Raw genomic sequence first — 69,272 nt, forward strand, 5'->3', positions numbered from 1 at the left:
AGGGTGTCAGGAACAGAGCAGTTGCTGCAGGAGAGGAAGGTGGGGTAGGGAGGAAGGCAAACATTCCACTGACCTGTTCCCTGTGGGGCAGCAGCAGGCAAAGGGCTCTGTGCAGATCAGCGGCGCTTCCTGGTCCCTCTTGCTCCTTTGGGATCCATGTCCTAAAGCGGCTCCTGGCAGGTCAGGGACATGAAGGAGAAAGTGCCCAGGTCACCAGGAGCTCCCCATTCTCATCCTGCTGGCTCCTCTCTGTGCCCTGTCCTCATGCTGCTCCCCAAGGCTCAATGGGGTCATAGGGCAGGTGGAAGTTGTTTTACAACTTCAGCTACATCAGAGCTCCACTCCCTCGGAGTTATTTATCTTGATTTTTTTTTTCTTCGCCGCAAAGGAATTGGCTTTTGTCAAAAGTCCACATGAAGGACTTTGCAAATGACTCCTCATTTTCTTCTGATTGGAAACACACCTTCCCTGCAGAATGACCCATTCTCCAACTGCCTTCTCTCTGCCATTCCTTATTTCTCTTCCCTGAGGTGTCATTGTCCCTCCAGCAGCAGAGGGATGCTGGTGGTGCTGGTGGTACTGGAATGCTGCTGGCAGTGCTGGCAGTGCTGGTGAAGAGTCTGGCTGCTTGTCAGAAACTGCTCCCATTCTGGGAAGAGCTCCAGAACCGTTGCCCAAACCACCCCTGTGCTCAAGGAAGCAAAACTGAGGCAAGAATTCCCATTTTTGCATTATACCCCAGGCTCACAGAGCCCAAAGGAAGGACAGCACTCAGTTGCTTGCAGCCAGGCTATCAGCACTTGGAGCCCACCCTAATTACTGCCAATCCCCTTGATGATGCAATGAAAGCTATCAGGGACCAGGGTGCTGTGAACCCCCTGCCAGCCCTTCACCCGAGCTGCTCCTGCTCCTCCTCAGTCCTGGGAACACTTGGGGTCGTTTGTGACACCTGATCCCAGACTGTCCCTTTGCAAGCAGAGATAACTGCCAGTATACCAGATTGCTCCAAACCCCATCCAGCCTGGCCTTGGTGACTTTCAGGGATCCGGGGACAACCACAGCCTCTCTGGGCAACCTGTGCCAGGGCCTCAGCACCCTCACAGGGAAGGATTTCTTCCCAATATCCAATCTGACCCCACCGTCTGTCAGTGGGAAGCCATTCCCCCTTGTCCTGTCACTCCATGCCCTTGTCCAAAATGCCTGTTCACTGGTTCTAGAGCCCCATCAGCTGCTGGATCATGAAGTGTTTGCTCTTGAAAAGATTGGGGTGGTGAGGGGATGTGAGATTCCATAGCTGGGGACACGAACACGGTGTCAGCAGGGATGGGAGGTGACAGTTCTGGTCCCAGGGCCAGCAGTTTCCATGAGGAGCATCCCATATCCCTGAGGCACATGTCAGCCTGGGTAGGAATCATCTCACCTCAGCTTTCTAGGAATTCCTTGAATTCACTGTAGGCTGCTGTCTGACTGCCAAGGGAGTGTAGATGACTCAGAGGAAACCTGCAACGTTCCAAGGATTAAAGCCACTGTGTTGTCAATGCAGAGAGATAGGGAGACTGACTTGGTGATCAGAATCAGATTTTATTGTGGGATACAAATGTTTATATACTATTTCAGGGAGACTAGTGATGTGTACTACAATGATTAGGTTAAAATCACATACACAACCTTTTGTGTATAACAACATCGCTTGCTTGCAGAGTTTAATGGGATTTTCTTTTTCCGGTAAACCTGACTGATTTATTCTTTTTGCAATCTAGGTCTAATTTTCAAAGTTCTGTTTGCTTTTGCCAAGGCATCCTATTATCAAACTCTTATGTTAACCAGGTCCAAAGTCCATCATCTGTCTTGTGTCGCCCAACATTCCAATACCATGGGAGTAGAATTGATTTGCCTCTTCTCAGAAGAAATGACCTGGCTGCATTCCTAAATCATCCCTCTGCTCTGTGCCAGTGCTCCAGCTCATGCACAGAATTTATTATTGTATGAATCCTCTTGGAAACTGTATGGTGAAGGTGAAATACCACTGAACTTGCAGTATACAAGGAGGAAAACTAGATTTGAACCAGAAATCAAAGTTTAATGAGCATTTGTATTACAGGGCCCTAAGGATCCACCTCAAGAATGAGAGGGGACAAGTTCGTGCAGTTCAAAAGACAAGATTTTGGGATTGAGGTTGCTATAAAATATAATACAAGCGGAGATGGAGCCCAAGTGCTTTGGGCACAGGTGTGGTTGCTGAGGCTCTCTCCCGTTGCTCATTTCCCGGGCAGAGTGAAGAGCAGCTGAGGAGCAGAGCCCTGAGCCCGTGGCAGGCTCTGAGGCAGCTGCCTGTGTGTGAGAGCCCTGGAGAACACGAGGCAGCACGGAGAGCAGGGGCTGTGGCAGGAGCTGGGACAGAGCCCGCGCCGGACGCTGCTCGGGCTCAGCCCGCGGGCTGCGCTCCTCTTTCCCAAGGGACCATTCCAGGGAACCTCCTGCAGATCCCGGCCCAGGGACAGCAGCTGGAGCCTGGCAGCTGCGCAAAGGAATTCACCTCTTCTGTAATTGTTGCATTGCAGAGGTCTATTGAGGATGTGCTAGGGAATAGGGACAACACCTGGGAGTCATCATCAAGTGGAATCATCATGAAAGAGAACCATCATGAAATAGAGCCACTCTAACCCAGAGTTGGAAGGGAGCCACAAGCACCATGGAGTTGAGCTCCTGGCCCTGCACAGGGCATCGCAACAATCCCAGCCTGTGCCTGAGAGCATTGTCCAAATGCTCCTTGAGCTCTGTCAGGCTGCTGCTGTGTGCTGCAGGAGAACTCCTGCCTGGGCTGGATGCAGACTGATGTCAGGAATCCTCATGGAATTGTTTGGGTTAGAAGGAACTTTAGAGATCATCTCATTCCATCTCTCCTCTACCATGGTCAGGGACATCCAGGAAAACCTATGTCTGAAATCGTTGCTCTTTTGAAAGGAACCTCAGCTGGGGAGTGACCTGGGTGACTGGGAAGTAGAAAATGTACATTGGAGGATCATGATCCTCCTGCATTTGCCTTCAGAGAAATTCCCTGGCTGAGTTGTTCATCCCTGGAAAAGAGGTTGCACCTTGGTAAGTGTCTTTCCAATTAACAGGAAAATGGGAGACAGAGAGAGAAAAACCTTCTCAGATGTCCAACTGTCTCTCTCTCATGTGTATGTCCAAAGCCTGACTCACCACACAAACCTTTCACTCTCACTCCCTTTCCAGAAGCAGTGGCACGTTGCTTTCCCCTGGATTTAAGGCAGTGGGAAAAGGAGGGACAACTTCCCCCTGAGCAAGAGATGTGGCTGCTGCCCAGGTCTCTCCCAGGAGGAATCAGGAGCTCTTGGCACTGCCAACATCATCCCAACCATTGCAGGCACGTGCCTTAGGAAGGGCTCTGGTATGAGACAGGGACCTGCCCTGCTCCCAGACCAGCCAGAGGCTTTAGAATGGGATAAAAGAAGGAAATGAGCCATTTTGGACACTGTTCAACAGAGACAGGCCCTGCAGTGCAGCCGGGATTTTGTTTATTCAACAAATTCAGAGGTTGGGACTACCACAGTGGAAAGAAACAAAAACCATGAATGCAAATCTGATTGAGGGTAGTTACAGAATGACAAAGATCAGGAGAGGCTGGACTGTGTCTGGAGCTGCTGTGCAGAGTGGCTGTGCAGCTCCTCCTGAGGGTGGCCAGGTTCAGGCTGGAGGTGCTCAAGGGCTTCCCTGGACACTGATGCTGGGGAACCAGAGGATGGATGGCCCCATTCTGCAGAAGAGCAGCATAATCCCTAATTTCTGTGCAATTAAATGGTCCAAGCATCTGGCAATGGGAATTTCCATGTTCCGTGTACTTTATGGACACAGGCACAGGAGTTCAGTGGAGTTTGCTATCGACCCTGCACTTTACTCAGAAGAATTCAATTCTGGAATTGAAGAATGTGACAAATCCCCACTGAAAGGATAAGGGAATGTTGCTGTCCCTCCCAAGCTCTGCAGCCCTACCTGGTGTCCCTTCCCATCAGCTGGGAATGCAGGGCCGGCTCTGCTGGACAGAAGGGGAAGGATGCTCCCTGTGATCCCAACACCTCTCCTGCCATCCAGAGGCACCAGCCCTGCAGGGATTTGGGAAATCACTGCCACTCCATGATGGGTGTGTCCCCAGGGATTAAGGTGTCCCATTCTTTGCAGGCAAGAGCTCCCTGAAAACACCATGGAACTCATCTGCTGAGCCAAAGGAGATGGAGTTCATTCCCTGGGGCCGAGGCCATGAGGGTCATTGCATGGGGAATAGAGCTGGGGAATAGCACTGAGCCCAGCTGCACTGCTTGGAGCCATGTGGATCCAGGAGGGAGGAGGAAAGCCATGCTGCAACGTGCTCCCTGCAGGGCATCCCACAAAAATCACCCAAGGCAATGCCTCTGCTCCCTTCTTCTGCAGGAATACAACAAGGCGAGGAGGGTGATCCTGTGGATACTGATTGATCAGGTGACTCAAGGAATCCCTCAGTCACTGTCCTAGGGTCACTCAGCAGAGCAGTGGGAGGAATGAAAAGGCCCGTGTTCATGGCAGGATCATTTCTCTATGCAGTTTCTTTTTCTGCTCCTCAAAGACACTCTGGAGGGAGAGCCGGAGGGACCCCACGGAGCAGGGCCTGCAGCACCTCCCCAAGAAGAAGTAGATGAAGGGTTTGATGCTGCTGTGGATGCAGGCGAGCAGGAAAAAAACCTCTGATGATACAACGATGTAACTGAGGTGCTGCAGGAAATTGCAGAGGCTGAGGAGGAGAGTGAAGAGCGCAGTGATGAGGATAACAATGTCGCGCCTTTTGGGCTGCTGCTGTTGGGAGCCCACCTTGGAAATAATGAAATCAACTGTGATTGAAATGAGCATGGGTATAACAAAGAGGAGCAGCATGATGATGTACATGGAGATGAGAGCTGCCCGGCAGAGCTCCTGCTCATCTGATGGGCACAGGAATGTCACTGTGGGGATGACAGCAAAGAGAGCAAAGAAGGCCCAGTATTGGACACTTTCCACCATCCAAGTCAGGCGTAGAAGAAGGTTACAGTGACAGCAGAACTTGCAGAGCTTGTCCATATATACAACAGGTCTCCTGGGCATCAGCCATAACAGCGCCCAGTAGTAGGAGACCACTGAGAGCTGGAAAAGGAAACTCAGGTACAGCAGGGGCATGACAGGAGAGCAGGACACATCCTCCACCAGGAAAAGGAGGGCAGAGGGGACTGTGAGGAGAAGGAAGAGGAAATCAGTGACAGCCAGGACAAAGAAGCGATAGTTGGGGATTTTCAGGTTGAGGAGGCCGATGACAGCCCCGTTCCCAGCCAGCCCACAGAGGCAGATGAGCAGTGTCACAGTGTGTATGGCCACATCAGTGACATCTGTCCCACACAGATCATCTCCTTCAGTGGGTGAGGCAGGAGATGGGGACACGGTGGTCACCTCCATGGATGGATGCTGGGCAGGCAGTGGGATGTGGCCCCTGGCTGTGGTCAGAGTGGATGGGCAGTCAGTGCTTCGAGAATCCAGGGATGGACCGTGTTGCTCCTCAGCAGCTCCCTGCAGTGGGAAGGATTCAGTGGGGAGGAGTGAGGTGTGTAGGGGAGGAGGGCAGTGCAAATTGTGGGGTGTGAGAGGGAGGTGGGTGGTTTGGGTTGTTCAGGCACAGGGCTGGGCAGGGCACTACAGGCACTGGGAGAGGGCAGGAATTCCTGCTTCCAAATGCTTCCCATTGTGTTAAAATATTATTTCAGCTGAACTCAGGGTCAAGATATAGAGGGGATGCACAGGGCAGAGGATGAGAGAGCTGGGAGGGCCCTGCAGTCACTGGGAGAGGGTGTCAGGAACAGAGCAGCTGCTGCAGGAGAGGAAGGTGGGGTAGGGAGGAAGGCAAACATTCCACTGACCTGTTCCCTGTGGGGCAGCAGCAGGCAAAGGGCTCTGTGCAGATCAGCAGCGCTTCCTGGTCCCTCTTGCTCCTTTGGGATCCATGTCCTAAAGTGGCTTCTCCTAGGTCAGAACCATGCAGAAGAACGTCTCCACATCACCAGGAGCTCCCCACTCCTATCCCTCTCTGCCCTGTCCTGTTGCTGCTCCCCAAGACTCAGTGGGGTCACAGGGCAATTGGAATTGGTTTTACAACTTTGGCTGTGTCAGAGTTCCACAGCTTAGTGTTACTGATACTGATTTTTTTTTCCTTTGCCACAAAGGAGGTGGATTTTTTAATGGCTGTGCAATTTTTTCTGATAAGAAACAGTCCTTCCCAGCTCAAGGTGCATTCTGCAACTGCCTTCCCTCTCACAATAGGTTTCTACCATTCCTCATTTCTCTTCCTTGAGAGGTCATGCTCCCTCCAGCAGCAACAGAATGCTGGAGCTGCTGGTGGCACTGGAATGCTGGCAGTGCTGCTGAGGCAGCTGGGTGTTTCTCAGAAATAACTCCCAGTCTAGAAATAGCTCCATGATACTTGCAAAAAGATTCCCTGGGCCTAAGGAAGCACAGCCGAGCTGCTTCTTTGTTCTATCCCCTTACCATCCTCATCCCTGCCCCCACTCCCCATCCCCACCCCATGCTATCACATCCCACAGGTTTCCCAGACAGAGCTGTTCCCCCACTCTGAGCGTGGTCTGTCAGGCTCTGCTCTCCTCCAGTGTGGAGATTTTCACAGCTTCCAGACCCCCTCCAACCCGCTCTGACCCTCTCCTGGCCACTCCAAAACAGACTCCAATACCCCAGATGCCCCTGGGACCCCGTCCCCCCCCGAACACCCTCGATCTTCCCCTGCTCCACCAGGGCCCCCCGGCCGTGTCCCTGCTCCTCTTGGCCATAGGGTTCTTGGACCCAGGAGGGAGGAGTAAAGCCCAGCTCCAATGTGCTTTTCAGGATCACACAGGATGATAAATGTGACTGGAGCCAGTGCAGAAATAGATTTGGAGACCTGCAGAGATTTTGGGGCAAGTTCTGTAACAAGCAGCAAGAGCACATGGCCAAAGGAAAAGTTCAAGGCAAGGTCGCCTTTAATATCTCAGCACTCAGTGAATGAGACCACCAGAGATCCGTCTAAATGATCCTCCAGGCCCAGGAAAGGACTTGGAGAAGGAGATAGATTCATGGAAATGAGTCCTAGGAAAGTGATGCTTATGTATTAGATAAGAAACACACTTTAATGACTCTCTGTGGTTATGATGGATAAAACCCCTCTTGTAAAGTCTCTCCCCAAACACAAATATGGAGAGATCCATCTGTGTGTCCTCTGCTTCCTAATGCTTCCTATTCTGTTGCAAAGTTTATTCTGGCTGATTTTGGTATCACTCCCAATTCCCATCTCCACTCCTCATGCCACGCCATGCCAAGCCACGCCATGCCACGCCATCCCATGCCGTCCCATGCCATGCCATCCCATCCCATCCCTTCCCAAGCCATCTCATCCCATCCCAACCCAACCCATCCTATCCCATCCCATCCAAACCCAATCCATCCCATCCCATCCCAACCCAACCCATCCCATCCCATGGTCATTCCCCATGTTGAAGCTCTGCCCATCAGGCTCTGCTGCTCTCCCATCAGGACATTTGGGATCAGCACCATCCAGATCCTTCCTGGTGCCTCCTGTCTGTTGCATATTCATACATCTCATATATGGTGCATAAATTCCATTCAAACAAAGGATTCTGTCTGGTCATCGTCAACTGTTCCCTCATAATCCTGATGGCATCTTCAGGACTGAGTGAGGCCAGAAGAAGTTTGTTTCTCCTGTTAAAGGAAGAAATAAATTCGTTTTCACAGAAAGAATTAAGTGTCCTGCGATTACTATCTCAGTGAAAGTACCTCATTCCTCTCTTTTTAAAAAAGTATCTTAACAGCATTACACTTGAAACTTTTTCTTTCTATTCTTGGAGTGTTTCTTCCTCCCAGTCCTCATCTCAACTCATGAGCGCCCTCTGTTAATTTTTGTTTCCCTCTCCTCTGCCCAGCTGAGAGCAGAAGGCGAGTGAACAGCTTTCATGGGTGCCTGGCGTTTGGCCAGTGCCAAACCAGGACAGGCCTGCAGCAGGTTAGCAGCATCAGAGCCCACATTTCTTACTGACAGTACCCCTGATGATGCAATAAAAGTTATTGGAGACCAGATGTTTGGGTGCTGGGGTGCTCCTTCCAGCCCTTCACCAGAGCTCATCCTCCTCCTCCTCAGCCTTGGGAATACTTGTGGTTGTTTTTTCCTGCTCTCACCCTTTGCAAGCAGGGACACCTTCCACTAGACCGGGCTGCTTCAAACCCCATCCAGCCTGGCCTGGAACACCTCCAGGGATGGGGAGGCCAGAGCATCTCTGGGAACCTGTGCCAGGGCCTCTCCTCCCCTGACAGGGAAGAATTTCTTCCCAATATTCCCCCTAACCCTGTTCTCTGGCAGTGGGAAGCCATTCTGCCTTGTCCTGTCACTTCAGGCCTTTGTCCAAGGTGCCTCTCCAGTTCTTGGAGCCTCTTTAGGCCCTGGAAGGGGCTCTAAGGTCTCCCTGCAGCCTTCCCTTCTCCAGGCTGAACAGCCCCAGCTCAGAGACCTCAGAGAAGCCACAGGGAGGGGGTTGATGCCCCGTGGACACAATGGTGACAAACACAGATGTCACCCTGCTCCTGGAAGGGGGTGGCTGTGCTGAGGAGCACAGACTGCTCCTCCCCTTGGAGCTGCACCATCTGAGCCTGCTGAGGGAGAGGCCAAAGCCAGGGCAGAGGAAGAATTTCTGAAGGCACAAAACCACCAGCAAGGATATCAGTAAAAACCAGGTTTAATAATAAGCAGCAGCACAACAAAGTTCTGTCCCTGTGTGTGTGTGTTTGTGTGAGTGCAAGGGCAGGTGACAAAAGGACAGTAAGGATAAGGATTAAAAGGCAAATGGCCTGAATTCTTTAGAGCACTCAAACTTAACAGTAATTCAGTTACACCTTAAACTGAACAATTCAGCTGAGGTATATCACTTAGCATCATTTAACCTTATTTATGCCTGATACTTCCTTCCAGGCTTGCCCCAGTGAGATGTCTCAGGTACTAACACAGCCGAGAGAGCAGCATTTCTGCCACATTTACCCCAGCAGATGCAGACGTGTGTGCACACAGCCAGCCAGGCAGGCAGAGTGAGTGCAAGGTGCCTGTGAGCAATTGCCCTGGCAGGCAGTGAAATGCTCCCTGCGGATCCCTTTGCATCTCCTCCCTGGGCCAAGGGCTGGGCTGGAGCCCTGCGGGGATGGGCCCAGGAGCCGTCGGCGTTCGGAGATCAGCCCAGGGCAGCAGCCGGGAGAGATCCCAGCTGGGAGAGGCCCCAGTGCCAGGGAGCTTCTGCTCAGCACTGCTGGGCCCAGCAGAGCTCCAAGGCTCTCCTTTGGGGCCGCTGCTCACAGGGCCCCAAGGCATGGGCGGCACTCACAGCAATGGCTCCGCCTGGCCACACTTGGGGCCGGCAGCTTCCTGGGACAGTGGCAGAGCAGGGATGCTGTGGCATCCAGGGCAGTACAAGAATTTGCAAGGCTGTTGATGAAAGCCCAGGAGGTGGTTGGAGAGCAGCAGTTGCTGGGAGCAGAGGGTGTTTCTGATCAGCGCCACAGGAGCTGAGCCCAGGGGCTGCTCCTCAAGGCTGAGGCTTCCCAAGCACGGATCAGAGCCCAGAGCGGCCTGGAAAGGGGCTGGGGATGCAGCAGCACAGGGAGGGTGATCCTGTGGGTATTTATTGATCAGGAGACTCAAGGAATCTCTCAGCCATCATCCTGGGGTCCTTCAGCAGTGCAGTAGGAGGAATCAACAGGCTCAGACCCCCGTGTCCACAGGGGGATCATCTCCACAGGCAGTGTTTTTTTCTGGCTCCTCAAACACCCTGTGGATCGCCTCCCTTAGGGACTGGATCGAGGAGTGCTTCCTGCAGCTCTTCATGGAGCAGTGTCACCAGCAGCTCCCCATGGAGTAGTCTCTCTTCCAACTCCCCACCAAGACGTAGAGAAGGGGTTTGATGCTGCTGGTGATGCAGGTGAGCAGGAAAACCACCTGAACGGACAGCGATGTAACCGAGCTGCTGCAGGAGAAACCAGAGACTGAAGGGTAGACTGAAGAGTGCAACGAGGAAGACAACAATGTCAAGCCTCTTGTGTGGCTGCTGCTGGGAGCCAGGCTTGAGATGAATGAAGAGGATTGTGCTGGAAATGAGCATGGGTGCAGCAAATAGGAAGACATTGAGGGAGTACATGGAGGTGAGAACTACCCAGCATTGCTCCTGCTTGTGTGACTGGCACTGGGAAGTCACCGTGGGATTGACAGCAATGACAACGAAGAGGAGGGCCCAGAACAGGACATTCATCACCACCAACAGCAAGCGCTCAGGAAATTGGCAGCCACAGAATACCAGGCAGAGGACAGACCTGCACCTCTCGATGCTGATGAATGTCAGCCGGTACAGCCCCATGGTGTAGGTGAACAGCGACAGCTGGAAAAGCAAGCTCAAATACATTGGGGGCATTATAGCAGAACAGGACACTTCCTCCACAAGGAAAAGCAGGGTAGAGGGGACCATGAAGATGAGAAAGAGGACATTGGCAATGGCTTGGTAGAAGATGAATTCGGTGATGGCATTAATGTGGACCAGCCAGAGGAAAGTCCCGTTCCCAGCCAGCCCACAGAGGCCAATGGCCAGCGTCACAAAGTCCATGGCCACGCTGGAGACACTGATCTCACACTGACCAGGTCCATCAGTTGGTGAGGTTAAAATAGGGGACACGGGGCTCACCTCCATGGATGGATGCTGGGCAGGCAGTGGGATGTGGCTCCTGGCTGTGGTCAGAGTGGATGGGCAGTCAGTGCTTGGAGAATCCAGGGATGGACCATGCGGCTCCTCAGCAGCTCCCTGCAGTGGGAAGGATTCAGTGGGGAGGAGTGAGATGTGCAGGGGAGGAGACTGGTAGAAATGGTGGGTGAGAGAGGGAGGTGGGAGGGTTGGGCTACTTTGCAGGGGATTGATAAATTAGAGCGAATAAACATTTTCAACGCCCCTGAAGTTGCTCCAAGACTAACTGGTCAGAGAGATAAATTAATATAAAGATGTGGACCTAGGGTGATAAATGTGGCTGGAGCCAGTGCAGACACAGATAAGGAGGCCTGCAGTGTTTTTGGAGCAAGTTCTGTAAAAAGAAGCAAGAGCACATGGCCAAAGGAAAAGTTGAAGGCAAGGTCACCTTTAATATCACAGCACTCAGTGAATGTGACTATCAGAGTCCCCTCTGAATGAACCCCAGGACATGAAAGATTCTTCATTAGGAAGTGGATGCCTAGAAATGTGTTCTTGGAAAATGGTGTTTCTGCACTAGACAAGAAAAAATTTTACTATGTATGTATAGTTATAATGGAGAAAAACAGTGTTGTAAAGTCTCACAACACACACACAGAAATAAGGAGAGATCCTTCTGCGTGTCCTGCTGCCTAATGCTTCCTTTGGTAGCACCATTAGTTGGTGTTAGGAACTTTATTCTGTCTGACTTTTGTATCACACCTCATCTCTATCTCCACCCCACTCTCGATTGCATCGCATCCCATCCCATCCCGATGGGTTCCCATTCCCTGGCCTCTCCCTGGCTGCAGGTGTGGCCTGTTGGGCTCTGCTGCTCTTCAGTGGCAGATTTGGCATTGGTGGCACCCAGAGCCCTCCTGCCCCCTCCAGCCCCTGTCTGCCTGATGCCTTGGGCTGGCTCCCTGGAACAGAGGCCAGAGCAGGTGAAGAGAATAAAAGGAGGCATTGATGAAAGGCCTTCAAAAGGTTCACCTTGGGCTCTCAAAGCCTCCAAGAGGGGCTGCACCCAAAATGGACAATGATCATGAGTTTTCCAGACAGATATAAGTCTGGTCCATTTACAAATCTGGGGTTAATCCTCCAATTTCAGCTTCACGTAATGAAGTCACTTAGCCCCAGTTTTGCCTCCCCCAACTCACTTTCGTCTATACTTTTCTGGGCCTCAGGCAGTAGAGAAATGCAGGCCTAAAGGTATTGGAATATGAATCCCAATATTACCAGTTAGATTGTGCCTGGGCCAGTCTGACCCTTGCTGCTGGGCCAAAGGCAGCAACTGCAGTGTATCACCACAGAGATACCTTGGCTTGCTGGTGGTTGCAGCTGGGCACTGAACAAGTCCAGGCTTGTTAGCAACCCCGTGTACCTCAGGAGGAGAGCTTCAGGCGATGGTGAAGAGAAAAAGGAGATGGATTCTGCTGGAGGGTTTAATGTCCAGAGGTTTATTCCATGGTTACAGAGGTCTGAATGTGAGCAACTGCTCCAACAGAATCTCAACTGCGTGGTCTGATTCACCTTTTAAGCTCAGGGACAGGGGGAGGGGAGGTACAGGTGAGCCACCAACCAGGTGAGAGGGGCAGGGTCTCAGGGGAAGATGACACCCAGACAGGCCAATGACCTCTGGGCCTGAGGGGCATCCTTTGAACTTGACCAACCACACGACTCCTTGCTGGAATGTTAAGCCTGATTGACAGGACTCACTCAGCATGGGGGCAAGGGGGAAGGGAGAGAGGTATAGGCACACCTGGGGAAGGAAGTTTACAACACACTGCAACATAAAGGGATTGTTTTGTCTGACCAAAATATGCAGACAGTTAACTAACACTTTCCATGGAGCTTAGAGTTAGGCACTAATGCAGTACAGGATATGAAAAATAGAAAGGCTAAAATCTTAAGGCATCATGCCCCCTCTGACATCCTCTAGGAATTCCCCCCAGGCTGCCTTCCCCTCCAGACAGCCCCACTCCTCTCCTGCCCCACTCAGGAGCCCCAGCAGTGTTTCTGCTCCTCCTGGCAATTCCATGCTACTGCAGCCCAATGAACAGCAGTGGAGCCATCCCTGTAGTGCCTCTTGTTTGTGTCCAGAGGAGGTTGGGGGGCTGGAGAGCAGGGATGGAGCTGGGAAGGGGCATCTCCAAGAGAAAGACGGCCCCAGAGCCTTCCGGGGCAGGCTGGGGTGAGCAGCCCGTGTGGAGGGAGTGGAGCCTGAGGCCCGGGGCTGGGAGGGATGGGAAGGATGGGAGGTGGGTGGGCTGCATGGGGAGTGGGATGGGAGGGTGGTGTGGGAGGGGTGGGACATGATGGAGCTGCTGGGAAGATGTGGTGGGAAGGTGTGGGATGTGGTGGGGCTGGAGAGAAGGTGTGGGGTGTGGTGGGGCTGGTGGCCTCAGGGAAGCCCCAGAGAGGGGGGTGAGGCCCCGTGGAGCCCATGGTGACAAACACAGGTGTCACCCTGCTCCTGGAAGGGGGTGGCTGTGCTGAGGATCATGGCCTCCTCCTCTCCTTGCTGCTGCACCACCTGAGCCTGCTGAGGGAGCAGCTGAAAGCAGTGGGGGGGAAGAATTTCTGAAGGCAGAGAAATCTTTGCACCTGGCTTACAAAATTGAAAACTGAATATCTTTGAGGAGATGTCTGCTGTGACACTCACATAGCACTCGGGGTGGGGAATGCTGAGCCCCTGGTCCATCCTGTCTGTGCCAGCCCAGCTCTGGGCACTGGGGATCATGGTTGCTGCAGGGAGCACAAGCCATGGCTGTGTCCCCTCTGAAATCAAGACATTTTAAGTCTAACAGCCAAAGCGTGTTAGACTAATAAAAATTTTGAGTTGCAATTGTGAACATATTGGAAATTTATTTGCCATAGGCATGTCCAAAGCAACAACAATTTTCAGGCATTTTTATACACCATAATATCTAAGATTTTTTATTGATGCTCCCCAAAGTCCTCCGAATTTCTCATGCCACGGTATTGGTGTTTTATTTGTTTTAGTTCCTACCTGAATATTCTGTCTCTCTTTGTTTAAGGGATAAGCCCTTTTTTTCCCCAGGTAAACAGTGTTTTCCTGGCAGTACTCCAGTGCTGGTGAAGAACCCCCTCACCATGCCTCCCTGCACTGTTCGTGGGGAAGAAGGGAGAGGATGGGGGGGGAAAAAAAAGTTCCTTTAAAGTTTTATACTACTTTTCATTATTGTCCTCTGAATCTGTTTATAATAAATTTACTCAACACCATTAAATTTGAACTTGTTTTTTTACTCTTGGAGTGTTTTTTCTCCCAGTTCTCATCTCAACTCATGAGCCCTTTGTTAATTTTTGTTTCCCTCTCCTCTGCCCAGCTGAGAGCAGGAGAAGGTGAGTGAACGGCTTTCACAGGTGCCTGGCGTTTGGCCAGTGCCAAACCACGACAGGCTTGCAGCAGGTTAGCAGCATCAGAGCCCACATTTCTTACTGACAATACCCTTGATGATGCAATAAAAGCTATTGGAGACCAGATGTTGGGGTACTGGTGTGCCCCTTGCAGCCCTTCACCAGAGCTCTTCCTCCTCCTCCTCAGCCTTGGGAATACTTGTGGTTGTTTTTTCCTGCTCTCACCCTTTGCAAGCAGGGACGCCTTCCACTAGACCGGGCTGCTTCAAACCCCATCCAGCCTGGCCTGGAACACCTGCAGGGATGGGGAGGCCAGAGCATCTCTGGGAACCTGTGCCAGGGCCTCTCTACCCTCACAGGGAGGAATTTCTTCCCAATATTCCCCCTATCCCTGTTCTCTGGCAGTGGGAAGACATTCTGCCTTGTCCTGTCACTTCAGGCCTTTGTCCAACGCACCTCTCCAGTTCTTGGAGCCTCTTTTGACCCTGGATGGGGGCTCTAAGGTCTTCCTGAAGACTTCCCTTCTCCAGGCTGAACAGCCACAGCTCAGAGACCTCAGAGAAGCCACAGGGAGGGGGTTGATGCCCCGTGGAGACAACGGTGACAAAGACAGATGTCACCCTGCTCCTGGAAGGGGGTGGCTCTGCTGAGGAACACGGACTGCTCCTCCCCTTGTATTTGCACCATCTGAGCCTGCTGAGGGAGAGGCCAAAGCCTGGGCAGAGGAAGAATTTCTGAAGGCACAAAACCACCAGCAAGGATATCAGTAAAAACCAGGTTTAATAATAAGCAGCAGCACAACAAAGTTCTGTCCCTGTGTGTGTGTGTTTGTGTGAGTGCAAGGGCAGGTGACAAAAGGACAGTAAGGATAAGGATTAAAAGGCAAATGGCCTGAATGCTTTAGAGCACTCAAACTTAACAGTAATTCAGTTACACCTTAAAGTGAACAAATCAGCTGAGGAATATCACTTAGCATCATTTAACCTTATTTATGCCTGATACTTCCTTCCAGGCTTGCCCCAGTGAGATGTCTCAGGTACTAACACAGCCGAGAGAGCAGCATTTCTGCCACATTTGCCCCAGCAGATGCAGACGTGTGTGCACACAGCCAGCCAGGCAGGCAGAGTGAGTGCAAGGTGCCTGTGAGCAATTGCCCTGGCAGGCAGTGAAATGCTCCCTGCGGATCCCTTTGCATCTCCTCCCTGGGCCAAGGGCTGGGCCTGGAGCCCTGGCGGGATGGGCCCAGGAGCCGTCGGCGTTCGGGGATCAGCCCAGGGCAGCAGCCGGGAGAGATCCCAGCTGGGAGAGGCCCCAGTGCCAGGGAGCTTCTGCTCAGCGCTGCTGGGCCCAGCAGAGCTCCAAGGCTCTCCTTTGGGGCCGCTGCTCACAGGGCCCCAAGGCATGGGCAGCACTCACAGCAATGGCTCAGCCTGGCCACACTTGGGGCCGGCAGCTTCCTGGGACAGTGGCAGAGCAGGGATGCTGTGGCATCCAGGGCAGTACAAGAATTTCCAAGGCTGTTGATGAAAGCCCAGGAGGTGGTTGGACAGCAGCAGTTGCTGGGAGCAGAGGGTGTTTCTGATCAGCGCCACAGGAGCTGAGCCCAGGGGCTGCTCCTCAAGGCTGAGGCCTCCCAAGCACGGATCAGAGCCCAGAGCAGCCTGGAAAGGGGCTGGGGATGCAGCAGCATAAGGAGTGCGACACTTTAGATGCCTATTAGGTGACTCAGGGAATCTCTCAGATATTGTCCCAGGGTCTCTCAGCAGTGTAGTGGGATGGATAAACAGATTCAGACCCCTGTGTCCATGGCAGGATCATGGCTGTGGGCAGTGTTTTCTTCTGGCTCCTCAAGGACCCTCCTGAGGGAGGGCTGGAGGGACCCCATGGAGCAGAGCCTCCTGCGCTTCCCCACCAAGAAGTAGATGAAGGGTTTGATGCTGCTATTGATGCAGGTGAGCAGGAGAAAAACCTCTGCGGACAAAGGAATGTATCCGAGCTGCTGCAGGAAATTGCAGAGGAGGAAAAGGAGAGTGAAGAGCATAATGACGATGGAAACAATGTTGTAATTCATGGTTTGCTCCTTCTGGGAGCACATGGCATCACAGTAGAACACAATGCTGTAACAGAGCAGGTGTATAGCAAAGTGGATAAGGATGATGGTGTACAAGGAGATGAGAGCTGCCTGGCAGTGCTCCTGCTGGTGTGATGGGCACAGGAATGCCACTGTGGGAATGATAGTGAAGACAGCAAAAAAGGCCCAGAACTGGACACTGTGCATCAACCACTGAAGGCGCAGAGGGATATTACCGATGCAGCAGCAGAACAGGTATATAGGCAAATCATTTTTGCTGTGTATCATCTTGAAGAGGCCCCAGTAGTAGGAAGCGACTGACAGCTGGAAAACAAACTTCACGTACGTCAAGGGCACAATAGGAGAGCAGGACATGTCCTCCACCAGGAAGAGAAGGGCAGAGGGGACTGTGAGAAGAAGGAAGAGGAAGTCAGCGACTGCCAGGTCAAACAATATATAGCTATACCTTTTCAGGCTGAGGAGCCAGAGCATAGCCCCGTTCCCAGCCAGCCCACAGAGGCAGATGAGCAGGGTCACACTGTGTATGGCCACGATTGTGACATCTGTCTCACACAGATCATCTCCTTCAGTGGGTGAGACAGGGGATGGGGACACGGTGGTCACCTCCATGGATGGACGCTGGGCAGGCAGTGGGATGTAGCCCGTGGTTGTGATCAGAGTGGACAGGCAGTCAGTGCTTGGAGAATCCAGGGATGGACCATGTGGCTCCGCAGCAGCTCCCTGCAGTGGGGAGGAGTGAGATGTGGAGGGGAGAAGGGCAGTGGAAATTGTGGACTGGGAGAGAGAGGTGGGAGGGTTGGGCTGTTTATAGGTGGGATGTGGAAGGCAAGCACTGGGAAGAGGAAGGGGAAGCTGTGGAGGGCACTGCGGTCACCAGGAGAGGGTGTCAGGAATAGAGCAGCTGCTGCAGGAGAGGAAGGTGGGGTAGGGAGGAAGGCAAACATTCCACTGACCTGTTCCCTGTGGGGCAGCAGCAGGCAAAGGGCTCTGTGCAGATCTGCGGCGCTTCCTGGTCCCTCTTGTTCCTTTGGGATCCATGTCCTAAAGCGGCTCCTGCCAGGTCAGGGACATGAAGGAGAAAATGCCCAGATCACCAGGAGCTCCCCATTCCCATCCTGCTGGCTCCTCTCTGTGCCTTGTACTGGTGTTGTTTTGCGAGGCTCGGTGCAGTCACAGGGCAGTCAGAAGTGGTTTTACAACTTTGGCTCCTTCGGAGTTGCACAGCCTCAGGATTATTGACCTTGATTTTTTTCCCTGCAAAAACGTTGATTTTTTTTCTTTCTCGTGGGAAACGATGGCTCCCTTCTTAAAACTTTGAGAAGTTTATTAAATGACAGCAAAGAATAAAATAAGGTCCAGAGGAACGGCCAGAGGCACACTGCCCAAAACAGTAAGAGGATTAACAGAATCTTGGTAATCCATCCCCCACATTCAGACACATTTCCAACACAGCTCCCCCTCCATCCCGCCTTGCTGGAGCTTGTGCAGCGCTTCGGGCTTCGGCTCCCCACCATGGTCACAGATCAGCATTACAACTCTCAACATGAACACAGTACTCACGTTGGAAAAACTCCAAATCTTAACAGAGCTTCTTTGAACATTATAACACACGTAATATTCATTCAACGTTTGCGAGAGTCAATCACCATAGCACCTGTTTATAACATTTTGAATAGCTCCTCATTTCCCCCTAATTAGAAACACTCCTCCTCAGGAGAGTGTCCCATTCTTCAACTGCATTCCTTGACCAGACAGGTTTCTGCTATACCTCCTTTCTCTTCTCTGAGGGGTCACTGTCCCTCCAGCAGCAGAGGGATGCTGGTGGTGCTGGTGGCACTGGAATGCTGCTGGCAGTGCTGGCAGTGCTGGTGAAGCACCTGGCTGCTTGTCAGAAACTGCTCCCATTCTGTGAAGAGCTCCAGAACCCCTGCCAAAGCCTCCCCTGGGCTCATGGGATCACCCCTGGGCCATGGATTCCCATTCCTGTCAGTCCAGTGCAGGCTCACAGAGCCCAAGGGAAGAACAGCACTCAGTTGCTTGCAGCCAGGCTATCAGCACTTGGAGCCCACCCTGATTACTGCCAATCCCCATGATGATGCAATGAAAGCTATCAGGGACCAGGGTGCTGTGAACTCCCTGCCAGCCCTTCACCAGAGCTGCTGCTGCTCCTCCTCAGTCCTGGGAACAATTGGGGTTGTTTTTGTGGTTGTCTGATGCCAGACTGTCCCTTTGCCAGCAGGAACAATTTCCACTATCCCACGTTGCTCCAAACCCATGTCAGTCTGGCTTTGGACACTTCCAGGGCTCCAGGAACAGCCACAGCCTCTCTAGGCAATGTATGCCAGGGCCTCAGCACCCTCACAGGGAAGGATTTCTTCCCAATAACCAATCTGACCCCACCCTCTGTCAGTGGGAAGCCATTTCCCTTTGTCCTGTCACTCCATGCCCTTGTCCAAAGTCCCTCTCCAACTCTCCTGGATCATGAAGTGTTTGCCCTTGAAAGGATTGGGCTGGTGAGGGGATGTGAGATTCCATAGCTGGGGACACAAACACGTGTCAGCAGGAAGAGAGGTGACAGTTCTGGTCCCAGGGCCAGCAGTTGCCAGCAGAAGCATCCCAGATCTCTGAGGCACGTCAGCCTGGGTAGGAATTATCTTGGAATTCACTGTAGGCTGCTGTCTGATTTCCAGGAAAACTCTTGCTTTGAAATCTTGCTCTTGTGAAAGGAAGCTCAGGTGGAGAGTGTCCTGGGTGACACAGGACACAAGGAAGGTTCCGGGAAGAAGAAAAAGTACATTGGAGGATCATGATCCTCCTGCTCTTGCCTTGGGAGAAACCCCCTGGCTAGGTTGTTCTTCCCTGGACAAGAGGTTGCAGCATGGAAAGATTCTGCTTTCCAATGCACAGGAAAACAAGAGTAAGGGAGAGAAAAATCCTCTTGGATGTCAAAATCTGTCTTAACTGTTAATTATTAACAACTTTGTAAAGAAATGCTCCTTAGATGTTTAACCTCATTTGTGTCTCAAAGCCTGACTCACCACCCACGGCTTTCACTCTCATTTCCCTTTCCAGAAGCAGTGGCATGTTGGTTTCCCCTGGATTTAAGGCAGTGGGAAAAGGAGGGACAACTTCCCCCTGAGCAAGAGATGTGGCTGCTGCCCAGGTCTCTCCCAGGAGGAATCAGGAGCGCTTGGCACTGCCAACATCATCCCAACCATTGCAGGCACGTGCCTTAGGAAGGGCTCTGGTATGAGACAGGGACCTGCCCTGCTCCCAGAGCAGCCAGAGGCTTTAGAATGGGATAAAAGAAGGAAATGAGCCATTTTGGACACGGTTTAACAGGCACAGGCTCTGCAGTGAAGCCTGGATATTGTTTATTCAACAAATTGAGAGGCTGGGACTACCATAGTGGAAAGAAACAAAAACCATGAATGCAAATCTGATTGAGGGTAGTTACAGAAAGACAGAGATCAGGAGAGGCTGGACTGTGTCTGGAGCTGCTGTGCAGAGTGGCTGTGCAGCTCCTCCTGAGGGTGGCCAGGTTCAGGCTGGAGGTGCTCAAGGGCTTCCCTGGACACTGATGCTGGGGAACCAGAGGATGGATGGCCCCATTCTGCAGAAGAGCAGCATAACCCCCTAATTTCTGTGCAATGAAATGGTCCAAGCATCTGGAGATGGGAATTTCCATATTGCATGTACTTTCTGGATACAGGCACAGGAGTTCAGTGGAGTTCATCATTGACCCTGCACTTTCCTCAGAAGGATTCAATTCTGGAATTGAAGAATGTGACAAATTGAAGAATGTGACTGAAAGGATAAGGGAATGTTGCTGTCCCTCCCAAGCTCTGCAGCCCTACCTGGTGTCCCTTCCCATCAGCTGGGAATGCAGGGCTGGCTCTGCTGGACAGAAGGGGAAGGATGCTCCCTGTGATGCCAACCCCTCTCCTGCCATCCAGAGGCACCAGCCCTACAGGGATTTGGGAAATCACTGCCACTCCATGATGGGTGTGTCCCCAGGGATTAAGGTGTCCCATTCTTTGCAGGCAAGAGCTCCCTGGAAACACCATGGAACTCATCTGCTGAGCCAGAGGAGATGGAGTTCATTCCCTGGGGCCGAGGCCATGAGGGTCATTGCATGGGGAATAGAGCTGTGGAACAGCACTGAGCCCAGCTGCACTGCTTGGGGCCATGTGGATCCAGGAGGGAGGAGGAAAGCCATGCTGCAATGTGCTCCCTGCAGAGCATCTCACAGAAATCACCCAAGGCAATGCTCCTGCTCCCTTGTCCTGCAGGAATACACCACCACAGGGAGTGGGATCCTGTGGATATTGATTAATGAGGTGACTCTAGGAATGGCTCAGTCACTGTCCTAGGGTCACTCAGCAGAGCAGGTGAAGGCATCAACAGACTCACAGCTCCATGTCCCTGGTGGCATCATTTCTGCGTGTAGGTTTTTTTTTCTGCTCCTCAAAGACACTCTGGAGGGAGAGCCGGAGGGACCCCATGGAGCAGGGCCTCCTGCACCCTGCCACCAAGAAGTAGATGAAGGGTTTGATGCTGCTGTGGATGCAGGCGAGCAGGAAAACAACCTGAGAGGGCACAGTGAGGTAACCAAAATCCTGCAGGAACTTCCAGATGTTGAGGAGGAGAGTGAAGAGCACGATGACGATGATAACGATGTCGCGCCTCTGGGGTTGCTGCTGCAGGGAGGCCCGCTTGAACTTAATGAAATCAACTGTGCCAGAAATGACCACAGGTACAACAAAGAGGAGCAGCATGATGGTGTTCATGGAGATGAGAGCTGCCCGGCAGTGCTCCTGCTCGTGTGATGGGCACAGGAATGTCACTGCAGGAGTGACAGCAAAGACAGCAAAGAAGGCCCAGGATTGGACACTGTCCACCACCCACACCAGGCGCTCAGGAAGGTCAAAGCAGCAGCAGAACCAGTAGGGCATGTATATATACCACGGATCGCTGCTGCGCATCAGCCAGAACAGTCCCCAGTAGTAGGAGACCACTGACAGGTGGAAAAGGAAATTCAGGTACAGCAGGGGCAGGATAGGAGAGCAGGACATGTCCTCCACCAGGAAGAGGAGGGCAGTGGGGACTGCAAAGAGGAGGTAGAGGGAGTCAATGACAGCCAGGTCAAAGAAGCTAGAGGTATGGCTTTTCAGGTTGAGGAGGCTGATGACAGCCCCGTTCCCAAACAGCCCACAGAGGCAGAAGAGCAGCGTCACACTGTGTATGGCCACACTGGTGACATCTGTCTCACACAGATCATCTCCTTCAGTGGGTGAGGCAGGAGATGGGAACACGGTGGTCACCTCCATGGATGGATGCTGGGCAGGCAGTGGGATGTGGCCCCTGTCTGTGGTCAGAGTGGCTGGGCAGTGAGTGCTTGGAGAATCCAGGGATGGACCATGTGGCTCGTCAGCAGCTCCCTGCAGTGGGAAGGATTCAGTGGGGAGGAGTGAGATGTGCAGGGGAGGAGGGCAGTGGAAATTTTGGCGTGTGAGAGGAAGGCGCATGGGTTGGGCTGTTTGGTGGGGGGATGTGGAAGGAAAGCACTGGGAAGAGGGGAGGGGAGATGAGGAAGGCCATGCCGTCACCTGGAGAGGGTGTCAGGAATAGAGCAGCTGCTGCAGGAGAGGAAGGTGGGGTAGGGAGGAAGGCAAACATTCCACTGACCTGTTCCCTGTGGGGCAGCAGCAGGCAAAGGGCTCTGTGCAGATCAGTGGCGCTTCCTGGTCCCTCTTGCTCCTTTGGGATCCCTGTCCTAAAGCGGCTCCTGCCAGGTCAGGGACATGAAGGAGAAAGTGCCCACGTCACCAGGAGCTCCCCATTCCCGCCCTGCTGGCTCCTCTCTTTTCCCCATCCCGGTGTTGTTTCCCGAGGCTTGGTGGAGTCATGGGAAAGTCAGAAATTGCATTTTGTCTATATAAAAAATTCACTTCCTCACACTTATTTACTGTGGCTTTTTTGCTGCAGAGGAAGTGACTTTTGTGTAAAGCTCAAAATGAAATATTTTGCAAATGGTTTACCTTCCCTGCAGAATGTCCCTTTCTCCAACTGCCTTCCCTCTCCTGAGAGACTTGTACCATTCCTTGTTTCTCTTCCCTGAAGGGCGACTGTCCTTCCAGCAGCATAATGATGTTAGTGGTGCTGCTGGCTCTGGAATGCTGGCAGTGCTGGCAGTGCGGAGGAGTCAGCTGGGTGCTCATCAGAAGTAACTCCTATTTAGGGAGGAGCTCTGGGCTCATTGCCAAAGCCTCCCCATGGCCCAAGAAAGCAGAGCTGAGCTGCTCCCTATCCTATCCTATCCTATCCTATCCTATCCTATCCTATCCTATCCTATCCTATCCTATCCTATCCTATCCTATCCTATCCTATCCTATCCTATCCCAATCTCTGCACCCCATTCCCACCCCACTCTCCATCCTCACCCCATCCTGTCACATCCCACAGCTTTCCCAGATGGAGCTGCTCCCCCACTCTGAGCGTGGCCTGTCAGGCTCTGCTCTCCTCTGGCTTTGCCACCATCCAGACCCCCTCCAGCCCCCTCTGACCCTCTCCTGACCCCTCCAGCCTGCTCTGACACCCCAGAACCCACCCAGGGCTGATTTTTTTTCCCCTGACTGCCCCACTTGTCTCAGACCACAGCAGTGTCCCTGCTCCTCCTGGCCATAGGGTTCTAGGACCCAGGAGGGAGGAGGAAAGCCCAACTCCAATGTGCTCCTCAGGATCACACAGGATGATAAATGTGGCTGGAGCCAGTGCAGAAACAGATTTGGAGGCCTGCAGTGGTTTTGGGGCAAGTTCTGTAACAAGAACTCTGTGAAGAAGCAAGAGCACATGGGCAAAGGAAAAGTTCAAGGCAAGGTCACCTTTAATATCTCAGCACTCAGTGAATGCGACCACCAGAGACCGCTCTGAATGATCGTCTAGGGTCAGGAAAGGACTTGGAGAAGGACACATGGAAATTAGTTCTAGGAAAATTATATTTATGTATTAGCTAAGAAACACACTTAATGACTGTGTATGGTTATGATGGATAAAACCCCCGTTGTAACCCCTGTCACCATACACTGATCAGGGACAGATCCTTCTGTATGTGCCTTGCAGCTAGGGAATTCCTGCTTCCTAATGCTTCCCATTGTGTTAGAAAGTTTATTTCAGCTGATCTCAGTGTCACGATACAGAGGGGATGCACAGGGCAGAGGAGGGGGGAGCTGGGGAGGGCACTGTGGTCACCGAGAGAGGGTGTCAGGAACAGAGCAGCTGCTGCAGGAGAGGAAGGTGGGGTAGGGAGGAAGGCAAACATTCCACTGACCTGTTCCCTGTGGGGCAGCAGCAGGCAAAGGGCTCTGTGCAGATCAGCGGCGCTTCCTGGTCCCTCTTGTTCCTTTGGGATCCATGTCCTAAAGCGGCTCCTGCCAGGTCAGGGACATGAAGGAGAAAGTGCCCAGGTCACCAGGAGCTCCCCATTCCAATCCTGCTTGCTCCTCTCTGTGCCCTGTCCTGGTGTTGTTTCCCAAGGCTTGGTGGAGTCAAGGGGGAGTAAGAAATTGCATCTTTGGCTACATCAGAATTTCCATTACTCTGAGTTATTTGTCTTGACCATTTTTTTCTGCCATAGAGGAAGTAGCTTGATATGCAGATTTCTTTGAATGGCTCCTCATTTCCTCCTGATTAGAAACTCTTTTCCAAATGGAACATTCTTCAAATGCTTTCCCTCTCTCAGCAAGATTCTACCATTGCTCATTTATCTACCCTGAGGGGTCATTGTCCCTCCAGCAGCAGAGAGCTGCTGGTGGTGCTGGTGGTGCTGGAATGCTGCTGGCAGTACTGGAAGTGCTCACAGCACTGTGCAATCATCTGGGTGCTTCTCAGAAACAACTCCCATTCTGGGTTGATTTTCAGGATCATTGCCAAAACATTCCCTGGCCCCAGGAAAGCAAACCGAGCAGAGAATTCCCATTTCTGTGATTGCAATGCACACTCACACAGCCCAAGGAAAGGAGAGCACTGAGTTGCTTGCAACCGGGTCAGCAGCACTTAGAGCCCACCCTGATTACTGCCAATCCCCTTGATGATGCAATGAAAGCTATCAGAGACCAGGGTGCTGTGATCCCCTTTCCAGCCCTTCATTAGGGCTCATCCTCCTCCACCTCAGACATGGCAGCCCTTGTGTTTGTTTTTACCTGACCCCATCCCTCGGAGTAACCTGTGCCAGGGCCTCAGCACCCTCACAGGAATGGATTTCTTCCCAATATCCAACCTGACCCCACCCTCTGTCAGTGGGAAGCCATTCCCTCTTGTCCTGTCACTCCCTGCCCTTGTCCAAAGTCCCTCTCCACCTCTCCTGGAGCCCAATCAGCTCCTGGATCATGAAGTGTTTGCCCTTGAAAAGATTGGGCTGGTGAGGGGATGTGAGATTCCATAGCTGGGGATGCAAACACAGTGTCAGCAGGAAGAGAGGTGACAGTTCTGATCCCAGAGCCAGCCGTTTCCAGCAGGAGCATCCCAGATCCCTGAGGTACATGTGAGACTGGGTAGGAATCATCTCACCTCAGCTTCTTAGGAATTCCTTGAATTCACTGTGGGCTGCTGTCTAACTGCCAAGAGAGTGTAGAGGATGACTCAGATGAAACCTGCAACTTTATAAGGATCAATGCTGAGAGAGCAGCATGGATTTACCTTCTCTCTCAGAAGAAATGTAATTGGTGAAATCCCAAATCATCCTTCTGCTGTGTTCCTGTGCTCCAGCCAGCCCGGTGGGAAGGCATCCCAGGGGAGCTGGAATGAGGAGAGCCACGACAACTGGAGCCAGTGTGACAGCAGGCAGTGGAGCAAAGTGCCTGTCCCGCTGCTGCTGCTGCTGTGGCTGTGTGGGATGGTGGGAATGGGGCTGTGCTCTGGCTCCTGGGCCAAGAGCAGTGCCCACCCTCTGATTGACTTCCTGGCTGGGAGCTGTGAAAGGAATTCACCCCTCTGGTAGTGCTGCCTTGCAGAGGGCTTTTGAGGGAGTGCCAGAGCCAGGGCATATGGACAACACAGTGGAATCATCATCAAGTGGAATCATCATCAAGTGGAATCATCATCAAGTGGAATCATCATGAAAGATAGTCAGCATAAAATAGAACCATAAAATATCCAGAGTTGGAAGGGAGCCACAAGCACCATGGAGTTGAGCTCCTGGCCCTGCTCAGGACATCCCAGCAATCCCAGCCTGTGCCTGAGAGCATTGTTCAAATGCTCCTTGAGCTCTGTCAGGCTGGTGCTGTGTACAGCAGGGGAATTCCTGCATGGGGTGGATGATGTCAGGAATCATCATGGAATTGTTTGGCTTGGAAGGAACCTTAGCTATCATCACATTCCATCTCTCCTTCTGCCACGGATAAGGACACCCATGAAAACTTTTGGTTTGAAATCCTTGCTCTTTTGAAAGGAAGCTCAGGTGGGGAGTGGCCTGGGTGACACTGGAGACAGGGAAGGTGCTGGGAAGCCGAAAAAGTATATTGGAGGATCAAGATCCTCCTGCACTTGCCTTGGGAGAAGCATCCTGGCTGAAATGTCATTTCCTGGATAAGAGGTTCCACCGTGGAAAGTTTCTGCTTTCCAAATGGCAGGAAAATAGGAGACTGGAGAGAAAAACCCTTTCAGATGTCAAAGTCTCTCTCTCTCATGTGTGTCTCCAAAGCTTGACTCACTTCCCACGGCTTTCTCTGTCACTTCCCTTTCCAGAAGCAGTGGCAGATTGGTTTCCCCTGGATTTAAGGCAGTGGGAAAAGGAGGGACAAAGTCCCCCTGACCAAGAGATGTGGCTGCTGCCCAGGTCTCTCCCAGCAGGAATCAGGAGCGCTTGGCACTGCCAGCATCATCCCAACCATTGCAGGCACGTGCCTTAGGAAGGGCTCTGGTATGAGACAGGGACCTGCCCTGCTCCCAGAGCAGCCAGAGGCTTTAGAATGGGACAAAAGAAGGAAATGAGCCATTTTGGACACGGTTTAACAGGCACAGGCTCTGCAGTGAAGCCTGGATATTGTTTATTCAACAAATTGAGAGGCTGGGACTACCATAGTGGAAAGAAACAAAAACCATTAATCCAAATCCGATTGAGGGGTGGTTACAGAAAGACAGAGATCAGGAGAGGCTGGGCTGTGTCTGGAGCTGCTGTGCAGAGTGGCTGTGCAGCTCCTCCTGAGGGTGGCCAGGTTCAGGATGGAGGTGCTCAAGGGCTTCCCTGGACACTGATGCTGGGGAACCAGAGGATGGATGGCCCCATTCTGCAGAAGAGCAGCATAACCCTCTAATTTCTGTGCAATTCAATGGTCCAAGCATCTGGTGATGGGAATTTCCATATTGCATGTACTTTCTGGATACAGGCACAGGAGTTCAGTGGAGTTCATCATTGACCCTGCACTTTCCTCAGAAGGATTCAATTCTGGAATTGAAAAATGTGACAAATTCCCACTGAGAGGATAAGGGAATGTTGTTGTTCCCCCCCCAGCTCGGCAGCCCATCCTGGTGTCCCTTCCCATCAGCTGGGAATGCAGGGCTGGCTCTGCTGGACAGAAGGGGAAGGATGCTCCCTGTGATCCCAACCCCTCTCCTGCCATCCAGAGGCACCAGCCCTGCAGGGATTTGGGAAATCACTGCCACCCTGTGCTGGGTGTGTCCCGAGGGATTAAGGTGTCCCATTCTTTGCAGGCAAGAGCTCCCTGTAAACACCATGGAACTCATCTGCTGAGCCAAAGGACATGGAGTTCATTCCCTGGGGCCGAGGCCATGAGGGTCATTGCATGGGGAATAGAGCTGGGGAACAGCACTGAGCCCAGCTGCACTGCTTGGGGCCATGTGGATCCAGGAGGGAGGAGGAAAGCCATGCTGCAATGTGCTCCCTGCAGAGCATCCCACAAAAATCACCCAAGGCAATGCCCCTGCTCCATTCTCCTGCGGGAATACACTAATAAAGGCAGGGTGATCCTGTGGATAGTGATGAATCAGGAGGTTCAAGCAAACTCTCAGCCTCTGTGCTGAGGTTATTCAGCAGATCAGTGGAAGGGATCAGCAGGCTCAGAGCACTGTGTCCATGGCAGGATCATTGTGGTGGGCAGTGTTTTCTCGCAGCTCCTCAAAGACCCTCTGGAGGGAGAGCCGGAGGGACCCCATGGAGCAGGGCCTCCAGCACCTCCCCACCAAGAAGTAGATGAAGGGTTTGATGGTGCTGTTGATGTAGGCAAGGAGGAAAACAACCTGAGAGGACACATCCATATAACCGAGCTGCTGCAGGAAATTGCACAGGCTGAGGAAGAGAATGAAGAGTGCCATGAGAAAGGTAACGATGTCGCGCCTCTTGGGTTGCTGCTGCTGGGAGCCCCACTTGGCCTTAATGAAATCAATTGTGCCAGAAATGACCACAGGTGCAACAAAGAGGAGCAGCACGATGGTGTACATGGAGATGAGAGGAACATGGCAGTGCTCCTGCAATAGTGGGCACAGGGATGTTACCATGAAAATGACAATGATGAGAAGACCGAAGGCCCACTTATGGACACTGATCTGCCCCAGCCTCGGGCACTCGGGAAGCTCCCTCCGGCAGCAGAGCCAGCAGATCTTGCACATATACAGCATTGTGCTGTTGACTATCAGCCACAACAGCCCTATGTAGTAGGAGATCACTGATATAATGAAAAGGACACTCAGGTACGTCAGGGGCAGAATAGGAGAGCAGGACACGTCCTCCACCAGCAGGAGGAGGGCAGAGGGGACCGCAAAGAGGAAGTAGAGGAAGTCAATGACATCGAAGCCAAAGATGCCAGAGTTCCTCGTTTTCAGGCTGAGGAGGCCGATGACAGCCCCGTTCCCAAACAGCCCACAGAGCAGATGAGCAGTGTCACACTGTGTATGGCCACCCTGGTGACATCTGTCTCACACAGATCATCTCCTTCAGTGGGTGAGGCAGGAGATGGGGACACGGTGCTCACCTCCATGGGTGGATGCTGGGCAGGCAGTGGGATGTGGCCCCTGGCTGTGGTCAGAGTGGATGGGCAGTCAGTGCTTGGAGAATGCAGGGATGGACCATGTGGCTCCTCAGCAGCTCCCTGCAGTGGGAAGGATTCAGTGGGGAGGAGTGAGATGTGTAGGGGAGGAGGGAAGTGGAAATGCTGGGGTGGGAGAGAAATGTGGGAGGGTTGGGCTGGTGTGCCAGGGATCGAGAAATAACAGAGACCAACATTTTCAACTCTTTTGGACTTGCTTAAAGACTAACTGGGGAAAAAGATAAAAATATGTAAGGATGTGGACCCCAGTGATAAACGTGGCTGGAGCCAGTGCAGAAACAGATAAGGAGGTCCGCACTATTTTTAGAGAAAGTTCTGTAACACGAAGCAACAGTCCATGGCTGAAGGAAAAGTTCAAGACATGGTCACCTTTAATGTCTCAGCAATTAGGGAATACAACCACAAGAAGCCCCTCTGAAAGAACCTCCAGGATCATAAAAGGACTTCCAGAAGGATGAGTTTGCATGGAAATGAGTTCTAGGAAAATAATGTTTATGTGCTAGATAAGAAAAACTTTTAATGTATGGTGAAAATGAATAAAAAGGATGTTGTGAAGTCTCACAACACAAACAGAAATAAGGAGAGATCCTTCTGTGTGTCCTGCTGCCCAATAATTCCCTTGGTAACACCATTTGTTGATGTTAGGAATTTTATTCTGTCTGATGTTGATATCACTCCAGATCCATCCCATCCCATCCCATCCCATCCCATCCCATCCCATCCCATCCCATCCCATCCCATCCCATCCCATCCCATCCCATCCCATCCCTCCCCATCCCATGCCATCCTATCCTGATGGGTTCTCAGTCCCTGGCCTCTCCCTGGCTGCAGGTGTGGCCTGTTGGGCTCTGCTGCTCTCCAGTGGGAGATTTGGCATTGGTGGCACCCAGAGCCCTCCTGCCCCCTCCAGCCCCTGTCTGCCTGATGCCTTGGGCTGGCTCCCTGGAACAGAGGCCAGACCAGGTGAAGAGAATAAAAGGAGGCATTGATGAAAGGCCTTCAAAAGGTTCACCTTGGGCTCTCAAAGCCTCCGAGAGGGGCTGCACCCAAAATGGACAATGGCCATGAGTTTTTCAGACGGATATAAGTTTGGTCTGTTCACAAATCAGGGGTTAATCCTCCAATTACAGCTTCAGGTAATGAAGTTATTTAGCCCCAGTTTGCCCTCCCCAAATTCACTTTTGTCTATACTTTTCCATGCTGATGGCAGTGTCCTTGAATTTCAGGCCTAGAGGAATTGTTTTGCCTCAGTAAAATGCGCAGACAGTTAACTAACACTTTCCATGGAGTTCAGAGTTATGCACTAATGCAGTACAGGATATGAAAAATAGAAAGGCTAAAATCCTAAGGCATCATGCCCCCTCTGACATCCTCTAGGAATTCCCCCCAGGCTGCCTTCCCCTCCAGACAGCCCCGCTCCTCTCCTGCCCCACTCAGGAGCCCCAGCAGTGTTTCTGCTCCTCCTGGCAATTCCATGCTTCTGCAGCCCAATGAACAGCAGTGGAGCCATCCCTGTAGTGCCTCTTGTTTGTGTCCAGAGGAGGTTGGGGGGCTGGAGAGCAGGGATGGAGCTGGGAAGGGGCATCTCCAAGGGAAAGACGGCCCCAAAGCCTTCCGGGGCAGGCTGGGGTGAGCAGCCCGTGGGGAGGGAGTGGAGCCTGAGGCCCGGGGCTAGGAGGGATGGGAAGGACGGGAGGTGGGTGGGCTGCATGGGGAGTGGGATGGGAGGGTGGTGTGGGAGGGGTGGGACATGATGGAGCTGCTGGGAAGATGTGGTGGGAAGGTGTGGGGTGTGGTGGGGCTGGAGAGAAGGTGTGGGGTCTGGTGGGGCTGGAGAGAAGGTGTGGGATGTGGTGGGGCTGGAGAGAAGGTGTGGGATGTGGTGGGGCTGGAGAGAAGGTGTGGGGTGTGGTGGGGCTGGAGAGAAGGTGTGGGATGTGGTGGGGCTCGAGAGAAGGTGTGGGGTGTGGTGGGGCTGGAGGGAAGGTGTGGGGTGTGGTGGGGCTGGAGAGAAGGTCTGGGGTGTGGTGGGGCTGGTGGCCTCAGGGAAGCCCCAGGGAGGGGGTGATGCCCCGTGGAGCCCATGGTGACAAACACAGTTGTCACCCTGCTCCTGGAAGGGGGTGGCTGTGCTGAGGATCACGGCCTCCTCCTCTCCTTGCTGCTGCACCACCTGAGCCTGCTGAGGGAGCAGCTGAAGGCAGTGGAGAGGAAGAATTTCTGAAGGCAGAAAGACCTTTGCACCTGGCTCACAAAATTAAAAATTAACGATCTCAGGGGAGATCTCTGCTGTGACACTCACAGAGCCCTCGGGGTGGGGAATGCTGAGCCCCTGGGCCATCGTGTCTGTGCCAGCCCAGCTCTGGGCACTGGGGATCATGGTTGCTTCAGGGAGCACAAGCCATGGCTGTGTCCCCTCTGACACCAAGAAGTTTAAGTCTCTCAGCAAAACTGTGTTAGACTAATAAGAATTTTTTAGTCCAAATTTTGAATATATTGGAAATATATATGCCATAGACAGGTTCACAGAAATAACACTTTTCAGGCATTTTTATGCATTATGATATCCTAGACTTTTTATAGATACTCCCAAATGTGGACCCAGTTTCTTACTTCATGGTATAGGTGTTTTGTTTCTTTTAATTAGTACTAGAATATGCCATCTATCTTAGTTAAATCAATAACCTGGGGTATTTTTCAGTAAACAATATTTTACTAAATTTGATGTACAAGCCTAGGAAATGCCTCTCATATTGCCATTGCAATTTATGTCTTGCAATTTATTAATTATGTCTTTTGGTATGTATAGGCCTCTGAAATCCTAAGCCTCTCAAGATATCATTCTTATTCTTTGACATCCAATTATTTATAGTTATATGATAACCATTAAAAGTACTGTATTGAGTTTTTTCTCCACCTATTGAGTAAGTTCTCTATGGGTTATGCGCTGATAAAGTTTTCTACTAGCACTCAGCCAATAGAGATCTAAATCAAAACCAGCTAAAAAAACCACAGTCATAAAAGCCTTGACTAATTAAACATAGTTCATTACAGAAATTTCTAAACAGTCACAGAATTCCTAGCTAACTAGCTCTCTTTCCCCTCCCTCCAGCCACGTTCCCGGCTGGCAGCAGCAGCCAGAGGAAGCCGGGAAGCACTGGCAGAGGGGGCAAAGGCAGCTCAGGGTTCACGGTGCTGTTTATTGATATCAGACCTCAGTGGGATGCAGGAACCAGGTGCCAGGGGGAATTTTGGGGTCACAGCCATATTGGGAAGGATGCATTTGGGGAAAAGTGCTCTAGGACCTGTGAGGGAGGAGCAAATCCATGCTCCAATGTGCTCTCTGCAGAGCATGCCTCAGACTTGGCCCATTTCAGTGTCTGTGCTCCCTTTCCCTGCAGGAATAAGGGTGGGAGGGTGATCCTCAGTCACTGCCCCATGGTCCTGCATGGGGGCACTTGAAGGGTTCAACAGGCTCAGACCCCCCTGTCCATGGTGGCATCATTACTGGGGGCAGTGCTCCCTTCTGGCTCCTCCAACACCTTCTGGAGGCACTCCCTGAGGGACCCCATGGAGCAGCACCTCCAGCACTTTGTTACTGAGATGTAGATGAAGGGGTTGATGCTGCTGTGCATGCAGGCAAACAGGAGAACAACCTGGGAGGACACAGTGGTGTAGCCGAGCTGCTGCAGGAAATTCCAGAGACTGAGGGGGAGAGTGAGGAGCACAGCCAGGAAGACAATGATGTCAGGCCTCTTGGATTGCTGCTGCTACTGGGAGCTGCCCTTGAAGTGAATGAAGAGGATTGTGCTGGAAATGACCATGGATGGAGCAAAGATGAGGAAGTTGAGGATGTACAGGGAGATGAGAGCTCCCTGGCAGAGCTTGTGTTCCTGTGACTGGCACAGGGAATTCACCACAGAAATGGCAGCGATGGCAGTGATGGAAAGGGCCCAGAGCACGGCACTGACCACCACCCATGACAGGCCCTGGGGAAGGTGGCAGAAGAGCCCAGGTGGGCAGAGCATGGACCTGCCCCTCTCGATGCTGATGCCGTCAGCTGGTACAGCCCTACGCTGTGGAACATCGGGAAGAGGAGGAAAAGGAAGTGTATGGATGCTGGGGGCATGATGGAGGAGCAGGAGAAATGCTCCTGCAGGAAGAGCAGAGTGGAGGGGACCATGAAGATGAGGAAGAGAAGTTGATGATGCCAGGTCAAGGATGTAGGCAGTGATGGGTTTCATGGTGTCCCTCTGGATGCGGAACCCGAGGAGCCAGAGCACAGCCCCGTTCCCAGCCAGTCCACAGAGGCAGATGAGCAGGGTCACACTGTGTGTGGCCATGATGGGATATCTGTCTCACACAGATCTTGCCCTTCAGCGGATTATTTGGCGGGGGAGGGACACAATGTTCATCCCCTGGATGGACACTGGGCAGGCAGTGGGATGTGGCCCCTGGCTGTGGTCAGAGTGGATGGGCAGTCAGTGCTCGGAGAATCCAGGGATGGACCATGTGGGTGCTCAGCAGCTCCCTGCAGTGGGAAGGATTCATTGGGGAGGAGTGAGATGTGCAGGGGAGGTGGGCAGTGGAAATTGTGGAGTGGAAGAGGGAGGCGGGAGGGTTGGGATGGTTAGCTGGAGGCTGATAAATAACAAAGAGAATGAACATTTTCAGTTCTTCTTATGTTGTTCAAAAGCAAATTGGCCAAAATTTTAAAGGATGTTTTATAGATGGATAATGAGATGATTGGCTCTCACAGTTAAGGGATGAATACTGTGTGAATATTAAGAGAAGCTTTATTGATAGATAATTATCTTATTTCAGTCTGTTGTTTAGATGTCCCCTGTTCTCCCCATAGTCCCCTTCTCCCCGCTCTGTACTGTTGCCATCAGAGAGCCTGAGTCATCTAGGACAGGTAGAAGGAAGGGGTGTACAAAAGCTTGGTACTGGGGGGGAAGAGTCGCAGCATGAGAACACCTGACCCTCCAGTCAAGCTGCAGGAAAGCAGGCTCCAGCAATAAACACAAAGAAGGGCTGACTGACAGACTTTGGGAGGGGCCAGGTTTAGTTGATGCAACCCCCAGGGTATCAAAGGTGAAGCATCCATCTTGAAGATCAGCCAGCCACGTGGTGGGCAGCCATGAGGGAAGCTCCCAGGCCTGCTTCTCCTTATTTAGTCCTTTTGTTGCATTTTTTTGTTATGGTTTAATAAAACTTTAAAAATTAAAAAAAGCAGGTGGTAATTTCTCACAGGATGTAAAGGCTGGCACACAGGATGACAAACATGGCAGCAACCAGAGCAGAAACAGATCAGGAAGCCTGCAGTGATTTTGGGGCTAATTCTGGAACAAGAGGCAACAGTGTATGGCCAGAGGAAAAGTTCATGGCAAGGGCACCTTTAATATGGCAGAATGAATTTAATATGACCACCAGAGAGACTCTTCTTAATAAACCTCCAGGATCATAGAAGGACCTGCAGGAGGAGGTGGACACATGGAAAGGAGTTCTAGGAAAATGGTGCTTATGTATTAGATAAGAAAGACTTTTCAATGCTTCCATGTGGTTGTAATGGATTAATATCCTGTTGTAAAGTCTCACCATACACACAATACAAGGAGAGATCCCTCTGTGTACTGTGCAGGTCAAGAATTGCTGCTTCCTAATGCTTTGCGTTGTGTTAGAAATTTTGTTCTGGCCCATTTCAGTATTAGGATACAGATGGGATGCACAGGAGGAGAGAGAGGAGCTGGGGAGGGCCCTGCAGTCACCAGGAGAGGGTGGCAGGAACAGAGCAGCTGCTGCAGGAGAGGAAGGTGGGGTAGGGAGGAAGGCAAACATTCCACTGACCTGTTCCCTGTGGGGCAGCAGCAGGCAAAGGGCTCTGTGCAGATCAGTGGCGCTTCCTGGTCCCTCTTGCTCCTTTGGGATCCATGTCCTAAAGTGGGTTCTGCCAGGTCAGAGACATGAAGGAGAAAGTGCCCAGGTCACCAGGAGCTCCCCATTCCCATCCTGCTGGCTCCTCTCTGTGCCCTGTCCTGGTGTTGTTTCCCAAGGCTTGACGGGAGAGTCGGAAATTTAATCTTTGCTTACGTCAGAATTTCCCTTCCTCAGAGTTATTTGTCTTGACCGTTTTTTCCTGCCATAGAGGAAGTAGCTTGACATGCAGATTTCTTTGAATGCCCCCTCATTTCCTCCTGATTATAGACTCTTTTCCAAATGGGAAATTATCCAAATGCTTTCCCTCTCTCAGCAAGTTTCTACCATTCCTCATTTATCTACCCTGAGGGGTCAGTGTCCTTCCAGCAGCAGAGAGCTGCTGGTGGGGCTGGTGGCACTGAATGCTACTGGCAGTGCTGGCAGTGCTGGTAAAGCATCTGGCTGCTTGTCAAAAACAACTCCCATTCCGGGAAGAGGTCCAGGATCATTGCCAAAACGTTCCCTGGCCCTAAGAAAACAAACTGAGCAGAGAATTCCCATTTCTGTCATTGCAATGCAGGCTCACACAGCCCAAAGTCAGGACAGCACTCAGTTGCTTGCAGCCAGGTCAGCAGCACTTGGAGCCCACCCTGATTAGTGACTATCCCCCTGATGATGCAGTGAAAGCTATCAGGGACCAGGGTGTTGTGATCCCCTTTCCAGTCCTTCATTAGGGCTCATCCTCCTCCTCCTTAGATTTGGGAGATCTTGTGTTTGTTTTTACCTTACCCCATCCCTCAGGGCAACCTGTGCCAGGGCCTCAGCACCCTCACAGGGAAGGATTTCTTCCCAATATCCAATCTGACCCCACCCTCTGTCAGTGGGAAGCCAATCCCCCTTGTCCTGTCACTCCATGCCCTTGTCCAAAGTCCCTCTGCACCTCTCCTGGAGCCCCATCAGCTCCTGGATCATAAAGTGTTTACTCTTGGAAGGACTGGGCTGGTGAGGGGATGTGAGATTGCATAGCTGGGAACACAAACACGGTGTCAGCAGGGAAGAGGGGTGGCAGTTCTGTCCGAGGGCCAGCAGTTTCCAGCAGGAGCATCCCAGATCCCTGAGGCACATGTCAGCCTGGGTAGGAATCATCTCACCTCAGCTTTCCAGGAATTCCTTGTAATTCACTGTAGGCTGCTGTCTAACTGCCAGAGGAGTGTAGAGGATGACTCATATGAAACATGGAACTTTCTAAGGATTAAACCCAAACGAGCAGCATGGATTTGCCTCTGATAAGAAGTGACATTGCTGACATCCTAAACAACCCATCTGCTCTGGGGCAGTACTCCAGCCCACACACAGAATTTATTATTGCACAAATCTCTTTGGAAACTTTGTGGTGAAGGGGATGTGCACTGAAATTGTGACATACACACGGACAAACTAGATTTGAATCAGAAAGAAAAGTTTAAGAGTACATTTGTAGTGCAGGGTCCTAAGGATCCAGCCAAGAAATGAGAGGGGGCAGGTTTAGGCAGCTGAAAAGACCAGATTTTGGGATTGGAGTTGCTTTAAAGTGAAAGATGCAGCTGAGATGGAGCCCAAGTGCTTTGGGCACAGGTGTGGTTGCTGAGGCTCTCTCCCGTTGCTCATTTCCCGGGCAGAGTGAAGAGCAGCTGAGGAGCAGAGCCCTGAGCCCGTGGCAGGCTCTGAGGCAGCTGCCTGTGTGTGAGAGCCCTGGAGAACACGAGGCAGCACGGAGAGCAGGGGCTGTGGCAGGAGCTGGGACAGAGCCCGCGCCGGACGCTGCTCGGGCTCAGCCCGCGGGCTGCGCTCCCCTTTCCCAAGGGACCATTCCAGGGAACCTCCTGCAGATCCCGGCCCAGGGACAGCAGCTGGAGCCTGGCAGCTGAGGGCAGGGCACTGCGGGCAAGTTCTCCAGGCTGCCAGAGGAAACCAGGTCAGACTCTTCTCTTCCACCTTCACCAGGGTCCCCTCATTGAGTGTAACCTGGTTATTGATTTTGGGGGCAGAACTGAGGCCTGTAGGGAATTAAGAGCTATAAACACTGTGGGAAAGGGGAGGGAATATTGAAAGGAGTGTCCTGCTGAAGGAATCCAGCAGCTCAGTGATATCAACTGACACCTGAGAGTCCAGCTCAGATCCATCCCAAAGGCATTTGCTCTCAGATATCTCCATGGGCAATCCTCTCCTTCTCCAATTGTTTCCCTGCTCCAGCTCTGTCCTGTCCACAGCCAGGAAGGAGGTATCTCCCTGGCTTTTGTTCCAGGCACACAGGACCAGGCTGCCACATCCTCCTTGCCATCTGTCCTGTCCCTCACCCCTCCCTGTGCTGCTCCACATGGAAGCTGTGGGTGGGAAAAGATGGGAAAAGCCACGTTTGGGGCACAGCAGCGTTGCTCTGGTGTGTCTGTTTGTCACCCCTGCAGCTGTGTGAGGGCAGGAGAAGCAGCAGAGGTGTCCCCATGAGCACTTTGTGCCTTGCCACGGAGGGAGCCAGCCCTGCCTGCTGGAGCCAGCCCGGTGGGAAGGCATCCCAGTGGAGCTGGAATGAGGAGAGCCACGACAACGGGAGCCAGTGTGACAGCAGGCAGTGGAGCAAAGTGCCTGTCCCGCTGCTGCTGCTGCTGCTGCTGTGCCTGTGTGGGATGGTGGGAATGGGGCTGTGCTCTGGCTCCTCAGTTTCTGCATCCACAGGAACCCCATCACCCCCTGTGTGCTCAACCTGGCCATGGCTGGCTCCATCTTCCCGCTCTCCATCACCATCACGCTGGGGATATTTTCTGTCCCAGAGAGCTTCTGCCACCAGCTGGGCTCGTGGGCTGTGACAGCTGGGCTGAAGGTCCCCATCCTCTTGGCTTTCACTGCTGCTGTCTCCTCTCTGACAGCCCTCAGTGCTGTCACAGCTCTGTTTGTCCTCCCGTGTCCTGCTGGCCCTGCCCCTGCTCCCAGTGCTTCCCGGTGCTCCTGTGTGCCCTGCTCTGGCTGCTCTCCTTCCTGCTCACTGCCACCCTCCATTGCTGCCCTTTGGTGCCCATGGCCTTGGTGCTGAGCTGCCCCTTCTCAGTGCTCAGCCTGCCCTGTTCTGCTCTGGCCCTGCTGGCCAGGCTCCTGTGCTGCTCATGGAAACAGCTCCCAGGGAAGCTCTGTGCCCTGCTCCTGCTGCTCCTGTCATCTCCTTCCCCTTCCTCACTGCTGATTTTGGGCACTGGCTCTTGCTGAGGGCGTTTGACTTCTCTGTCTTTGCCCCCAGCCCCTCTCTCCTGCTCACCTGTGCCCAGAGCAGTGCCCTCCCTCTGATTGACTGCCTGGCTGGGAGCTGTGCAAAGGAATTCACCCCCTCTGGTTGTGTTGCCTTGCAGAGGGCTTTTGAGGGTTTTGTGCCAGAGCCAGGGCATAGGGACTACACAGTGGAACCATCATCAGGTGGAATCATCATGAAACAGAGTCATCACAATATAGAACAATAAAATATCCAGTGTTGGAAATGATCTCTAAGGGTCTTGGTGTTGAGCTCCTCGCCCTTAACAGGACATCCCAATAATCCCAGCCTGTGCCTGAGAGCATTGTCCAAATGCTTCTTGAGCTCTGTCAGGCTGGTGCTGTGTGCAGCAGGGGAACTCCTGCCTGGGGCAGTTGTGGGTGCCATGAGGAATTCTCATGGAATGGTTTGGGTTGTGTCCTCTGGTTTATGGAAAATTTAGGAGGAAACCTCGAAATGAGATCCCTCTAGAAAACAAATTCAAGCAGCTCCCCTTCCCCAGCTGGTTCAGGAAAAGATTTCCTTCGAGAAAAGTTAAAAAACTGTTTATTTAAAAAGGAGATATTCACCAGCATAAGAAATGAAAACAATATGAAACAATAAAATATCTTGCTGTATTGAAGAGTTGGCAAATTCAGACAGTCCTTGTTGTGGAGTGTAGTTTGGCTCACTCAGTCCCTTATCAGTCCCTCTGGTGCTGGAAAATGCCGCGTCCCAGGCCCCGGTGGGCCACAGGTGTGAGCTCCTGGTGCTCTTCTGGGTTTTCAGTCCAGAGCAGGTTTGAACACTTCCAAGCAAAAGGAAAGCCACAGTCCAGGGAACTTCTCTGTCTCAGCCAGCTGCAAAAGCTTAAAAGCAAAGGAGAGCTCTGTGCTGCATGTCTGTGCTGCAGACAGCACGGTCTGGGAGCAGGAATGGGGAGGAGTGAGCGCAGCTTCTGAAAACAAACTGCTGCATCTGCTCTGCCCCTCTTTGCTCAAGAACCAGTCTGAAATGTGCAAAACCTGTTTCTGGGCTAAACAGATGAATGGGGATAAAATTCAGCTCATAAAGTCACCCAGGAGAGGTTGGAACCAACAGTAGAGATCATCTCATTCCATCTCTCCTTCTTCCATGGGCAGGGACAGCCAGGAAGCCTTTTGCTTTTAGTTCTTGCTCTTTTGAAAGGAAGCTCAAGCAGGGAGCGGCCTGGCTGACAGTGGAGACAAGGAACATGCTGGGAAGCAGAAAATGTACATGGAAGGATAATGGTCCTTCTGCACTTGCCTTGGGAGGGACGCCCTGGCTGAGTTGTTTTTCCCTGAACAAGGGGTTCCACCATGGAAAATTTTGTGTTTCCAATGGACAGGAAATGGGAGTCAGGGAGAGAAAAACCATCTCAAAAGTCAAAGTCTCTTCTGTTAATTATTACCAACTCTGTTAACAAATGCTCCTTCGGTGTTTAACCTCATGTGTGTCTACAAATCCTGACTGCACACATGACTTTCATTCTCACTTCCCTTCCCAGAAGCAGTGGCATGTTGGTTTTCCCTGGATTTAGGGCAGTGGGAAAAGGAGGGACAACTTCCCCCTGAGCAAGAGATGTGGCTGCTGCCCAGGTCTCTCCCAGCAGGAATCAGGAGCTCTTTGCACTGCCAACATCATCCCAATCATTGCAGGCATGTGCCTTAGGAAGGGCTCTGGTATGAGACAAGGACCTGCCCTGCTCCCAGACCAGCCAGAGGCTTTAGAATGGGATAAAAGAAGGAAATGAGCCATTTTGGACAGTGTTTTAACAAAGCAGGCCCTGCAGTGAAGCCTGGATGTTATTTATTCCACTAATTCTGGGCCAGGAATTACTGCTCTGGAAACAAAGATCAGGAGAGGCTGGAGTGTGGCTGGAGCTGCTGTGCAGAGTGGCTGTGCAGCCCCTCCTGAGGGTGGCCAGGTTCAGGCTGGAGGTGCTCAAGGGCTTCCCTGGACACTGATGCTGGGGAACCAGAGGATGGATGGCCCCATTCTGCAGAAGAGCAGCATAACCCTCTAATTTCTGTGCAATTCAATGGTCCAAGCATCTGGTGATGGGAATTTCCATGTTTAAAGCTCTTTTTGTTCACCTGTTCCAGGCTTCAGTGGAGTTCAGCTTTCATCCGGCACTTTGATATTCAGAAGGATTCAATTCAGGAATTCAAGAATGTGAGACATTCCCACAGAAAGGATAAGGGAATGTTGCTGTCCCTCCCCAGCTCTGCAGCCCTACCCGGTGTCCCTTCCCATCAGCTGGGAATGCAGGGCTGGCTCTGCTGGACAGAAGGGGAAGGATGCTCCCTGTGATGCCAACCCCTCTCCTGCCATCCAGAGGCACCAGCCCTGCAGGGATTTGGGAAATCACTGCCACCCTGTGCTGGGTGTGTCCCCAGGGATTAAGGTGTCCCATTCTTTGCAGGCAAGAGCTCCCTGGAAACACCATGGAACTCATCTGCTGAGCCAAAGGAGATGGAGTTCATTCCCTGGGGCTGAGGCCATGAGGGTCATTGCATGGGGAATAGAGCTGGGGAACAGCACTGAGCCCAGCTGCACTGTTTGGAGCCATGTGGATCCAGGAGGGAGGAGGAAAGCCATGGTGCAATGTGCTCCCTGCAGAGCATCCCACAAAAATCACCCAAGGCAATGCTCCTGCTCCCTTCTCCTGCATGAATACACCACCATGGGGAGGGTGATCCCATGGATATTTATTAATGAGAAGACTCAAGGAAACCCTCAGCCTCTGGCCGAGGTCCTTCAGCAGAGCAGTGGAAGGGATCAGCAGGCTCACATCCCCGTGTCCCCGAGGCATCATCAATCTGGTCAGATTTTTCTTTCTGCTCCTCAAAGACCCTCTGGAGGGAATCCCTGAGAGATCGCACTCTACAGAGCCTCCAGCAGCTCGCCATGGAGCAGGGTCTTGTGCACCACCCTATCAAGAAGTAGATGAAGGGTTTGATGCTGCTGTTGATGCTGGTGAGCAGGAAAACAATGTGGGATGACACAGCGATGTACCCAAGCTGCTGCAGGAAATTGCAGAGGCTTAGGATGAGAGTGAGGAGCACAGTGAGGAAGACAGCGATGTCACTCCTCATGGGTTGCGGCCGCTGGGAGCCCCACTTGGCCTTAATGAAATCGATTGTGCTGGAAATGACCATGGGTGCAGCAAAGAAGAGCAGGATGAGGGTGAACACAGAGATGAAAGCTGCCCGGCAGCGCTCCTGCTCTTGTGATGGGCACAGGAAAGTCACCGTGGGAATGACAGTGAAGAGAGCAAAGAAGCCATAGGATTTGGCACTGTTTGCCACCAACCACATGCGCTCAGGAGGGTTCCAGTGGCAGCACAACTTCCATATCTTGTACATGTACCGCACGGGGCTGTTGACCATCAGCCAGAATAGTGCCCAGTAATACGAGGACACAGACAGCTCAAAAAAAAACTGTATGTACAGCCTGGGCATGATATGAAAGCAGGACATGTCCTCCACCAGGAAGAGGAGGGCAGAGAGGACTGTGAGGAGAAGGAAGAGGAAGTCAGTGACAGCCAGGTCAAAGATTTCGTTTTTGCTGCTTTTCAGGCTGAGGAGGCCGATGACAGCCCCGTTCCCAGCCAGCCCACAGAGGCAGATGAGCAGAGTCACACTGTGTATGGCCACATTTGTCACATCTGCCTCACACAAATCTTCTCCTTCAGTGAGTGAGGCAGGAGATGGGGACACGGTGGTCACCTCCATGGATGGACGCTGGGCAGGCAGTGGGATGTGGCTCCTGGCTGTGGTCAGAGTGGCTGGGCAGTCAGTGCTTGGAGAATCCAGGGATGGACCATGTGGCTCCTCGGCAGCTCCCTGCAGTGGGAAGGATTCAGTGGGGAGGAGTGAGATGTGTAGGGGAGGAGGGCAGTGGGAATTGTGGGGTGGGAGAGGGAGTTGGGAGGGTTGGGGTTGTTTGGCAGGACATTGCTAAAGAAGAGACAATAAACATTTTCACCTCCCCTGAAGTTGCTTAAAGATTACCAGGGCAGAAAGAGAAAAGGATATATAGGTGTGGACACAGGATGATAAACACGGCTGGAATCACAGGGGACAGTGATAAGGAGGCCCACAGTAATTTGGGGTAAGTTCTGTAACAAGAAGCAAGAGCACATGGCCAAAAGAAAAGTTCAAGGCAAGGTCACCTTTAATATCAGAGCACTTGGTGAATACGAACACCAGGGACCCCTCTCAGTGAAACTCCTTGAGCATCAAAGGATGTTCAGTGGGAAGTGGGTGCCAGGAAATGAGTTCTAGTAAAATGGTTCTTCTGTACTGGACAAGAACAATTTTTTAATGTCTACGTATGGCTATAGTGGATAAAATCACTGTTGCAAAGTCTCACAATACACATACAAATAAGGAGAGATCCTTCTGCATGTCCTGCTGCCTAATACTTCACTTGGCAACACCATTAGTTGGTGTTAAGAGCTTTGGTGTCAGTCCTCATCCATGCCATGCCATGCCATGCCATGCCTCCCATCGCCTCCCATGCCATGCTATCCCATGCCATGCTATCCCATCGGATCCCATCCCATCGGATTCCATCTCATCCCATCCCATCCCATCCCATCCCATCCCATCCCATCCCATCCCATCCCATCCCATCCCATCCCATCCCATCCCAACGGGTTCCCAGTCCCTGGCCTCTCCCTGGCTGCAGGTGTGGCCTGTTGGGCTCTGCTGCTCTCCAGTGGGAGATTTGGGATTGGTGGCACCCAGAGCCCTCCTGCCCCCTCCAGCCCCTGTCTGCCTGATGCCTTGGGCTGGCTCCCTGGAACAGAGGCCAGAGCAGGTGAAGAGAATAAAAGGAGGCTTTGATGAAAGGCCTTCAAAAGGTTCACCTTGGGCTCTCAAAGCCTCCGAGAGGGGCTGCACCCAAAATGGACAATGGTCATGAGTTTTTCAAACAGATATAAGTTTGGTCCTTTTACAAATCAGGGGTTAATCCTCCAATTACAGCTTCAGAAAATGAAGTCATTTAGCTCCAGTTTGCCCTCCCTCAATTCACTTTTGTCTATACTTTTCTGGGCCTGAGGCAGTAGAGTGTCCTTGAATTTCAGGCCTAGAGGGATTGTTTTGTCTGACCAAAATGTGCAGAGAGTTAACTAACACTTTACATGGAGTTTAGAGTTATACACTAATGCAGTACAGGATATGAAAAATAGAAAGGCTAAACTCCTAAGGCATCATGCCCCCTCTGACATCCTCTAGAAATTCCCCCCAGGCTGCCTTCCCCTCCAGACAGCCCCGCTCCTCTCCTGCCCCACTCAGGAGCCCCAGCAGTGTTTCTGCTCCTCCTGGCAATTCCATGCTTCTGCAGCACAATGAACAGCAGTGGGGCCATCCCTGTAGTGCCTCTTGTTTGTGTCCAGAGGAGGTTGGGGGGCTGGAGAGCAGGGATGGAGCTGGGAAGGGGCACCTCCAAGAGAAAGACGGCCCCAAAGCCTTCCGGGGCAGGCTGGGGTGAGCAGCCCGTGGGGAGGGAGTGGAGCCTGAGGCCCGGGGCTGGGAGGGATGGGAAGGACGGGAGGTGGGTGGGCTGCATGGGGAGTGGGATGGGAGGGTGGTGTGGGAGGGGTGGGACATGATGGAGCTGCGGGGAAGATGTGGTGGGAAGGTGTGGGGTGTGGTGGGCCTGGAGAGAAGGTGTGAGGTGTGGTGGGGCTGGAGAGAAGGTGTGGGGTGTGGTGGGACTGGAGAGAAGGTGTGGGGTGTGGTGGGGCTGGTGGCCTCAGGGTAGCCCCAGGGAGGGGGGTGATGCCCCGTGGAGCCCATGGTGACAAACACAGGTGTCACCCTGCTCCTGGAAGGGGGTGGCTGTGCTGAGGATCACGGCCTCCTCCTCTCCTTGCTGCTGCACCACCTGAGCCTGCTGAGGGAGCAGCTGAAGGCAGTGGAGAGGAAGAATTTCTGAAGGCAGAGAGACCTTTGCACCTGGCTCATAAAATTGAAAATTAAAGATCTCAGGGGAGATCTCTGCTGTGACACTCACAGAGCACTCAGGGTGGGGAATGCTGAGCCCCTGGGCAATTGTGTCTGTGCCAGCCCAGCTCTGGGCACTGGGGATCATGCCTGCTCCAGGGAGCACAAGCCATGGCTGTGTCCCCTCTGACTCCAAGAAGTTTAAGTCTAACAGCAAAAGCATGTTAGACTAGTAACAATTTTGAGTCAAAATTGTGGACATATTGGAAATATGTTTGCCATAGACAGGTTTAAAGAAACAACAGTTTTCAGGCATTTTTAGACATTATAATATCCAGGATTTTTTGTAGATACTCCCAAATATGTTCCCAATTTCTTACATCATGGTGTAGGTGTTTTGTTTCTTTTAATTAGTACTAGAATGTGCCATCTATCTTAGTTAAATGGATAACCTGTTTTTTTTTTTCCAGTAAACAATGTTTATTAAATTTAATGTACAACCTTGGAAATGGCTCTCTTATTGCCATTGTAATTTCGGTCTTGTAATTTTTTAATTACATCTTTTAGTATGCATAGGCCTCTGAATCCTAAACCCCTCAAGATATCATTCTTATTATATGGCATCCAATTTTTTCTAGTTATATGATAACCATTCAAAGTACTTTATTGATTTCTTTTCTCCATCTATTGAGTAAGTTCTCTATGGGGTATGCGCTGATAAAGTTTTCTACTGACACTCAGCCAATAGAGATCCAAATCAAAACCAGCTAAAAAACCACAGTCAAATAAGCCCTTGACTAAGTAAACATAGTTCATTATGAAATTTCTAAACAGTCACAGAATTCCTGGCTAACCACCTCTCTTTCCCCTCCCTCCAGCCACATTCCCGCCTGGCAGCAGCAGCCAGAGGAAGCCGGGAAGCGCTGGCAGAGGGGGCAAAGGCAGCTCAGGGTTCACGGTGCTGTTCATTGATATCAGACCTCAGTGGGATGCAGGAACCAGGTGCCAGGGGGAATTTTGGGGTCACAGCCATGTCGGGAAGGATGCATTTGGGGAACAGTGCCCTGTGAGGGAGGAGCAAATCCATGCCCCAATGTGCTCTGTGCAGAGCATCCCTCCCACATGGCCCCTGTCACTGCCTCTGCTCCCTTTCCCTGCAGGAATAAGGGTGGGAGGGTGATCCTCAGTCACTGCCCCATGGTCCTGCATGGGGGCACTTGAGGGGTTCAACAGGCTCAGACCCCATGTCCATGGTGGCATCATTACTGGGGGCAGTGCTCCCTTCTGGCTCCTCCAACACCTTCTGGAGGCACTCCCTGAGGGACCCCACGGAGCAGCACCTCCAGCACTTTGTTACTGAGATGTAGATGAAGGGGTTGATGCTGCTGTGCATGCAGGCAAACAGGAGAACAACCCGGGGGGACACAGTGGTGTAGCCGAGCTGCTGCAGGAAATTCCAGAGACTGAGGGGGAGAGTGAGGAGCACAGCCAGGAAGACAATGATGTCAGGCCTCTTGGATTGCTGCTGCTGGGAGCTGCCCTTGAAGTGAATGAAGAGGATTATGCTGGAAATGACTATGGATGGAGCAAAGATGAGGAAGTTGAGGATGTACAGGGAGATGAGAGCCCCGCAGCAGCAGAGCTTGTGTTCCTGTGACTGGCACAGTGAATTCACGGCAGAAATGGCAGCGATGGCAGTGATGGAAAGGGCCCAGAGCACGGCACTGACCACCGCCCATGACAGGCCCTGGGGAAGGTGGCAGAAGAGCCCAGGTGGGCAGAGCATGGACCTGCCCCTCTCGATGCTGATGCTGTCAGCCGGTACAGCCCTATGCTGTGGAACATCCGGAAGAGGAGGAAAAGGAAGCGTATGGATGCTGGGGGCATGATGGAGGAGCAGGAGAAATGCTCCTGCAGGAAGAGCAGAGTGGAGGGGACCATGAAGATGAGGAAGAGGAAGTTGATGATGCCAGGTCAAGGATGTAGGCAGTGATGGGTTTCATGGTGTCCCTGTGGATGTGGAACCCAAGGACCCAGAGCACAGCCCCATTCCCAGCCAGCCCACTGAGGCAGATGAGCAGTGTCACATTGTGTATGGCCACACTGGTGACATCTGTCTCACACAGATCATGCACTTCAGTGGATTAGTTGGCAGGCGGGGACTATGCTTATCCACATGGATGGACGCTGGGCAGGCAGTGGGATGTGGCCCCAGGCTGTGGTCAGAGTGGATGGGCAGTCAGTGCTCGGAGAATCCAGGAATGGATCATGTGGGTCCTCAGCAGCTCCCTGCAGTGGGAAGGATTCAGTGGAGAGGAGTGAGATGTGCAGGGAAGGAGGGCAGTGGAAACAGTGGGGTGTGAGAGGGACGTGGGAGGTTTGGGCTGGTTTGCAGGATGCTGATGAATAAGACCGAAAAGAAACATTTTCAGTTCTTCTGAAGTTGTTCAAAAGCAAAGTGGCAAAAATTTTAAAGCATGTGTTATAGATGGATAATGGGATGATTGGCTCTCACAGTTAAGGGTTGAATGCTTTATAAATATTAAGAGAAGCTTTATTGATATATAATTATGTTATTGTAGTCTGTTGTTTATATGTCCCCTGTTTTCCCCATAGTCCCCTTCTCCCCGCTCTGTACTGTTGCCATCAGAGAGCCTGAGTCATCTAGGACAGGTAGAAGGAAGGGGTGTACAAAAGCTTGGTACTGGGGGGGAAGAGGTGCAGCATGAGAACACCTGACCCTCCAGTCAAGCTGCAGGAAAGCAGGCTCCAGCAATAAACACAAAGAAGGGCTGACTGCCAGACTTTGGGAGGGGCCAGGTTTAGCTGATGCAACCCCCGGGGTATCAAAGGTGAAGCATCCATCTTGAAGATCAGCCAGCCACGTGCTTGGCAGCCATGAGGGAAGCTCCCAGGCCTGCCTCTCCTTTTTTAGTCTTTTTGTTGCATTTTTTTGTTAAGGTTTAATAAATCATTAAACATTTTAAAAAGTGAGTGGTTGTTTCTCACAGGATGTAAAGGCTGGCACACAGGATGACAAACATGGCAGAAACAGATAAGGAGGCCTGCAGTGATTTTGGGGCAAATTCTGGAACAGGAAGCATGGCCAGGAGAAAAGTTCAAGGCAAGGCCATCTTTAATATGCAGCATTGATTGAATGTGACCATCTAAGAGACCCCTCTGAATGAACCTCCAGGATCATAAAAGGACTTCCAGGAGGAGGTGGAGACATGGAAATGAATTCTAGGAAAATGGTGTTTGTGTGTTAGATAAGAAATACTTTTTAATTCCTACATGTTGCTATAATGGAATAATACCCAGTTGTAAAGTCTCCCCATACACACAACACAAAGGGAGATCCCTCTGTGCCCTGTGCAGGTCAAGAATTCCTGCTTCCTCATGCTTTGAACTGTGTTATAAAGTTTGTTCTGGCCCATTTCAGTATTAAGATACAGATGGGATGCACAAGAGGAGAGAGAGGAGAATCTGGTCCCCAGACAGGTCTCTTCCACCTTCATCAGGGCCCCCTCATTGGGTGGAATCTGGTGATTGATTTTGGGGGCAGAACTGAGGTCTGTAGGGAATTCAAAGCTATAAATAGTGTGGAAAAGGGAGGGAATATTGAAACAGGAGTCCCACTGAAGGAATCCAGCAGCTCAGTGATATCAACTGACACCTGAGAGTCCAGCTCAGATCCATCCCAAAGGCATTTGCTCTCTGATATTTCCATGGGCAATCCTCTCCTTCTCCAATTGCTTTCCAGCTCCAGCTCTGTCATTTCCACAGCCAGGAAGGAGGTATCTCCCTGGCTTTGTGCCAGGCACACAGGACCAGGCTCCCACATCCTCCTTGCCATCTGTCCTGTCCCTCACCCCTCCCTGTACTGCTCCACATGGAAGCTGTGGGTGGGAAAAGATGGAAAAACCACATTTGGGGGACAGCAGCATTGCTCTGGTGTGTCTGTTTGTCACCCCTGCAGCTGTGTGAGGGCAGGAGAAGCAGCAGAGGTGTCACCATGAGCACTTTGTCCCCTGGCACGGAGGGAGCCAGCCCTGCCTGCTGGAGCCAGCCCGGTGGGAAGGCATCCCAGGGGAGCTGGAATGAGGAGAGCCACGACAACTGGAGCCAGTGTGACAGCAGGCAGGGGAGCAAAGTGCCTGTCCCGCTGCTGCTGCTGCTGCTGCTGCTGTGCCTGTGTGGGATGGTGGAAATGGGGCTGTGCTCTGGCTCCTCAGCCCACAGCAGTGCCCTCCCTCTGATTGACTTCCTGGCTGGGAGCTGTGCAAAGGAATTCACCCCTCTGGTAGTGCTGCCTTGCAGAGGGCTTTTGAGGCTTTTGTGCCAGAGCCAGTGCATAGGGACAACACAGTGGAACCATTATCAGGTGGAATCATCACGAAACAGAGTCATCACAATATAATCCAATAAAATATCCAGTGTTGGAAGTGATCTCTAAGGGTCTTGGTGTTGAGTTCCTGGCCCTACACAGGACATCCCAAGAATCCCAGCCTGTGCCTGAGAGCATTGTCCAAATGCTCCTTGAGCTTTGTCAGGCTGGTGCTGTGTGCAGCAGGGGAACTCCTGCCTGGGGCCGTTGTGGGTGACACCAGAAAACATCATGGAATGGTTTGGGATGTGTCCTGCTTTAGGGTACATTCGGGTGGAGACCTCCAAATGAGATCTCTCTCGAAAACAAATTCGAGCAGCCTCTCCCCAGCTGGTTCAGGAAAACATTTCCTTAGAGAAAAGTGGAGAAAACTGTTTCTTTAACAAGCAAAGTATCCACAAGGATAAGAAATGAAAACAATAGAAAACAATATAAAACAATATGGAACAATAAAATCTTTTGCTGTTCTGAAGAGTTGGCAAATTCAGACAGTCCTTGTTGTGGAGTGTAGTTTGGCTCACTCAGTCTCTTATCAGTCCCTCTGGTGCTGGAAAATGCCGCGTCCCAGGCCCCGGTGGGCCACAGGTGTGAGCTCCTGGTGCTCTTCTGGGTTTTCAGTCCAGAGCAGGTTTGAACAGTTCCAAGCAAAAGGAAAACCACAATCCAGGAAACTTCTCTGCCTCAGCTAGCTGAAAAAACCTAAAAGCAAAGGAGAGCTCTGTGCTGCATGTCTGTGCTGCAGAGAGCACGGTCTGGGAGCAGGAATGGGGAGGAGTGAGCGCAGCTTCTGGAAACAAACTGCTGCATCTGCTCTGCCCCTCTTTGCTCAAGAAGCAGTCTGAAATGTGCAAAACCTATTTCTGGGCTAAACAGATGAATGTAGATACAATTCAGCTCATAAAGTCACCCAGGACAGGTTGGAAGGAACAGCAGAGATCATCTCTTTCCATCTCTCCTTCTTCCATGGGCAGGGACAACCAGGAAACCTTTTGCTTTGAAGTCTTGCTCTTTTGAAAGGAAGCTCAGGTGGGGAGTTGCCTGGGTGGCACTGCAGACAAGGAAGGTGCTGGGAAGGAGAAAAAGTACATGGAAGGATAATGGTCCTTCTGCACTTGCCTTGGGAGGGACGCTTCGGGTGAGTTGTGCTTCCCTGGACCAGAGGTTGTACCTTGGAAAGTTTTGTCTTTGCAATGGACAGGAAATGAGAGTCAGGGAGAGAAAACCCCTTTCTGATGTCCAAGTCTTTCTCTTCTGTTGATCATTAACAACACTGTTAATAAATGCTCCATAGCTGTTTAACTTCATGTGTGTCTCCAAAGCCTGACTCACCACCCACAGCTTTCACTCTCACTTCCCTTTCCAGAAGCAGTGGCAGATTGGTTTCCCCTGGATTTAAGGCAGTGGGAAAAGGAGGGACAACTTCCCCCTGAGCAAGAGATGTGGCTGCTGCCCAGGTCTCTCCCAGCAGGAATCAGGAGCTCTTGGCACTGCCAACATCATCCCAACCATTGCAGGCACGTGCCTTAGGAAGGGCTCTGGTATGAGACAGGGACCTGCCCTGCTCCCAGACCAGCCAGAGGCTTTAGAATGGGATAAAAGAAGGAAATGAGCCATTTTGGACACTGTTTAACAGGGACAGGCTCAGCAGTGAAGCCTGGATATTGTTTCGTCAACAAATAGAGGCTGGGACTACCATAGTGGAAAGCAACAAAAACCATGAATCCAAATCTGATTGAGGGGTGGTTACAGAAAGACAGAGATCAGGAGAGGCTGGACTGTGTCTGGAGCTGCTGTGCAGAGTGGCTGTGCAGCTCCTCCTGAGGGTGGCCAGGTTCAGGCTGGAGGTGCTCAAGGGCTTCCCTGGACACTGATGCTGGGGAACCAGAGGATGGATGGCCCCATTCTGCAGAAGAGCAGCATAACCCCCTAATTTCTGTGCAATTAAATGGTTCAAGCATCTGGTGATGGGAATTTCCATATTCCATGTACTTTATTGATACAGGCACAGGAGTTCAGTGGAGTTCACTATCGGCCCTGCACTTTACTCAGAAGAATTAAATTCTGGAATTCAAGAATGTGACAAATCCCCACTGAAAGGAGAAGGGAATGTTGCTGTCCCTCCCCAGCTCTGCAGCCCTACCTGGTGTCCCTTCCCATCAGCTGGAAATGCAGGGCTGGCTCTGCTGGACAGAAGGGGAAGGATGCTCCCTGTGATCCCAACACCTCTCCTGCCATCCAGAGGCACCAGCCCTGCAGGGATTTGGGAAATCACTGCCACCCTGTGCTGGGTGTGTCCCGAGGGATTAAGGTGTCCCATTCTTTGCAGGCAAGAGCTCCCTGAAAACACCATGGAATTCATCTGCTGAGCCAAAGGAGATGGAGTTCATTCCCTGGGGCTGAGGCCATGAGGGTCATTGCATGGGGAATAGAGCTGTGGAACAGCACTGAGCCCAGCTGCACTGCTTGGAGCCATGTGGATGCAGGAGGGAGGAGGAAAGCCATGCTGCAATGTGCTCCCTGCAGAGCATCCCACAAAAATCACCTAAGGCAATGCCCCTGCTCCCTTCTCCTGCAGGAATACACCACCATTCAGTGGGTGGTAGTGATTAATCAGGAGGCTCAAGGAAACCTTCACCTCCTTGGGCCCTAGTGGGATCCTTGAGGAGAGCAGTGGAAGTGATCAGCACGTTCAGACCCCCGTGTCCATGGCAGGATAATTTCTGCGGGCTGTTTTTACTTTTGGCTCCTCAAAGACCCTCTGCAGGGAGAGCTGGAGGGACTGCACGGAGCAGGGCCTCCAGCGCCTCCCTGCCAAGAAGTAGATGAAGGGTTTGATGCTGCTGTGGATGCAGGCGAGCAGGAAAACAACTTGTGAGGACACAGTGATGTAACCGAGCTGCTGAAGGAAATTGAAGAGGTTGAGGAGGAGAGTGAAGAGTGCAATGATGACGATAACGATGTCGCGCCTCTTGGGTTGCTGCTGCTGGCAGCCCTGCTTGGACTTGATGAAATCGATTGTGTGAGAAATGGCCACAGGTGCAGCAAAGAGGAGCAGGATGAGGGTGTACATGGAGATGAAAACTGCCCGGCAGTGCTCCTGCTGCTGTGATGGGCACAGGAATGTCACCATGGGAATGACAGTGAAGACAGCAAAGAAGGCCCAGTATTGGACAGTGCCCAGCACCCACAACAGGCGCTCGGGAAGCTCCCAGTGGCAACAGAGCCAGCAGATCTTGTACACATGCTGCACATTACTGCCACCTATCAACCACAACAGCCCCCAGTAGGGGGACACCACTGACAGCTGGAAAAGGAAATTCAGGTACAGCCGGGGCAAGATATGAGAGCAGGACACATCCTCCACCAGGATGAGGAGGGCAGATGGGACCGCAAATAGGAGGAAGAGAAAGTCCATGACAGCCAGGTCAAAGAAGTCAGAGTTCCTGCTTCTCAGGCTGAGGAGGCCGATGACAGCCCCATTCCCAGCCAGCCCACAGAGGCAGATGAGCAGGGTCACACTGTGGGTGGCCACGCTGGTGACATCTGTCTCACAGAGATCATCCCCTTCAGTGGGTGAGGCAGGAGATGGGGACACGGTGGTCACCTCCATGGATGGACACTGGGCAGACAATGGGGTGTGGCCTCTGGCTGTGGTCAGAGTGGATGGGCAGTCAGTGCTTGGAGAATCCAGGGATGGACCATGCAGCTCCTCAGCAGCGCCCTGCAGTGGGAAGGATTCAGTGGGGAGGAGTGAGGTGGGAGGGCAGTGGCTATTTGGCAGGGAATGTGAAAGAAAAGCTCAGGGCAGAGGATGGATGACCTGGGGATGGCACTGCGGTCACCGGGAGAGGGTGTCAGGAACAGAGCAGCTGCTGCAGGAGAGGATGGTGGGGTAGGGAGGAAGGCAAACATTCCACTGACCTGTTCCCTGTGGGGCAGCAGCAGGCAAAGGGCTCTGTGCAGATCAGCGGCGCTTCCTGGTCCCTCTTGCTCCTTTGGGATCCATGTCCTAAAGCGGCTCCTGCCAGGTCAGGGACATGAAGGAGAAAGTGCCCAGGTCACCAGGAGCTCCCCATTCCCGTCCTGCTGGCTCCTCTCTGTGCCCTGTCCTGGTGCTGCTCCCCAAGGCTTGGTGGGGTCATAGGGCAGGTGGAAATTGTTTTACAACTTTGGCTATGTCACAGCTCCACTCCCTCTGAGGTATTTATCTTGATATTTTTTTCTTTGCCACAAAGGAATTGGCTTCTGTCAACAGTCCACGTGAAGAATTTGCAAATGGCTCCTCATTTCCTTCTCATTAGAAATACTCCTTCCCTGCCAAATTTCCCATACTCCTTTCACTTTCTCTCTACCATTCCTTATTATTCTTGTCAGAGCTGTCAATGTTCCTCCAGCAGCAGAGGGATGCAGGGGATGCTGATGGCACTGGAATGCTGCTGGCAGTGCTGGCAGTGCTGGTGAAGCACCTGGCTGCTTGTCAGAAACTGCTCCCATTCTGGGAAGAGCTCCAGAACCATTGCCAAAATCTTCCCTGGGCCCAAGGAAGGACAACTGAGGCAAGAATTCCCATTTTTGTCATTCCAACGCAGGCTCACAGAGCCCAAGGGAAGGACAGCACTCAGTTGCTTGCAGCCAGGCTATCAGCACTTAGAGCCCACCCTGATTACTGCCAATCCCCTTGATGATGCAATGAAAGCTATCAGGGACCAGGGTGCTGTGAACTCCCTGCCAGCCCTTCACCAGAGCTGCTGCTGCTCCTCCTCAGTCCTGGGAACACTTAGGGTTGTTTTTGTGGCTGTCTGATCCCAGACTGTCCCTCTGCCAGCAGGGACACCTTCCACTATGCCAGGTCTCTCCAAACTCCATCCAGCCTGGCCTTGGACACTTTCAGGGATCAAGGGACGGCCATAGCCTTACTGAGCAACCTGTGCCAGGGCCTTGCCACCCTCAGGGAAGGATTTCTTCCCAATATCCAAGTTAAACCAACCCTCTGTCAGTGGGCAGCCATTCCTCCTTGTCCTGTCACTCCATGCCCTTGTCCAAAGTCCCTCTGCACCTCTCCTGGCGCCCCATCAGCTCCTGGATCATGAAGTGTTTGCCCTTGAAAGAATTGGGCTGGTGAGGGGATGTGAGATTGCATAACTGGGGACACAAACACGGTGTCAACAGGGAAGGGAGGTGACAGTTCTGGTCCCAGGGCCAGCAGTTTCCATCAGGAGCATCCCAGATCCCTGAGGCACATGTCAGCCTGGGTAGGAACCATCTTGGAATCCACTGTAGGCTGCTGTGTGAGTCCCAATGGAGTGTAGAGGATGACGCAGATGAAACCTGCGACTTTCTAAGGATTAAAGCCATGAGAGCAGCATTCATTCTCAGAAGAAATTTCATTGCTGAAATCCCAAATCATCCCTCTGCTGTGTGCCAGTGCGCCAGCTCACACTGAATTTATTATTGCATGAATCCCCTTGGAAGCTGCGAGGTGAATGTCCAGTGCCAAATTATGGTATACAAGTGGGAAAACTAGATTTGAACAAGAAATCAAAGTTTAGCAGCACATTTTTTGTGCAGGGTCCTAAGGACCCACTCCAGGAAATATAGGGTACAAGTTCAGGCTTGACCATTCCAGGGAACCTCCTGCAGATCCCGCCCCAGGGACAGCAGCTGGAGCCTGGCAGCTGAGGGCAGGGCACTGCGGGCAAGTTCTCCAGGCTGCCAGAGGAAACCAGCTCAGACTCTTCTCCTCCACCTTCATCAGGGCCCCCTCATTGGGCTGTGTGGTGGTTTTGCACGGGAGGTGTTTACAGAAGTGGCATCAGTTTCTGTTGAACACTCAATCGGTAGAGCGACTGGGAAAGCTGTGTACGCCTCTGTGAAAAACACACGTTAAAGATGGAGAATCTCGGGAAAGCTCTTTCTCTTGTGCAGGGTACAGCGGTAACCCAGCTGGGCGGCCCTGCCGTGGAGCCGCCCCCTTGCCGGGGCTGCCCCGGCCCAGCCTTGCCTGTCGGCCTCAGGCAGGGCAGGGCAGGCCACAGAGCCGATGCTGAGCTGAGCCGTGACTCTGACATCTTGCTCAGCCTCGCCTCTGCCTCAGCCTGAGCCCCATGGCCCGAGCCAGGCCCCAGGAACAGCCCCCCTGGGCCAGGGCCAGAGGTTCGCCCATCAACTCCTCCCCTCTGGTCCCAACTCCCCAAAACACCGAGCCCCGTCTGACCATCTCCAAGCCTTCAGCAAGATATTAACTCGTTCAGTCCTTCAGTCCTCCCTCGAGTGAGAGAAAGGAACTACATACAAGCATGTAAAAAGCAACATAAAAACATCAAAGTCAGTAAAGGAACAGTTAGATCCCAGACAGGAGGGATAAGGAGATACCTTGATCTTAAGGCAGCAATCCTCTTGTAAAGTTATAAAGAAAAGACTCTGTCTCCCTATAACACATGAAAACATGAAGAGTTCCAATTGTGATAAATAGGTATGATTCGTGCTGATAAAAATTGAAACAATAATCAATATTGACACAGTAATTAATATTTGAGAATAATAAAATAGTTAATAGTTAAAAGTTGTAATGCCAAAGAAGAGAGGGAAAGGAGGGGCTCCACCCCCCCTTCCCAGCAGATGCTCTCGAGGACCACAAGAAAGAAGCTGAAGATACAGTTGCTAAAAATGACCAAGAACCTGGTTGGGTCCCAAGAAAATGCTAACTATAAGGGGATTTATTGTCTTGATATGTAGATGCAGTGATACGTTAGTCTTGGCTTACATTGTTCTGGCTTGGTGTGCATGTGTAACCCAAAGGTGAATTAAAGGACAACGAAGAAGACTACAGAGCCTTCATCAGTGACAACCCCCAAAGACTTGTGTGACCACCAAACCTAGTGGTGGTGCATGCGTGATAAGCGAGGTAATGAGGGCAGAGATAGAGATATGACGAACCAAAAATAGGAGGAGATGGTATTGACACATGGCATATAAAGGGTAATTTTACTTAGCAAGCTCGTACGTGAGGTGGCAAGGGTCCCAGAACTCTGCCCTCTGTACCCCGCGGTTATCGTTTGCTTATGCACTATTATTTGAACCAAAATATCCCTTATTTATATATTTTCTAAACTATTCAATTAAAATTGTTACTACTTTTAATATTGTTTAGCTTTTTTTTTATGGTGGGATAATTGGGCAAACATAACAATTTTGGTGCCCAGGAATCTCTCAACTCCGGGGAGGTGAATAGTTTCTGGGAAGGAGCTCCCCACCAGACTTTTAAGTAGTCCCAGGGCTAGACCACTCTCCCTTGGGAAAAGAGAGTCTTTTTTACAATAACACATAAGCAAATTAGTTTTAAGAGCGCGCAAGAGAGGCTCCCATCAGAGTGCCGGCTTATAGGAGAGAGAGTACCCATAGAAAACTGCTTTGTGCACAAAGACCTTCGTGAGAAAAGGAGGCTGTATCATGAGGTTTTGGGTCGGGGGCAGCTGTATGCATGTGTGAGTGTGTGTGGAGTATCTGAGACGGGGGCTGGGCAGTCCCGGACCCCCGAAGCAAGTGGGACCTCCCAGTACTGCATTTTCACGCCGTCCGAGAGGAGGCCGGCCAGAAAAGGAGAGAAGTGAAAGAAAAGTGAATGAGTGGGGACCCCGGGAGGGTTTGACCCAGGGGGAAGGAGCGGGTCCCTGGTCCAGGCACCTGTGGGAAGGTCCTTGGGCAGGAGGGATTGACTCAGTAGGGAGACTGAGAAAGAGAGTGAATGAATAGGTTCAATTTCCTTGGAGGGGTTGGTAGCAGGCAATTTAGTATGTGATTAGATGGTAAGAGGATGGGGCTAATAGATTGAGAAAGAGGGAGATATAGGAGTGGAACAGGTAGATTGAAAAGGCAGTGTGACAGAGTAATAAGTGAGGAAGTTGAGCCACGAGGTGAGTGTGGGAAACTAAGACTCTCCTGGCACCGGGGATTTCTTAGTTTGTTGCCACCAAGAATGAGTCAGGGAAAAAGTAAGTTCCTTGACTCAGGGGCTGCAGATTGTATGAAAAACTTGCAGTGGTTTGAGGTATCTGGGAACCGTGAGGGGGGTTCTCAGGGGGGGAGCATTCCTCAGGACAGCCCACTGGGGATGATAATACAGTTTTGGGATGAATAGGAATCCCGAAGGGAAGAAAATCAAGAAATTCGGAGGGCAGTGCCTAAAAGACATAATATAGGAAAAGCTTTGAATGAGCATCAGAAAAAATATGAGTCCCTGGCAGAATGGTTAAAAAGATTAAAAAGAGACTTGCAATTATATTCAGGTATAGGTACTGATACTGCAGTAGGGCAGGTTCTGTTAAAAATTCAGTTTGTGACCAGATCTGCGGTGACATCAAGAAAAAGCTAGAAAAATTAGAAGACTGGCAGGACAGGAGACTTCAGGAGTTACTGAGAGAAGCACAAAGGGTGTTTGTAAAGAGAAATGAGAAAAAGCAGAAATCAGATGCCAGAAATTTTGTGGCAGCAGTTCAAGAAATGCAGGCAGCTTTGAATACAGAAAAATCTGCAGGGAAAAACAAACAGCGGATGTCAGGATCTATTTTTAGGAACACAGGACCTGTGCATTTTTCCCGCCACGAGAAAAGACACTTAAAAAATTCTTGCCCCACTTTGAAGAGTGTGGGACCCACCTGTTTTTATTGTCATAAAAAGAGGTACCTGCAAAAAAATTGCAGAAAGAAACAGCAAGATGAGAAAACTTCTCAGGAGAATCAGAGAGGTCAAGAGTTTTGTTTAATGAAGAGGACCGAATTATAACCAGAAGAGCCCTTGATAATAAAACTAAAAGTAAGTCCTCAGAGAGAAGAAGTTGTATTTTTAGTCAATACAGGAGTTTCTTGGTCGACAGTGACAAAATTACCCCAGGTATGTGAGATAAATCATGGGCGAGTTTCAGTAATCGGAATTACAGGAGAGGCTTTCCCTGTTCCTGTAATAAAAAGAGTACAAATTGAAACAGATGACAAATTTAGAGTAAATGATTTATTGTTGATACCAGAGGCCGAGAATAATTTGTTAGGCAGAGATCGAATAATAGCCTTAAATTTACAGATAAAACCCTGTGAAGGAAAACTGAAAATTTATTCTTTAACTGAAGAAGATAATCTAGAAATTAATGACATGGGTTGGCATTCAGGTGAAGTGGGAAAAAGTTTAGGGTAAAGGAAAAAGTTTAGTCCCTCCTAGTCAGCACAAGCCTGTGAATTTTATGCATTACTCTGTGCATTATTAATACTAAAAGGGCACGAAGGGACTATTTATACAAACTCCAAATATGCTTTTAGTGTAGTACATACTTTTAGAAAAATTTGGAAAGAAAGGAAACTTATAAACACTCAAGAGAAAGGGTTAGTACATGGGGAATTGGTAATTCAGATACTTAAAGCTTTAAAAGGCTCAAAGGAAAATAGTAGTAGTTCATATAAAAGAACACCAGAGAGGGAGGGATATTAGAGTCAGAGAAATAATTTAGCTGATGAAGAAGCAAAAAGAGTGACCCTGAGAAAAGGAGATACTGAAATCATGACCTTACAAAAAATAGAAATTCAGCAGGAGACACTTTCCCTTCTGCTAGCAGAACTGGCAGCTATAAGGAAATTAGAAGCAACATTTAAAGAGAGAAAGTGAGTTTTTCCTGATGGCAAGATTATGATGCCAAAACCAGTGGCACATTAGATCTTAGATAACTTGCATAGACGGACACACTGGAGAACAAGAGCCTTTTGTGATCACTTTTTAAAATTCTATGGGTGTATAAAGACATTTGAAATTAGAAAGCAAATTACCCAGGAGTGTCTTACCTGTCAAAAGGTAAATAAGAAAATGTTGAGGAGCCCTCCCTCTGGAGGATGCAAAACAGCCTACAGGCTATTTGAAAAGATCCAAGCTGATTTTATAGAATTACTTAAAGTAGGTCGGTAGAAATATTTGTTAGTTATAATAGATCAATTAACTCAGTGAATTGAAGCATTTCCAGCAGCTCGGGCTACAGCTCAAATGGTAGCTAAAATATTGTTAGAACATATAATTCCAAGAATGTGATAATATGGTTGGATTTAAGTTGATTTATATTAACCCTGATTTATTAAGAATTAACTAGGCATCCTGGATGCTGCCGACCGCAATTCCCTTGAGCTCAGAGGCAGAAGAATGCGGGTGGAAAAAGAATAAAAGACTTTCTGTATCAGTGGGAACAGCCTAAAAAGATCGAAGATTTCCTTCAGGGTCACCCACCAGCAACACTATTGGAATTGGTTACAGAACTGCAATCCCAACAACTGAGATTGATAACACCTGTTGTTCAAGGGGTCCAAAGACAAGTAAAACGTTGGGAGTGCGGTAAACATGGCTTAAGGCATCATCCCTGGATATGTATTGTTTGCACACTTTGTTTTAACTCATGGTGGAGAGTAATTAGGAGGGAAGAAAAGGAAAGATAATTGATTTGCTTGCTTTGCTATGGTTATGTATTTAGCTGCCTAACTATAGAACGCATTGTTAGTGATTTTTTGGGATACCTTTGAGACTGGGAGACGGGACCCTTCTAGCAACAATTAGATTAATAGAGAACTTAGATCAATTGATACTTGCTCTATTGGCTATAGCACAAATAAGAGAACAAGCAATTCACAACATTATAGACCAGTGTCTCATAATTGATAGTTGTTGTGGAGAAGAAGTCTATACACCACATCATAGGCGCATTCCAGGGGCACATTGGCGCCGCGAGTGTGCCTATGGGAGGCGGCGACTTAATGAACTCCCCGCCCTGTAAGCAGAAAATAATTAGTAAAATCTTAGTGTAGTTGGCATATCCCTGAAATTTTGGAGAATATAAATTTATGGTGTTCCAGCCTAACCTTTTCCCTGTTCTTTTCATTTTAATTATTCATTCTTAACTAGCCAAAACGGAGAAACAGCATTTAAAAAGGGAGAAGCAAACTCTGTGGGGCTATGGGTGCCAAGGAAACCAAAAGCACCAGTGACTAGATCCCGGGATATTACCTTTACTACCGAGAAGACTGGCATCTCAACCCAAGGGGCCTTGAGAAAGGTATAAAGGTAGATTTCCTGAGGATTATTTTCACTGTGATCATTCTGGTACCCTTGGCGGTTGACCAAAGCCAGAAGGCCACACTGAACAGAGTTTCAGCAATGAAAAAGCAAAGAAGGCAAAAACCAAGTCCCAGCAATTTCAACATTTGTGACTATTGCACCCACCCTGTGTGGATTAAAGACAAAATGGAATCTGTGTTTGTGACACACCCGTATGTTAGTTCTGCCTGCTACAATCACAGCAGTTTTATAGATGTTTGTGTTAAAGAAGGAAAGATGTATTGGGTAGAGAAAAATTTGGGATATAATGGACGAGCTCCTTATCCCCATGGTAATCAGATTAGCCCTCAATATGAAAGGTTTTTTTGTTTTGAAAGAAATGATAATGGAGATGATCCAAGTATAGGAATAGGAGGCCGGGCACTAAGAGAAAAATTGAAAGAGAAAATAAAAGAAGAAAAAGAAACAAAGGAGAATAGAGGAAAGAACAGGAGAAAAGAGTCAACAGAATTGGCTGAATTGTATAAACAGCTAAAACACTATTACAAAGATTGGGATTTGCCAGCCTCAAACAAGAATCTGTTTGTGGGATTGATGCAAAGGATTGCTACAGAATTGGAATTGTCCAAATGTCAGATTTGTGGAGGTCTAAAAATGGCTAAAAGATGGCCGTGGAAAGGTGAGAGCTTAGCTCCAGAGCAATTTTTAAAGTGGAACCACACCCAAATTTCTGGAACATTGAAGAGACCTGAAGGACAGATTTTATGCCATCAAGTAATTGGAATAATTTGTATAACTCAAGAAGGAAGGGAATTTAATAAAGTAGCAGGGCATACTCCTTGTAAATCCACATTGGTGGTTAATATGGATAATCGTTCAAAAATTTGGTGACCTGAAACCCCATTGGATATTGGGGACCAATAAAAGAAATAAATTGTGAATGGGATGAACAGATTAATTTATGCTGGTCCAAAAGTCCTGGAGCTAACCCCTACCAATCCATCGACAGCCTGAGGTCTTATTGGGAACAAGTGGAGAAAACTGATAAGAAATGGAAAGCCTCAGATGGGATATATTGGATTTGTGGGCAATGAGTACACAGTGAGTTACCTCAAAAATGGGGAGGAACCTGTATCATGGGAACAATACAACCCTCCTTCTTTGTTCTACCAAAGTCTAGGAGCAATGTGCTAAGAACTCCACTGTAGGAAACCCTGCAGTGGAATAAAGGAGATTTGAATTTAAATTTTCCAACAGCAGGAGGGAATCAAAAATGGGGGGAGGACGAATGGCCTGCAGAACAAATTATAGCATATTATGACCCAGCAACATAGGCTCAAGATGAGTCATGGAGATATAGGACCTCAATTTACCTGTTGAATAGTTTAATAAGGCTCCAAGCAGTAGTGGAGGTGGTGTAAAAATATTGGCCAAGCAATATACACAAATGCAAGCATTTGTGTACCAAAACAGGATCGCCCTAGACCATCTGTTAGCAGAAGAAGGAGGAGTTTGTAGAAGATTTAACGAATTTAAGTGCTATGTAGAAATTGATGATTATGAGGAAGCTATCACAGAACTTGCAGAGGAAATTAAAAGAGTAGCTCATGTACCAGTACAAAAGTAGAATTCAATCTTGAAAGCAGATTGGTAGGGTAACCACTTTGGAGGTGTTTGGAGGAAAAAGTTAGAGTTCATGTTGTTATGCTCAATTCTGCGACTTCTGTTTCTGCCTTGTATGATTTTGTGTTTTATTAGGCTAATTCACTCAGTGATTCAGGGGATGCAGATTGCAACAATGTCTCTAGATTCAGAATAAGCAGGAAAAGGAAAACCGAGATCTATAATGGTATTAAAAGCTAAATCGACCCCGTTAAAGAACAAAGACTTAAAAAGATTGAAATAGACCAGGAAATGCTAACTAAACTTGAAAGAGAGTGTGAAAGACTGGAAGCAGTAATAGAAACACTAGAAAAGATTGAAGCAGGAAAGAGACAATGAGAAAACCAAAATTCTGAAAGCTATAAAAGATATCAGGGCACAGCATTTTAAATAAAGCACAAATCATAATGATCAAGAAGAGAAATGGGGGATTTGTGATAAATAGGTACGATCCATGCTGATAAAAATTGAAACAGCAATCAATATTGATGCACTAATTAATATTTGAGAATAATAAAATAGTTAATAGTTAAAAGTTGTAATGCCAAAGAAGAGAGGGAAAGGAGGGGCTCCACCCCCCCACCCCCCTCCCCCCTCTTCCCAGCAGATGTCCTCAAGGACCACAGGAAAGAAGCTGAAGATACAGTTGCTAAAAATGAGCAAAAACCTGGTTAGGTCCCAGAAAATGCTAATTATAAGGGATTTATTGCCTTGATATGTAGATGCAGTGATACGTTAGTCTTGGCTTACATTGTACTGGCTTGGTGCGCATCTGTAACCCAAAGGTGAATTAAAGGACAAAGAGGAAGAGGAGAGGTCGTCATCCAAAATGACTCCCAAAGACTTGTGCGACCACCAAACCGAGTGGTGGTGCGTGCATGATAAGTGAGGTAATGAGGGCAGAGATAGAGATATGACGAGAGAACCGAAAATGGGAGGAGATGGTATTGACACATGGCATATAAAGGGTAATTTTCACTTGGCAAGCTTGTACGTGATGTGGCAAGAGTCTCAGAACCCTGCCCTCTGTACCCCGCGGTTATCATTTGCTTATGCACTATTATTGGAAGCAAATTATCACTTATTTTAATCAAATGATATTGTATTCAATTTTATATTTTTTATTTTACCTATTCAATTAAAATTGTTACTACATTTAATATTGTTTGGTTTTTTTTATGATGGGACAATTGGGCAAACAAAATGATCCCAAAGCCATTTGCTCTCCAATATCTCCATGGGCAATCCTCTCCTTCTCCACTTGTTTTCCTGCTCCAGCTCTGTCATTTCCACAGCCAGGAAGGAGGTATCTCCCCGGCTTTTGTGCCAGGCACACAGGACCAGGCTCCCACATCCTCTTTGCCATTTGTCCTGTCCCTCACCCCTCCCTGTGCTGCTCCACATGGAAGCTGTGGGTGGGAAAAGATGGAAAAGCCACGTTTGGGGGACAGCAGCGTTGCTCTGGTGTGTCTGTTTGTCACCCCTGCAGCTGTGTGAGGGCAGGAGAAGCAGCAGAGGTGTCACCATGAGCACTTTGTCCCCTGGCACGGAGGGAGCCAGCCCTGCCTGCTGGAGCCAGCCCGGTGGGAAGGCATCCCAGGGGAGCTGGAATGAGGAGAGCCACGACAACTGGAGCCAGTGTGACAACAGGCAGAGGAGCAAAGTGCCTGTCCCGCTGCTGCTGCTGCTGTGCCTGTGTGGGATGGTGGGAATGGGGCTGTGCTCTGGCTCCTCAGCTTCTGCATCCACAGGAAGCCCGTCACCCCCTGTGTGCTCAGCCTGGCCATGGCTGGCTCCACCTTCCTGCTCTCCATCACCATCACGCTGGGAATATTTTCTGTCCCAGAGAGCTTCTGCCACCAGCTGGGCTCGTGGGCTGTGACAGCTGGGCTGAAGGTCCCCATCCTCTTGGCTTTCACTGCTGCTGTCTCCTCTCTGACAGCCCTCAGTGCTGTCACAGCTCTGTTTGCCCTCCCGTGTCCTGCTGGCCCTGCCCCTGCTCCCAGTGCTTCCCGGTGCTCCTGTGTGCCCTGCTCTGGCTGCTCTCCTTCCTGCTCACTGCCACCCTCCATTGCTGCCCTTTGGTGCCCATGGCCTTGGTGCTGAGCTGCCCCTTCTCAGTGCTCAGCCTGCCCTGTTCTGCTCTGGCCCTGCTGGCCAGGCTCCTGTGCTGCTCATGGAAACAGCTCCCAGGGAAGCTCTGTGCCCTGCTCCTGCTGCTCCTGTCATCTCCTTCCCCTTCCTCACTGCTGATTTTGGGCACTGGCTCTTGCTGAGGGCGTTTGACTTCTCTGTCTTTGCCCCCAGCCCCTCTCTCCTGCTCACCTGTGCCCAGAGCAGTGCCCTCCCTCTGACTGACTGCCTGGTTGGAGCTGTGCAAAGGAATTCACCCCTTCTGGTAGTGTTGCCTTGCAGAGGGCTTTTGAGGCTTTTGTGCCAGAGTCAGGGCATAGGGACAGCAGAGGGGAGTCATCATCAGGTGAAATAATCATGAAACAGAGTCAGCACAATATAGAACAATAAAATATCCAGAGTGTGAAGGGACCTACAAGATCTTGGTGTTGAGCTCTTGGCCCTGCACAGGACATCCCAACAAGCCCAGCCTGTGCCTGAGAGCATTGTCCAAATGCTCCTTGAGCTCTGTCAGGCTGGTGCTGTGTGCAGCAGGGGAACTCCTGCCTGGGGGGGGATGCTGGATGTCATGAGGAATCCTCTTGCAATGGTTTGGATTGTGTCCTGGTTAGGGTAAATTTGGGAGGAAACTTTCAAATGGGATCCCTCTAGAAAATAAATTCAAGCTGCCCCTCCCCATCTGTTTCAGGAAAAGATTTCCTGAGAGAAAAGTGGAAAAAACTGTTTATTTAACAAGCAAAGTACACACAAGGATAAGAAATGAAAACAATATTAAACAATAAAATCTCTTGCTGTTCTGAAGAGTTGGCAAATTCAGACAGTCCTTGTTGTGGAGTGTAGTTTGGCTCACTCAGTCTCTTATCAGTCCCTCTGGTGCTGGAAAATGCCGCGTCCCAGGCCCCGGTGGGCCACAGGTGTGAGCTCCTGGTGCTCTTCTGGGTTTTCAGTCCAGAGCAGGTTTGAACAGTTCCAAGCAAAAGGAAAACTACAATCCAGGAAACTTCTCTGCCTCAGCCAGCTGAAAAAGCATAAAGGCAAAGGAGAGCTCTGTGCTGCATGTCTGTGCTGCAGACAGCACGGTGTGGGAGCAGGAATGGGGAGGAGTGAGCGCAGCTTCTGAAAACAAACTGCTGCATCTCCTCTGCCCCTCTTTGCTCAAGAACCAGTCTGAAATGTGCAAAACCTATTTCTGGGTGAAACAGATGAATGGTGATAAAATTTAGCTCATAAAGTCACCCAGGACAGGTTTGAAGGAACGGTAGAGGTCATCTCATTACATCTCTCCTTCTTCTATGGGCAGGGACAGCCAGGAAGCCTTTTGCTTTTAGTTCTTGCTCTTTTGAAAGGAAGCTCAAGTAGGGAGTGTGCTGGATCACACTGGAGACAATGAAGGTGCTGGGAAGCAGAATAAGTACATGGAAGGATAATGGTCCTTGTATTTGCCTTGGGAGGAATGCCCTGGCTGAGTTGTTCTTTCCTGGACAAGAGGTTGTACCTTGGAAAGTTTTGTCTTTCCAATGGACAGGAAATGTTAGAGAGGGGGAGAAAACCCCTCTCAGACCTCAAAGTCTGTGTCTTCTGTAAATTATTAAGAACTCTGTGCATAAATGCTCCTCACGTATTTACCCTCATGTTTATCTCCAAAGCCTGACTCACCACCCACAGCTTTCACTCTCATTTCCCTTTCCAGAAGCAGTGGCACGTTGGTTTCCCCTGGATTTAAGGCAATGGGAAAAGGAGGGACAACTTCCCCTGAGCAAGAGATGTGACTGCTGCCTAGGTCTGTGCCAGGAGGAATCAGGAGCTCTTGGTTCTGCCAACATCATCCCAAGAACTGCAGGCACGTGCCTTAGGAAGGGCTCTGGTATGAGACAGGGACCTGCCCTGCTCCCAGACCAGCCAGAGGCTTTAGAATGGGATAAAAGAAGGAAATGAGCCATTTTGGACACTGTTTAGAAGGCTCAGGCTCTGCAGTGAAGCCTGGATGTTGTTTATTCAACAAATTCAGAGGTTGGGACTACCACAGTGGAAGAAAAACCATGATTCCAAATCTGACTGAGGGGTAGTTACAGGCTGGGCTGTGGCTGGAGCTGCTGTGCAGAGTGGCTGTGCAGCTCCTCCTGAGGGTGGCCAGGTTCAGGATGGAGGTGCTCAAGGGCTTCCCTGGACACTGATGCTGGGGAACCAGAGGATGGATGGCCCCATTCTGCAGAAGAGCAGCTTAACCCCCTAATTTCTGTGCAATTCAATGGTCCAAGCATCTGGTGATGGGAATTTCCAAATATCAGGTACATGCTGATGCAGGCATAGAAGTTCAGTGGAGTTCACTGTCGACACTGCACTTTACTAAGAAGGATTCAATTCTGGAATTGGAGAATGTGACAAATTCCCACAGAAAGGATAAGGGAATGTTGCTGTCCCTCCCCAGCTCTGCAGCCCTACCTGGTGTCCCTTCCCATCAGCTGGAAATGCAGGGCTGGCTCTGCTGGACAGAAGGGGAAGGATGCTCCCTGTGATCCCAGCCCCTCTCCTGCCATCCAGAGGCACCAGCCCTGCAGCGATTTGGGAAATCACTGCCACCCTGTAGTGCTGGGTGTGTCCCCAGGAATTAAGGTGTCCCATGCTTTGCAGGCAAGAGCTCCCTGAAAACACCATGGAACTCATCTGCTGAGCCAAAGGAGATGGAGTTCATTCCCTGGGGCTGAGGCCGTGAGGGTCATTGCATGGGGAATAGAGCTGAGGAGCAGCCTCGAGCCCAGCTGCACTGCTTGGAGCCATGTGGATCCAGGAGGGAGGAGGAAAGCCATGCTCCAGTGTGCTCCCTGCAGAGCATCCCACAAAAATCACCCAAGGCAATGCACCTGCTCTCTTCCACTGCAGGGATACAGCAGAATAAGGAGGGTGATCCTGTGGATATTGAATAATCAGGAGGCCCAAGGAAACGTTCAGCCACTCTCCTGGGGTCCTTCAGCAGAGCATTTGAAGGGATCAGCAGGCTCAGACCCCCGTGTCCATGGCAGGATCATTTCTGTGGGCAGTGTTTTCTTCTGGCTCCTCAAAGACCCTCTGGAGGGAGAGCTGGAGGGACTGCACGGAGCAGGGCCTCCAGCACCTCCCCAACAAGAAGTAGATGAAGGGTTTGATGGTGCTGTGGATGCAGGCAAGCAGGAAAACAACCTGAGAGGGCAGAACGGTGTAACCGATCTGCTGCAGGAAATTGCAGAGGCTGATTATGAGAGTGAAGGGCACAATGCTGACAATAACGATGTTGTGCCTCTTGCATTGCTTGCAACAGGAGTCCAGCATGGTGATAGTGAAAATGATTGAGCTGAAGATGACCATGACTGCAATGCAGGTGTATGGGATCACGTACATGATAAGGACCACTAAGTTGCAGTACATCTCCATATGTGATGGGCACAGCAATGTCACTGTAGAAATGACAGCTAAGAAAGGAAAGAAGGAGCAGTATTGGAAACTTTCCAGCACCCACCTCAGGCGCTCTGGAAGCTCCCAGAGGCAGCGGAGCTTGCAGAGCTTGCACCTTAACAGCACAGCGCTGAGAGGCGTCAGGCAGAACAGCCCCCAGTAGAAGGAGACCATTGACAGCTGGAGAAGGAAATTCAGGTACATAAAGGGCAGGATAGGAGAGCAGGACACGTCCTCCACCAGGAAGAGGAGGGCAGAGGGGAGCACAAATAGGAGGTAGAAGAAGTCCATGACAGCTAGGTGAAAGATGCCTGTGTTCCTGCTTTTCAGGCTCAGGAGGCCGATGACAGCCCCATTCCCAGCCAGCCCACAGAGGCAGATAAGCAGTGTCACACTGTGTATGGCCACAGTGGTGACATCTGTCTCACACAGATCATCTCCTTCAGTGGGTGAGGCAGGAGATGGGGACACAGTGCTCACCTCCATGGATGGACGCTGGGCAGGCAGTGGGATGTGGCCCCTGGCTGTGGTCAGAGTGGATGGGCAGTGAGTGCTTGGAAAATGCAGGGATGGACCATGAGGCTCCTGAGCAGCTCCCTGCAGTGGGAAGGATTCAGTGGGGAGGAGTGAGATGTGCAGGGGAGGAGGGCAGTGGAAATGGTGGGGTGTGAGAGGGAGGTGGGAGGGTTGGGCTGTTTGGGTAGAGAGCAGAGGAAGGAGGATCTTGGGAGGGCACTGCAGTCACCAGGAGAGGGTGGCAGGAACAGAGCAGCTGCTGCAGGAGAGGAAGGAGGGGTAGGGAGGAAGGCAAACATTCCACTGACCTGTTCCCTGTGGGGCAGCAGCAGGCAAAGGGCTCTGTGCAGATCAGCGGCGCTTCCTGGTCCCTCTTGCTCCTTTGGGATCCATGTCCTAAAGCGGCTCCTGCCAGGTCAGGGACATGAAGGAGAAAGTGCCCAGGTCACCAGGAGCTCCCCATTTCCTGTCCTTCTGGCTCCTCTCTCTGCCGTATTCTGGTGTTGTTTCCAAGGGTTCAGTGGACTCATGGGAGAGTTGGAAATTGCATCTTTGGCTACGTCAGAATTTCGCTTCCTCTCAGTTATGTATCTTCATTTTTTTTTGATACAGAGGAAGTGACTTTTTGAAAAGCTCAAAATGAAATCTATTTCAAATGCCTCCTAATTTCCTCCGGATGAGAAACAGTCCTTCCCTGCAGAATGTTGTCTTCCTCTTTCCTGAGGGGTCATTATCCCTCCAGCAGCAGAGGGATGCTGGTGGTGCTGGTGGCACTGGAAGGCTGGCAGTGTGGGTGAGGCAGCTGGGTGCTTGTCAGAAGTAACTCCTATTTAGGGAGGAGATCTGGCATCATTGCCAAAACCTCCCCTTGGCGCAAGGAAGCATAGCTGAGCTGCTCCCTATCCTATCCTATCCTATCCTATCCTATCCTATCCTATCCTATCCTATCCTATCCTATCCTATCCTATCCTATCCTATCCTATCCTATCCTAATCTCTGCACCCTGTTCCCACCTCGCTCTCCATCCTCACCCCATCCTATCACATCCCACAGCTTTCCCAGATGGAGCCGCTTCCCCAATCTGAGCGTGGCCTGTCAGGCTCTGCTCTCCTCTGGCTTTGCTGGGATCCAGACCCCCTCCAGCCCCCTCTGACCCTCTCCTGACCCCTCCAGCCTGCTCTGACACTCCAGAACCCACCCAGGGCTGATTTTTTTTCCCCTGACAGCCTCAATCCTCCCCTGCTCCACCTGGGACCCCATCAGTATCCCTGCTCCTCCTGGCCATAGGGTTCCAGGACCCAGGAGGGAGGAGGAAAGCCCAGGTCCAATGTGCTCCTCAGGATCACACAGGATGATAAATGTGTCTGGAGCCAGTGCAGAAACAGATAAGGAGGTCCACAGTATTTTTGGGGCAAGTTCCTTACAAGAAGCAAGAGCACATGGCCAAAGGAAAAGTTCAAAAGTCACCTTTAATATCTCAGTACTCAGTGAATGGGACTACCAGAGACCCCTCTGAATGAACCTCCAGGACCAGGAGAGGACTTCAAGAAGGAGATGAATTCATGGAAATGAGTTCTAGAAAAGTGATGTTTATGTACTAGATAAGAAACACACTTTAATGAGTCTGCATAGTTATGATGGATAAAATAAACCCCTGTTGTAAAGTCTCACCACACACAAATCAGGGAGAGATCCATCTGTGGAGGTAAGGAATTCCTGCTTCCTAATGCTTCCCATTGTGTTAGAAAGTTTATTTCAGCCAATTTCACTGTCAAGATACAGACGGGATGCACAGGGCAGAAAAACGGGGAGCTGGGAGGGCCCTGCAGTCACCAGGAGAGGGTGGCAGGAACAGAGCAGCTGCTGCAGGAGATGAAGGTGGGGTAGGGAGGAAGGCAAACATTCCACTGACCTGTTCCCTGTGGGGCAGCAGCAGGCAAAGGGCTCTGTGCAGATCAGCAGCGCTTCCTGGTCCCTCTTGCTCCTTTGGGATCCCTGTCCTAAAGCGGCTCCTGCCAGGTCAGGGACATGAAGGAGAAAGTGCCCAGGTCACCAGGAGCTCCCCATTCCTGTCCTGCTGGCTTCTCTATGTGCCCTGTCCTGGTGTTGTTACTCAGGTCTTGGTGCGGTCATGGGGTGAGTGGGGGAATCAAAAATTGCAACTTTGCCGACTTCAGAAATTCAGTTCCTCTGAGTTATTTCAGTTGGGTGTGGGGGGAGGTTTTGGTGTTTTTTTTCGTACAGCGGAAGTGTCTTTTGTCAGAAGCTATAAGTGATGATTTTTGTGATGTGCTCCTCTTTCTCTCCTGATGAGAAACACTCTTTCCCTGCAGAGTGTCCCATTCTCCAAATGCCTTCCCTCTCTAGATAGGTTTCTACCATTCCTCATTTCTCTTCCCTGAGGGGTCATTGTCCCTCCAGCAGCAGAGGGATGCTGGTGGTGCTGGTGGCACTGGAATGCTGCGGGCAGTGCTGGCAGTGCTGGTGAGGCAGCTGGGTGCTTCTCAGAAACATCTCCTTTTCCGGGAAGGGCTCTGAGATAATTGCAAAAA

General features: G+C 50.9%; 7 protein-coding genes and 2 pseudogenes across 7 annotated transcripts; 2 read left to right on the forward strand and 7 right to left on the reverse strand.

Moving 5' to 3' along the window:
• Positions 1-4,572: 4,572 nt before the first annotated feature.
• On the reverse strand, positions 4,573-5,478 carry LOC131084567 (mas-related G-protein coupled receptor member H-like). Its single transcript, XM_058026139.1, has one exon. The coding sequence runs from the start codon at positions 5,476-5,478 to the stop codon at positions 4,573-4,575; it is 906 nt and encodes a 301-aa protein (XP_057882122.1).
• A 4,345-nt stretch (positions 5,479-9,823) lies between these two features.
• On the reverse strand, positions 9,824-10,799 carry LOC131084563 (mas-related G-protein coupled receptor member D-like; annotated as a pseudogene).
• Positions 10,800-20,711: 9,912 nt separating this feature from the next.
• LOC131084920 (mas-related G-protein coupled receptor member H-like) lies at positions 20,712-21,632 on the reverse strand. Its single transcript, XM_058026682.1, has one exon. The coding sequence runs from the start codon at positions 21,630-21,632 to the stop codon at positions 20,712-20,714; it is 921 nt and encodes a 306-aa protein (XP_057882665.1).
• Positions 21,633-27,378: 5,746 nt separating this feature from the next.
• LOC131084566 (mas-related G-protein coupled receptor member H-like) lies at positions 27,379-28,295 on the reverse strand. Its single transcript, XM_058026138.1, is given in 2 exon segments — positions 27,379-28,184; positions 28,187-28,295. Coding segments are annotated over 2 exon segments (915 nt in total).
• An 8,465-nt stretch (positions 28,296-36,760) lies between these two features.
• Positions 36,761-37,765, forward strand: LOC131084921 (mas-related G-protein coupled receptor member A1-like). Its single transcript, XM_058026683.1, is given in 4 exon segments — positions 36,761-36,944; positions 36,947-37,216; positions 37,219-37,463; positions 37,466-37,765. Coding segments are annotated over 4 exon segments (999 nt in total).
• A 2,492-nt stretch (positions 37,766-40,257) lies between these two features.
• LOC131084568 (mas-related G-protein coupled receptor member H-like) lies at positions 40,258-41,294 on the reverse strand. Its single transcript, XM_058026140.1, has one exon. It carries the CDS (start codon positions 41,292-41,294, stop codon positions 40,272-40,274), a length of 1,023 nt encoding a protein of 340 aa, XP_057882123.1. The 3' UTR covers positions 40,258-40,271.
• A 9,296-nt stretch (positions 41,295-50,590) lies between these two features.
• Positions 50,591-51,511, reverse strand: LOC131084570 (mas-related G-protein coupled receptor member H-like). The gene has a single exon (XM_058026141.1). It carries the CDS (start codon positions 51,509-51,511, stop codon positions 50,591-50,593), a length of 921 nt encoding a protein of 306 aa, XP_057882124.1.
• A 10,656-nt stretch (positions 51,512-62,167) lies between these two features.
• Positions 62,168-64,202, forward strand: LOC131084922 (mas-related G-protein coupled receptor member A1-like; annotated as a pseudogene).
• Positions 64,203-65,772: 1,570 nt separating this feature from the next.
• On the reverse strand, positions 65,773-66,690 carry LOC131084923 (mas-related G-protein coupled receptor member H-like). The gene has a single exon (XM_058026684.1). It carries the CDS (start codon positions 66,688-66,690, stop codon positions 65,773-65,775), a length of 918 nt encoding a protein of 305 aa, XP_057882667.1.
• Between the last annotated feature and the right edge of the window lie 2,582 nt (positions 66,691-69,272).

Source organism: Melospiza georgiana, chromosome 6 (assembly GCF_028018845.1).
Source record: "Melospiza georgiana isolate bMelGeo1 chromosome 6, bMelGeo1.pri, whole genome shotgun sequence".
Taxonomy (NCBI): Eukaryota; Metazoa; Chordata; class Aves; order Passeriformes; family Passerellidae; genus Melospiza; species Melospiza georgiana.

Bases quoted from the DNA above. Each gene is read 5' to 3' on its own strand.
- LOC131084567 (XM_058026139.1), bottom strand. From the start codon at position 5,478: ATGGAGGTGACCACCGTGTCCCCATCTCCTGCCTCACCCACTGAAGGA.
- LOC131084920 (XM_058026682.1), bottom strand. From the start codon at position 21,632: ATGGAGGTGACCACCGTGTTCCCATCTCCTGCCTCACCCACTGAAGGA.
- LOC131084568 (XM_058026140.1), bottom strand. From the start codon at position 41,294: ATGGAGGTGACCACCGTGTCCCCATCTCCTGCCTCACTCACTGAAGGA.
- LOC131084570 (XM_058026141.1), bottom strand. From the start codon at position 51,511: ATGGAGGTGACCACCGTGTCCCCATCTCCTGCCTCACCCACTGAAGGG.
- LOC131084923 (XM_058026684.1), bottom strand. From the start codon at position 66,690: ATGGAGGTGAGCACTGTGTCCCCATCTCCTGCCTCACCCACTGAAGGA.